Here is a 72,089-nt window from a genome sequence, read left to right as displayed (position 1 = left end):
CTGTACAAACTGACAAAGTAATATAAGATTGCTGGTCAATATCAGATAAATTGATCACTGCTCAATAATCAATATATATTTTTTTTCTTTTGAAAAGATTTTATGAGTTAAGTTGTAAAGTCATTCTATAGGTATGCCTTGAAGTTTTGATTTGCCCTGTGGTGTGCCTTGGGCACAAAAAGCTTGAAAACCACTAATCTAAGACACTGACCAGTGATCTCAGTGATTCTATGTTTCATAGCTTTAAGCCCTGAATATAATTGCTTTTTAAGCACGTGCCCACATAGGCAACTGGCCCGTTCGCATACTTGCGTGTATTAAACCTTTTACTGGATTTTCCACTCGAAGACACATCAGCAAACTTAGAATGTACACAAATTCTGGATTTTCAGGATGTAAATATGAATATTAGTATTAAATGCAGTTAGTACTTGGTTAATGTTAAATTCACAGCAGAAAAAAATGACAGACTACAGCCTTGTAAAACGCGGGCAGAAACCCTGTATTGAAAACAATTCCAACAAGTTAAATCAGTTGGAATCAAAAACGAAAAAGAAATAAAAGAAAATGGAGATGTTGTGAAAACTGCAGTTTATCAATGAAAACAAAACACAGTTCACGAAAGTCCGTATTTTAAACAAGATTAACTTTTGGTCTCCTACTCATAGGGGCCATTGGACACGTCATTAGAAATTTGAAAGGAAACAATTTTACGAGTTGCTGCTCCAAAGTTTCTAGCCAATACATTTCTACCCCCTGTGGGAGCATGAAAATTTTGTAGACCTAAGTCGAGATAGAGCCACGGGAAAAAATAGGCAAGCTCGCTTCCAATCAAATTCAAAAGACTTGCTTTTGGTGGTATGTGTTTGGTCGCAATGACAGACAATGAAGATTATGAGGTTATATCTGTATTTTATCTAAAATACTATAACCTTTCCATTGACTATTACAAAATTAAAAGTAAGGTCTCAGCCTCATCATAACGTAGAAAGTTGACTCCATAATTGGACTGCTAGTATTTACAGTGTTAACATGAGTTTTTTTTTTTTTCTTACTTACTACAAATACTCCATGCAGAAAAAACCAAATACATAAAAGATTAATAAAGGATGAACAGTCATATGTTTTACTAGTCACGGAAAAGCACTATATGCACCAACAAACATTCTGTGCTACACCTGCCATCCTGCATTCTGAAACATGTGAAACAGCAGATGACAGCAAACAAAGACCTTGCAGTTTAGCAAAACTGAGCAACTGAATCTGTGCGAAACCCACAAATTCACACAGATTCAGTGTGAATTTATGGGTTTCAATCAATTATTTAATGGTTAAGTCGATTATTACATTTCTTTGCCCATCTCTTCACAATATCAAATACATTCTGCTCTCATTTTTCCATAATAACTTAAGGAGCTGAAGACTTTTTTTTTCGCATTCATATGACTACAAGGTATGATTCATTTTTGATTCACCAAAATCCATTTAAGAGTTGCTTTTAGTGATTAAATTATGCAAGAGTGAAAAAAAAAAAAATGCTGACAATGTTGTAGGTTTCAATTGGCCTCGTGTAAAGTCACAAACTCTGTATTTTTTCCAACTGACTGCTCCTGACACACCTCTGGCAGACATTAAAACTGCAGAAAAGACATGACAGAGCCCAAACAATCCCAGAACTCAGTACAATCGGGACCTGTCTACATGAGGCATTAGACTTGTCGTTCGGGACTTTTTTTTTTTTAAATGATCAAAACTTGCATCTAGACATCAAAACTTTTTATTGCATCATGGATGAATTATTCATCACCAAACATGTTATGTATTCAAGTTGCTTCATTACTGAGTAACACATCTGCTCCTGAACAATAAATTCCAGTCAAAGACGCATAAATATTTTACCACCTACAAGTCATCACTGTATTTCTTATTCAAAAACAGACTGTAATTGCTGCTCTCAGGGGCAAACTTCTCACTGCTTAACTTATCTCACTCTAGGCTTCCACTTGCCTTTAGCAGAGACTGAGCTCTGCTTTAATACAATGTACTATTAGATAAAATGCTCATTTTGTCTTCAGGCTACCCAAGGAGGTGAGCCCCTTGGGTATATCTCTACAGCTGCGCCTCCCAATTATACCTTTTGTCTTCCCTTATTTTCCAAGTCTGGCGTTATGGATAGCTGTTTACATTTTGACATCAAGTTCAGATTGGCAAGTGTTATGGGATTTAAAAAGTTGCACAAAGGTGGTTAAGGGGTTTAGAGGAGGCACGGATTGTAGCACACAGTGCTGGTTTTATGAAGCTGTAAGTGACATGAATATTTAGAAATGCGTCTGTGAGCATCCATTTGAAAAAAGCACGGCTGGATGCGTCCACATCCTAAAGGAAGGGTTTTTCCTGTGAAACAGAGCAAGACTGTGGCTCAGGAGAATTTCTCTGAAAACAAAGGACCTGGTTTCTTGGATGAGCTGCTGGTTCAGCTTTGATACGAGAATGGAGAAACGTTTTAAACTTTACCACCTTCAAGACTGAAAAAAACATTAGGAAACGTTCAGATTTCCAGCTCAGTTAAATTCGATTCATAAAGCAGCAACTTTACACCAAAAAGTAATCTCGAGGCACTTAGAAACCCAAATATTTGCTTTTGAGCAAGCAAGACAAATCTCCCTGCTGTATGATTGGGTGAGGGGAGAGAAAAGAATAGCTGCAGCATACAATAAAGACTGGACAGGTTGGCCAAAAACCAGCTATCAGAAACTTGCAGCTCTGAAGCCAGAGATGCCTGCAGAAAAGTCGAGAATAGAAAAAACACAAATGAAGAAAGAGTGAAAGACACAAAGGGTAATAGTTTAATGGCTTTCAAATCCATTAAGGATGGGTGAGAAAGAGGTTAGCAGAAAAGAGCTGCTCTGTTCAGCCAGGCAGCTTGGGTGAAACAGCATAACTAAAGACTTTTAGTTAAACATCTGGCTTTTGAGTGCAATGGGAATGTGTTCAATCATCAGTCAGTTCCACATCAAAGAAACACATATGGACCAAATGTAATGACTCACATGGAGGCACTGAAACTGACAGCAACAACTTGCAAATTGATCAATGTTACTGTAAGACAACTCGCTCTCAGTCCTGCTGTGTGGAGCTGATTTCTGCAGTTTACTCAAAAATGATAAACTAGCCGAGTCGTCCATCCATTTTCTATAACTGTTTAATCCAATTTGGGGCTACAGTGGGGGCTGGAGCCGATTGTTGCTGCCACTGGATGTGAGGCGGCGTACACCTTGGACGGGTCGCTAGTCCATCACAGGGCCAACACAGACAAACGAGTATGCCAACACTTGTTCGAGGTCCAATCCACACTCACCAGTTGACCTAACATGCATGTTTTTGGATGATTGGTGGAAGCTTTAGTACTCAGACAGAGCATAGAGGAGTAAACTCCAACAGAAAGCCCAGCCAGGTTTCAAACCTGCAACCTTCTGGCAGTTATGTGACAGTGCTCACCACCACACCGCCATTCTCTCCTTCAAAGAGACAAGAAAGGATATAGTGTAATGCTAAGTGTAAACATGCTACTGCAGGCAATGGAAATAGATGTAATCGTGCTGGTTTCTGTGGGTGTACCTGCGTTATTAAATGTCTGTTTAAACATGTTAGATATGGTGTAAAGACCATTTAAGGAATGGTTTAGGGTCACCTATCCAGCACTATAAGCTTTTTTTTTTTAAAAGGAAATCTCTAACTCTAATCTTAACTGCAAAAAGGTGTGTCCTTCCAAAACCCATATTGGGGACTGCTTTGGAATGAAAGATTTTGAATAGATTCTGCCTCCCTTTCTGCTTTTAGAGACTTTAGTTAGCCTAAACTCTTAGAGCAGAGTTGTTTTTTAAGGGGTTTTTAATTATGAGGTAAAGGATTATCTTAAGTATTCTTTGGTTTTCACTGAGAGCCAATGAAAAAAGCTAAAACCAAAGGAATGTGATTCCTCATGTCAGTTTTTTTCTCCACCAGAACTCCTGCTGCTGCATGTTGTAACAGCTAGAAATATTTTAAAATAATCATTTGGACATCCAGCATCACTTGAAGAAAGGATGAAATAGGTGAAATAAAAGTGGTTGTAGTGTTCTAAAATCGTCTCATGCTTTCTTTGAAATTGCTCCAGTTAACTGGACACTGAAAAATTGTTTAAATTTCATGCTGGTTAAAGAGTTTCACAAGTTCTTGCCTGTCATAGTTGTAGTAGTGTTTCCTAGCAACCCACTCAAAAGTAAAGAAAATACAGACAAGAAGCAAGAAAGAATTGTCTGACCCAGTTTTAAAACATATATTGTGTATATATGTGGATATATACATATTGTACTAGAAATGTTGGTTATTCCAAAATATTATTTACTTTATCTTTATATTGTTGACACAAGACAGACAGGGTTGTTGAAAAAAAAACCTAAACAACACACTTACACAGGTTGAAACTACAGCCAACCAACTCTTTTGAGAAAGATGAAAGACAACCCAGTGCTGCTTATAATTTTGTGGGCCTCCACTCCTTTTGTTTCTGTTACAGAAAAATTCTGTTGCAAGTAAAATCAATAACTGCTCTCAAATGCTGTTCGTTCTTTCACTGGATTTTTTTTTACACAGTTCAGTGGGATGAAAGTCATCTCATCTCAGGATATCAAGCTGCTTCAATTTCTTAACCGTGTAGCACCACACAACATACTTTATCATTACAACAGATCTGACACACACTCAATGCTTGCAATATAAGGGTCTTGAAGAAATGATGCATTACAGAGCACACACTGCAAACTTGTTTTTTGTACAAGTGTTTGACAGAGAATGCTTGGGAGAGAGGACGGGGCTATTTTTGAAAAAAGCTGGTGTTTGATGTCCTGCACATACTTCATTGTTGGCGTAGTGCCTCTATAACAGCAGGGTACCAGAAGAGTTCTAAGTGTATGTGTGGAAACTACACGGAGTGCTTTTTAACGTGGTGTAGTCAGAGCATTTTGTGGGCTGACAACTTTCCTTTTACTTTCCCTTGTGCCAACTCTCTGCTTATCCGAAGAAACTACTGAGTTACATGGAGACAAGAGATGCCTGAGGTTGATAACGCTGAATCGCTGCTGCTGTCTGTGGACCTTCCTTCTACTGGGATATATATGGAGCATAAAAATTCTGCAGCAAATGGGAAACCAGGAACGGGTTCTCTCCTCTTTGTATTTCTGTCCAAAAGCAGCTTTCGTGTAGCATGATGTATTTTTTGTTTTTCACATGCACCTTATGCTTGATGTATCATCTGAGTATTAACATCGGAAAGTTGTTCGAAAGAGAAAGAGAGCTGGTTTAAATGTAAGAATTAAATTATTTTCAAACATGGAGAAAAACCATGCAGAAAAAAAATATGCGGTGTAAAAGCTCTCTAATCGTAAACATTTCTATCCTAAATGGACTATTGCCATGTCAATTGGACTGTAGTGCGACAAAGACAATCTAATAAAGACATTTTAAGTGTGTGCCTCACAACCTCTTTATGAACTCTTTCCTGATAAAGGTTCCAAATTATGCCCCTTTCTAACAAGTTTATACAAATCTCTCATGTCCCTTTAAGATGTCCTTCAAGTTTCGGGGCAAAATACATCACTTCTGTTCATACTTCCATGCACTTCGAAATAGGCAGACTCACTTATTGTTTCCACTTAAGTGTGTTTGGTCCATGATTCCCTCAGAAATACGGACTATGCTCTGTGACATTCAACGTAAAGAGATTGTTTTGGATTTTATTTCAGATGGCTTCACTTCATCAACGGAAAAGGTTCAAGTTAGCAGTCTTCCCATCCAGTTTTATGAAATATGTGCATGGAATTACATGGCAGAAAAACACTAATAATACAAGTGGAAAGGTCATTTTAAAAAGCTTGGTCCGCCAAGAAATACATTTCGAGGATATTGTTAAAATACACATGAACCACTATGCGTGGATTCCATACATCACACAGTTTCCCATTATTTCAGTGCTTGTGTTGGTTAAATACAAGTATGAAAGCTAAATACACCTGAACATGTCTAAAACATCCACTTCAGAAGTTTAAATGTTTCAAATCAGGAAAATTCCAGCTACTGCAGATGCTGTTTTAGGTGGAGGTCTGTTTTTTTTCTGCCACTGTCAACCTTTACCTTGTTCATAACAGGGAGTAGAACCAATACGGAATCACATTCAAATGAATACACAACAATGTAAGAAATTTGAACCTCCTGCATCTTCTAACACTCTCAATTGGCAATGAAGTCAACATCTAAAGACTTGAACTTATATGTATGGTTTTATATTTGGATTTCAGCCATCCAGAGCTGCAGCTTAAAAGTGACTGCTTGTTAACATTGCTGTCTGACTCTGCCACCTTTCAGTGTCTAATTCATACACATAGACACCTTAGAAACATTAGCTACACAATGTAATAACACTGCTGGTGCAATATCATCATCAAAAATAAACAACACAGACTTACAGCAAACCTTGGAAGAGTAAGGAAAGCTAAGCTCCATTGACTTGAGTCTATAGAAATGAGTGCTGTTTTTTTTTTAGTTTTTTTTTTAGTGCTATTGCACATGAAAATATATCGGGAGTCGGGACATAAGTGTTACATTTAATCAAATAGTCACAGGTCAACCGGTGCTTTAACTTTAACAATTAAAAAAGTTAACTCACTCTTTGCCGTTTTACCCACTACAGATTTCTTGGTTAAGGTTAGATATCAAAAAGTACTACACCAAGGTAAGGTTTTTAAAATGCGGCAGTAGGAGTTGGAGAATATCACACTGTAATAATGTGCCGTAACAAAATTACCTTTTCTTGGATTACTGGCTGCTGAATTTAGCCTCTTTTGCTAAAAACGCAAAATATGCTGAACACCATATATCCAGCATGAACCGTATCTTCTATTGAGATACGTTCCTTTGAAAGTCATGCAGGATGAGACAAACAGAAGGAGAAAAAAATTATGATTTTGTCTTCATCACCATGAGCAAAAAGTTGCCCTATCCATGACTATTTCACATTTTGTCGTGAGACCAGGCTGGAATGTAACAGCCAATCTAATCTTTAAAGTGTGTTTTCATTCATTTTTGGCCACTTCTTTTGCATACAAGAAGGGGAAACGTGCCCGGCCAGAGCTTTATAGACAAAGTTCACACAGTAAAAATCAATTGTTCGAGCAAATCCATTCATTTTGAATGCTGGTGTGCCCAGGCTTTTGACAGGTACTATACCTCAGTGTAAGCAGGAAGGTTTATTCTCAGAAAACCTGACCTGAACAGCAAGATATCCTTAGCAGTTTGGAACATTTTTCTTTTTTTTCTGCCCCCTCTCCATTAATCCATCAGATCTCAGATATAAGTGTCAAATACAGCGTTCTTAATCATTTATTTTCCTTTTTCAAAAAAAGGTAATGAAAAATGCAGAATATCATTTTATTCTGCATACTTCTTCTCATGCGAGAATCCTGCTATTGGTGCATATGCAAAGGTCAGGATCTGCTCACTGATTAATTCCCTGTACACAGTAGTGATTAAAACATTCACCCATTTGCTCTCTTATTACATGATCAGCTATCAAAATGCATCACAATCAAACTAAAACAAATATATGTTTGCATTATGAAGATAAGGAGTGTTCTTTAAAGGCGATTCAGTGTTTATTTTAGAGTTTTTTTTTTTTTTTTTAAAGTAATCCAGAAAATACAACATGGATACGATTCAGTGCAAAGTAAAATGCCAACATGTTGTTGCTGTCTCCATTTCATGTTGGCCAGAGTTGTTGCTGCCTCTGTTGTCTTGGGGTCCAGACAGAGCTTGGGGACTGTAAATGGGATCCTTCAAATGCCTTTATTTTGCTCTTTTCCTCTCTTTCCTCTTTTTTTTTTTTTTTTAATCTTCCTCCCTCATTCTTCTCAGTCATTCTAGCTCAGGCAGACTATGGAATCACCCTCATTACATGGACAGTCTGAATGGTGCCTTGTAGTGTACTGCACCACACAAGTGATTATTTCTTACAAGTGCCATGAAAGAAAAAGAGAAGTCCAATGAGTATGAAGATAATTGGACCTGGATGTTTTAATCTCTTTCATGTATGTAACACCTGTGCTTAATAGAACTGCTGAAACAGAGATGAAAAAGCACTGCATGCCACTTAAACACAGGAACTAATGAAGCAACAGTCATATATGGCACCAATGCATCCATTTTTTTAATCTAAAGATTTCCTGAAGGTCATCAAAACATTAAGTAACAAAAGTTGCACTGCTTGTAAAACTCCTAATTGCCTAAAAGCTTGTTAAATGCAATTCCTACCTCATGTAACCCCTGCAAAACATTTTTTATCTTGTTCCTTTACTCTGACAAAACTCATTATGTGAACGTTTTTATTCATGAATATAACAATACTTAACCTGCACCACATTGCTGCCACGAACAAGAAACAGAGTAGGTGACAGAGCCCATGCATGCGCTGATCCACAGATGTATGCAAAGCAATTAGGTAAATGCAATATACAGAAAAAGATGATGACTTTTGCAGGTTTGAATCTTTGTAAATACATAAATCGGTCATACCTGAGGCTGAGCAGCCCATGACATATTGGTGAAAAACAATGAATACACATGACTACTGTTTGTCTGCCATAGGGTGCCTTTAACATTTGCAACCATGCATGCTAATATGATTACGTAAAAGACAGCCAAATCACTTAGATCAATCAAAATCCATTAATTAGTATCAATTTATAGCTGGACCAAAAAGCAATTAAATGAAGACAGATGAGTCTATAGCCTCCTACTACATTGACCTTAGGGAGCTTCAAATTATACTTGCCGGCTTTAGAGCTTATACATATATATCATATTAAATATATGATATATATACATACTTTAGAGCTAGAAAACCATAATTTGCTCCACAGAAAGAAATTCAATGATGTGGACTAGATAATGCATTCATCTCATAGGGAGCAATTGCCCTTTTGTTGACCAACTCTGTATAGAGACCTTATTACATCTAATATTTGATCAGTCTGCTTGGATACACTGCAGCCATTCAATAGCTTAAGAAGCACTCACTCTCAGGATCCAAACTAGCTCTCAGACCTGTCACAGGGAGTTGAACCTAAGTGGTAAATTAAGCCTACAGCCAAATATTCTCTACAGCAGCAGCTTTGCAGACACCATATGCTGACTGCATTATACAAACAATATAATAGGGTGTGGGTGCAAGACAATAAATCATTTGTCATGACACGTTCAACAGCTAAGAACAGTACGTAGAGTTATTTGTGAAGAAGGCTGCTTCTTACTGTCTTTATGTGTCTAGAAAAGGAGTATAGTGTTGCTTTTATTGGGTCCAGTCACTTACTTTAGGTGGTTTTCCTCTGCTTCAGTCTACTAACAAGCAGTGATTATAAAGGAAGTTCTGAAGAAAAAAAAAACTTTAAATATTAAAAAATATTAAATATTGATATATATCTATCTATCTATATATATACGCACACACTATATTGCAAAAAGTATTCGCTCACCTGCCTTTAGACGCATATGAATTTAACATCCCATTCTTAATCCATAGGGATGACGTCGGCCCACCCTTTGCAGTTATAACAGCTTCAAGTCTTCTCGGCAAGCTTTCCACAAGGTTTAGGAGTGTGTTCATGGGAATTTGTGACCATTCTTCCAAAAGCATGATTATAAGTTCAGACACTGATGTTGGACCATCCCCAAACTGTTTCCACAAAGTTGGGAGCATGAAATTTTCCAAAATCTCTTGGTATGCTGAAGCATTCATAGTTCCTCTCACTGGAACTAAGGGACTAAGCCCAGCTCCTGAAAAACAATCCCACACCATGATCCCCCCTCCACCAAACTTTCCAATAGGCACAATGCAGTCAGACAAGTACCGTTCTCCTGGCAACCGCCAAACCCAGACTCGTCCATCAAATTGCCAGATGGAGACTAACAGTTGACTGTGGAATATTTAGTAGCAAGAAAATATCCCAACTGGACTTGTTGCACAGGTGGCATCCTATCACGGTACCACGCTGAAATTCCCTGAGCTCCTGAGAGCGACCAAATCTTTCATCAATGTTTGTAGAAGCAGTCTGCATGCATAGGTGCTTGAATTTATACACCTGTGGCCATGGAAGTGATTGGAACACCTGAATTTAATTATTTGGATGGGTGAATGAATACTTTTGACAATATAGTAAATATATAATATATATATATATATATATATATATATATATATATATATATATATATATATATATATATATATATATATATTATACATATATTGATGACAAGAAAGTGGTAAATTGTAGACAGAAATGGTATTCTTAATGGTATTCTAGAATTTGTTTAATAGAAAAGATGGACCACTGGCTCTTCCCCCATAAGACATTAAAGGGACACTATGTAATTTCTTCCCCCATCTAGAGGTGCAATTTTATTTTGCAAAGTCGAATGAATTTGCTCTCTAGCGCCTCGCGTTTTCAAATGTGCGTTGCAACTTCTTGAACTACGGCAGGCGGCATGTGTCAAGATTCAAGAAGCTATAGCTTCAGACTCAAGGTCCATACAAACAAAAAGACATCAAGACACACAGTAGCCTACAAAGGATTACATAACACACATACAATAACACTATAAATACAGATGACAGATAACATGTCAGATAACAGAAGTTGACATAGCCTTTGGTGTGCAAACAATGCAATTAGTCATATTCCGGGAGTTACCGGAAGTGACGTCGACGCAGCGTTAGCGTTAGCATATATATATTTATTACCATTCCCCCACACCCCCAACCCCGCTGGGTGTAGTAAGAGGTTAAAAAATAATATTACTACTTCATGGCATGCATAAGACCATCATTTACCACCGTCTAAACGTGAAGTCAAAATGACGTCATTTCCGCTTGCAGGCCTGGCGTTGGGGAAAACGCGATTCGAAGTGCTTTATGTCCCTCTCGGCACTTCGTCGTTTTTCATAGACCAGAAGGACATGGCAGCCTCCATAGAGCTTGCCCGCTCTATTTAGATACAGACAAGTTATTCTTCACTCAGGAGGATAATTGAGATTTTTGACAGAGATCATTTTAAACCAATGAGGACTAATTTATGAATGAATATGTTGATTTGAGCTAATAAATGACTTAATATATTACATAGTGTCCCTTTAAGTCAATATTTTCTGGGCATTTATTTCCAAGTCATATTCATATCATTGGCTAAATTCACTACCCTTGACCATTGTGTTAGAGGACCTTTTGAAAATAAATCGATAAGCCTAAAAGAGAGGTATGGTTGTCCAGCTGGTTCTCATTGATTGGGTGTGAGATATTTCTGTTTTGTCGAAGCGTGCACTATGAGGTGGCTGGTACAATAGCTGGTTCCACTTTTGCTGCAAAATCAGACTAAAATTTGTAGTGTTTACTATGGATGTTTAGAGATGAATAAGTGACATGGTCCTCATGAAGGAGGAAACCTGAAAACATGCAGCTGCGAGACATCAGGTCATGGAACCTGTTTTTCATGCCTGAGGTAAGCGGCACAGCTTGGTGAAGATAGTAGTTATTTTGCTACAGGTAGTATCAGGTTAATTTTGGCGGGATATATGAGAGATCGTTATGGCGATCTTTTTTCATCCTCAACCCAACTGATTATAAATAGTTTTCCTGGACTGACCATGTTTTGCAGGATGACGTTGGTGCTGTAAGACATGTCCTTGGCGGCTCCTGATATATTCTTTATTTCTTTTCCGTACCATATCATGTAAGCTAATAGAAAAATAGTTACGACTGGGGAAAGTGGATTTATCATTCTAAATCTGTCAGATGACATTGATCCCATCGAGAGGACATCACCATAACGTCCAGAAAAAAGAATTCACCTCAACAAATATGACTAATTTCAGTTGATAAACTATATATATTAAATGTAGAGAGACTGCATTTTAAACACTCTGGCACTTTCAAAAATTTCAGCCGCACAGCGCAGACTACCTGAACAAGTCAGTGATGTCAAGCTACTTACAATTTTAATTAAGACGTATACTTAATTAAATTGAGTTATACTCAGTGATGCCTGGTGCCTGAAATATGCCACCGCTCCACCCTGCAGTGCTCTCTCTGTCAAAAGCTGTCAGCCTGCCATTCCATTAGACTCCAACCAGGCTAAAATGAAGAATGAGCTCTTTGCTGTGCACTGACCACAGGCCAGTCCGTGCCACCAAAATGTCCTATTTATCATTCGCTGAGGGAAAAGGCTCAGAGCTTTCTAAGATTTCCTCTCAGAAATTCTCAGACACATCGGAAAAATTGAATTTCACATCTATCTACCTGCTGTCCCTGATTTAACTCTGCCCATTACGTGATCAGGTTAGTTCCAGTCTGGTGATCACCTTCTTACGTCACCTTTTCTCTCTTTACAATACATATATATTATTTTGTTTACGCTTCAATTATTGGCTCCTAAAGTAAGGCATACTTACTTTTTCCATGGGGTAATTAAAGTCTGTCTTTAATCTTTAATGTGTTCAAAGATTTTGACAAAAACTGACTAGATCAATAGACCAAAACTATGTTTTGTACTGCCAACACAAGTGATGGGCTTGCAGTGATGATGGGGTATGTTAAGCTGCTGATAGTATGACAGGAAAAGTCAGGGAATGAGGAAAGTCCTTTTGATCCATCCTCTTTGATGGATTCGATTGGTATTTTTACTAAATTCCATGGAAGACCAATAGTTATAATGATATTTGACTAAAACTGAAAATCATTAATCTCACCAGCTGACAGACCAATGTTGCTATGTCTTGAGTCATACCGATCGCATGGCTGAAAATAACTCCAATTCTCTTGACTAATTTGAAACACAGCAACATTTACCCTGCGTTCACCTCTAGATTAGGTGTTTTGTTCTCCGATGTGGTCACAGGTATTTTCTGTGATTAAGTACCTTGAACTTGCAGCCCATTGAGTGAAATGCCAAGTCTAAGCTTCATGAAAGCATCTATATATTCAGAGGCAGTGGTCAGGATAAAAGGCACTTTACTCTACACTAATTTAATTCTGCTGAGAGCTGCTGTCACACATTATTTCAGTTCTTCATGTAGAAAAGGCCACAGGAGAAGGTCAATTTACAAAAGGAAAACTTTCATTAATTTATAAAATTGTACTTTTAAATGGTTGGATGTTTTTACCAGTCCCTAAAGAAAGCTGCAAAGTGACCATTTATGACAAGCTATCTGTTGTGAATTAAGTTGAATGCTCCACATTTGTGTGAAATATGACATTATGCCTGATAATTCTCAGTTACCTTGAGGTTTTCAAAGACCAGAATTACCATTTGAACTTTACTATTACTTTAATATTGAGAAAAAACTGACTGTATGGACTAAAATTTATTAGCATTACTCAAGTGTCCTTGCCAAGTCCTTGCTCAAAAATCGTTGACTGCTTTCCATAAGGTAACTGAAATGATAATATTGTTCATTAAAATTACAATACAAGATGGTATTGCTGTACTTGAAGATTCTGGGCTGTAGATTTTTCTACCATTAAATTATTCTTTATTTAACAGGAGTAGGGCTGAGGACCCAATTGGAGGACAGAAGCTTCTTCACAATAACAAGATTTAGAAAACTAAAGACAAATTACAATCAGCTTTTAAGCTGATAGGAAGTTATAGATAAAAAAAGAGACAAGAATTTTATTTAGCAGCAATGCGATTGGTATATGAATGTATAAAATATGGGACCTGAATTTACAAGAGAATGATATATTATAAAAGGTTAACCATCTAAACAATCATAATACATGCAACGTTAAGGAACCATACATTGATTCGTCCTCCTACACATTTCTATGCTTGTCAGCCTCTCATTATGTCTAAGTTTGTCTTTGCGCACTTGCTCAGTCTTCTCTGTGCTTGTGTGCATCCTGTATCATTTGCAGACAAATCACAAAACACTTTGATGATAGATGGTGGAGGCTAATAAAAGCTCAAATCTGTCTGAGGTAATACTTAATCATAGCATTAATCACTCAGATAGCTTGAACAAAGTGGGTAAACAGCCTAGAGGTGCCAGAGTCAAAATATCTCATCTACATCAATCTCACAGAAAACCCTGATTAGCAGGCCCTCGTTTGAGAGGGCTATAAATATTTCTAAATTAATTTCATACTTTGTTTAACCCCACCTGGAAGAGTTGGCTCTGTGTGAAATAATGATAAGAGCCCAGAGGTCCCATTAAGCTTGTGACTTTCCACTGGTGCAATCCAACCTTACTTGTCTTTAAGTACTTGTGACAGCTGCAGCATTGGGACATTTGTCTTTGATAACTCATGTTGTGTCAAAGCTGTCACTCATGAAGGTGATCATCTGGATTGCACAAATTTTGATGTGAAGAGTGAATGAGACACGCCTGACCTCCTCTAGGTATATGGCACTGCACAAAGGAGATGATAAGGAGAGTTAAAGAGTCATTTCTAACAGCTTGGGATGGTATCTGACTGTTAAAGACAGAGAAGCGCTGGCTGTGCTTTCTGCAGTTTCTGTTGTATGCTCAGTCATAAGAATTAGTTCAATGCGCTGCTGGATGCATTTTGCCGTAACAATATGACCTTTTTATGCAGGGCTGTCAGTATTTTCTTCCCTGTCACCAGAGTGAATTTTGACATGCTGTGCCGAGCATAACAAGAAAAAACAAAGTAGCTAAATGTGGAGAGATTAGCATTTTTCACTCATGCTGCCACACAGTCGCTTGATACAAGAAGATACGGATCTCACGGTGGGGAATTGGAAGATTTATGTTATTCTCCACAGAGGCAAATCTATCTAACACCAGAGTTTAATCCTCTCAGAGAACTATCCAACAAGATCAAGAGCGAGCATTCAAAGTTTCAGCATGTTGTTGCCACATACTAAAGGCCAAACTCTGACAGATGTGTGTGGAAGCACCCCCACCCCTTTGGGTTGTTAAATATATACAGCATATTTCTCTAAATCCACAACTCAGATCACTTGATATTCATATCAATATGTCATATTCAAATAGATTCCTTTTCGGACAAATAAATTAGTTGTTAATTTAATTCTATTTCATATTTAAGTTAGAATGAATAATTTAATAATTTCAAATGTGGGGTAGCAGGTGTTTCATTTTAAATGCAATAAATGTAGTAGTCTGTGGAGGGTTTGCTTTCTGACCACATTTTTCTCTTTAGGAAGATGTTGTGTAGGGATAGCAGGATTTAAAGAAAAAGAGAAAAAAAGTGGGATTTTTTTTCTTCTGACTGCATCATTAGACAAGGTCCTTTATAGAGAATTGTGAAAGGTGTTTTTATTCCCAGCTCTCAGCATGGACCCATGGCAAAGCCTTGTTATTGTGTTGCAGAAAACGGGCCATTAGTTACATCCCGAAATATTGCTATAATATCTTCCTTTCATGGTACCAGAGGGTTTAACAGTGGAGAATAAGTTAATGGCTCCTCTATAGATTTGTTTAATTTACCAATTGCTGAGAACTGATACCAAAGGGTCCCAAGCTACATTGGTTTGATGCAGGACTTTTTTTTCCCCCGTTTATGTCCTTTTGTAGATTATTTGTAGAATTCATTTTGAAAGCATCTAAAAGCTTTCTGTAAGGTCTGCAGTCAGCACAATATGACCTACATACCAGCCCTTATGAACCACACATAAAATATACATATGTCACTTGTGGTAATTAGACAAGCTTGTGTCACCTCATGGTTTTAGATCTGACAAATGTGAGTGCAACTTTAATGAGTATACCAAAATATAACTAAAAGCAGGTGGAGAAAACTCTGCAGGCATTAAGTTCTTTAAATTCCTTGAAAAATGTATTTTAATATGTAACATGTTGTTTTTCTACAAGTGGATCAAGTACAATAGCCCCAAAGCATAATCATTCTTTAATGCACTTTGCCTTTCTTGCTCCGTGTCCAACTTGTTTTAGTCTCCACTTTCATGCCGACCTGTGGTCAAAGTTTAACGAAACACAGACCAAAGTTGTAAATAATACAGGAAGGGACGAAACCCGCTGCCAATGTGCTCCATCACTTTTGTGGTACACAAGCTCTGTTGTGTGTTTCATAAGATTTTCGAAGCTCTTCAGATTTTTAGGGATAAATAATTCAACATTATTTGGAGCTGTTTGTGTGCCTGCATAACAATCTATATTACAAGAGGCATATAGTTAAATATTGGTGGCTGGCCTTGTGCAGGGGACTGCTCTTCAATCCCTGGAGGTGATTATGCAAAAAAGAATGCTGCAACCTCTATATAACATAGTGATGAAACAACAAGCTTGTTGTTTCAGAGGTTTCTTCAGCTCTGCTTTAACAAAGAGTGATACAGCATACTGACAGCAATTTCCTGTGAAACTTTCAATGGACTATATCTCAGAACATTTTGGTTATCTCCCCGAAAAGCTTTTTTGTATAGAATCTAACCCAATATTTCTGCTCTTAAAAAACAAAAAAATAAAAAAATAAATAATAGGCCCTGCGACGGACTTGGCACTTGTCCAGGGTGTACCCCGCCTTTCACCCGATTAAGCAGGTTTATAAAATGGATGGATGGAAAAAAATAATAATAAATTTGATTTACCAATAGTCATTGCATAGTGTTATCATTGTCCTCTATGTTCTTTGCTTTTTTGTATTGATATATTGCTTATCCATTGAGTACACTGGAGACACTTGTACAGGAGTAATAACTGGCTCCCCTCCTGTATTATGAGCTTTATTTGAAGGAAATATCAGAATGAATTATGTTACAGCTACGATTGTGAAATGTCTTTCTGAACTCAGTGGTTTGGTTCCTTTGAAGTGAGTTGCGTAAGCTACTTATCCATCAGTGCTGGCCTCAGTGGATCACTGTCAGTGTGTCCCCAGTGTGGAGAAGCTGACAGGAGGATCCACACAGATGTGACAGTGTACTGCCACGCATATTTACCTTTCCATCAGACAGCTATTTCCGATGGGAGACTGAAGTACCGCTCTCCTCTAAGCCACAACACTTTTGTGACAGAAAAGTTGTTTTTACATCTAAAAACATGGGGACTGCTGGTTCACTGCAGTGTCAATTAATATGTTACACAAACAAAAAAAGCAATAGAGGCAGCACAGGGCCAGCAACTCCTGTGTTCTGCTAGGCAGCCTAAAGGCTTTGTAGAGAGCAAAGAAACGGCTTACTTTTCCTCGTCAGAAAGGCTGTCTAAGTTTGGGCAAAAAGCTGACTCCATTCACAACAGATTGCTTAGGTGGTGCCTTTGGAGTGGGAGTCTTTTGGAGCCAGAAATATTTTGGAGCCAACTCATAATGGCCATCAATGACGCTGAAAGCACTTCCACATCTGTGATTTTAGGTCTTAAAAAAGTTGGGACTTACTTAAAAAAGTAAATAAAAACAGAGTGCAATGCAACTAATATTTTCTGTACAATAGAAAATAACATTTGAAATTTAAATCAAATGTATAAAGCGATAGATCCTATTATTTGATTTAAAAAAAAATTAGCTCATCGTGAATTTGGTAACTGTAACATGTCTCAAAAAAGTTGGGACAGCAAAAGGTTAGAAAAGTAAGCTACTGAAAATAACCAGCATGCACTGATGACTGAGTACACTGCAGTTATACCTTGAGACTCGTGATTATGAGGGTTAGATAAGAAGTTCTGACTCCCAGAGGTAGAAGAAAAGTTTTTTTTGTTTGTTTGTTTTTTACTGTTTTATTTTTCTTTAGGTAGAAGCAAAAGATGAAATATGACAATTTAAAAAAAAAAGGGCTTACACATGAAATATTCCGAACCTTATTAAAGAAATATTACCAGTGAAATGTAATTCAGCATGTACTGAACAGGGCCTTTCAAGTTTTTCTTTTTAATTGTTACACTATTAATCCATTGCTATTGATACATTGCTAATTAGCATCTAAAAACAGAAGCTTATTGTGTAAGATTAGAGATTAGAGTTGACTTTACTTACATTTATTCAGCATACTGTCACCAATTTTTCAATGTACTATCTCTAACTGAGCATATATAATTATTAAACATATATAATCCAGACTCTGCCTTACTCCATCATACTACTGAAAAGAGACGTGATTACGTCAACGTTTCAGTCATTGGTTCAGAGAGCACAATGTACCCAGAACATTTATCCACAGCACATTCGTCAAACATTTAAAAAACCACTACAGTGGTAAAAATACTCAAATTTCAATTTAACATAAACATTCGGGACTGCAAACGACTAAGTGCACAATACGACATTTACGTAATTTTAAATATACCACATTATGATAAGGTTTGGTTTCGAAGTAAAGATGTAAGTGCTGACGGGAAACGCAGTTAAGTTTATTCTCTTTCCAACATGGCGACCCTCTGCATGTAGAATTTGTTTGGGGAAAACGTTGCGGATTGTTTAAACGCTGGGGCCACCTGTTAATCTTCTGGCTATATCAAAGCCATCACAGAATCATCATTTATCTTCTGTTCTATAAGCCAGTCCGTTTTTTTCCGAGTATCGGGGAGATGTATCGCCGCGGAGCGCCAAAGAAGGACCCCAACAACAAACCTGTGAAGAAGGATGTTAGTGACAGTGATAAATACGCCGACCTCTTGGTTTTTGGTTATGCCTGCAAACTCTTCCGAGACGACGAAAGGGCTCTTTACCACGAACATGGAAAACATCTAATCCCATGGATGGGGGACAAGAGCATCATGATTGATAGGTCGGTTGAACAAACGTAGACCGAAACATTATGCTAACCATCTCTCCTATCCGTTAGCTTGTTTCAAAATTGAAGGGACTTGACGGAGTTTGTATTGCAGAAGCTCTGGAAAACCTGAAACTGACGTCGAATGTTTTGTTTCTTGCCTGCTAACTTGTCTTTGGATGTTTGAACTGACAAAAAAAAAAAAAAAAGAAAAGCTATCTTGAGTCTGCACAGCTACATGCTAACATGCAAATACATTCTGGTGTGCTAACTTTAGCCACAACAGGCCTACCAACATGTACACACACAGCTGCCAGGGATTTATGCTCATCTGCTAAATCTAATACAGCAATGTTGTTTAAAACAGGACGGATTTAGTATATTTTTTTATATATATATATATATATATATATATATATATATATATATATATATATATATATATATATATATATAAACCAAGGTCAACCATATATCACGAATAAAGGTATGATTTTGCTTTTTTCCTTTTTTTGTGTGTGTTTAAGGACATTATTTTGGGCAAAATGTATCCCCCAAATTGATATTTGATACAAAACATAACAATAAATTTCTATTTCAGAACCTTTAGTCACTCTGGTTAGTTTTTAAATGGGTTTTGCATCTTAGCATGTTAGTAGAATTTCCTCTGGAGACTTTTCACACGAGTGTAATGGCATTATTTTTAAGATTGACACCTTCTTTCTGTCCTGTAGAAATAAGAATATTTTTGCCTAAAAAGCAGAAGTGATCAAGTTGCAGAATGACACAGAAGTTTTTCTTCATGCTTTGTTTATATGCACAACACCAGAGCAAATTCTAACCCAGACAACAGTCCCTGTAGTCAAGGTGATTCAAAATATCACAATCTTTTTAAGAAACAGTGTTGCGACTAACAAAACATGCTAAGCCGCTAACGTCCACAGACATTTCTGTGGACGTTGGAGTCATGTTTTGTTTTGCAATATATGTCCTTGATGATTATAAAAGATTCATTGGCCTTTGCTTAATTGGATCACCTTGGTCTGCATTGACCCAACTTATGTTTCATTTTTACACAATTTGTATGTGTGTCTTTATCGCATAACCCGTTTTTCCCCAGCAAGTTAGGCTTAGGGGTCCTTCCAAACCCTGAATGCCAACCACAGCACCCCATTTCTTTGTCTTCATGAAGAAACTGCAACAGAGAGGTGGCGTAGAGGGACGAACCCTGGAAAATGTCGTCCATTTGGGTTCTTACGGATAGGTATTTATGTGCTCGGGTTTGTGTGAATGTAACTTTCTTTGCAGATTTAGAAGTAATCATGAGTGTTACAGGGGGGAATTGAACCCTGTAAGGTAAGAGGCGAGTTGCTTTGTTCGTCTTTCTTTTTTTCTTTCTTTCTTTTTTGTTTTGTTTGTTTGTTTTTACTTTGAATTTAGGGTTGTTGGTTTGTAAGACATGCTCAGGAAGGAAATTTAAGCAGAAAGCAGAAACTTGCTAGGTATATTGAAATTAATCCCAAGGCTTTAGGTAGGTTGCTATTGCATATTTTGAGGTAATTTCAGATGTTCTAGTTTTTGCACTGATACTATCTGATGGAAAAAGTTAGATCAGTTTTGATCTTGTAGATTATGGGTTTTAGGTCCTGCTACCTTGGTAAGTAGGTCTATGTTATTGTTCAAAAGGTTTGGTCTACTCCCTTTTCTCTAATCCCGTGTATCATCCAACAGATACGATGGGCGTGGACACTTACATGACCTGTCAGAGTATGACAGCGGGTCATGGAATACATCCTATCAGCTGTCAGAGGAAGAGGCCAGGATTGAGGCGCTGTGTGATGAGGAACGGTACCTGGCTCTCCACACTGACCTGCTGGAAGAAGAGGCTCGACAAGGTGAGCGAGATGTGGTTTCTGATATCCAGTACAAATTCAAACTATCCTACTAGTACCAGTCGAAACGTGATACATGGTGGTGGTCATTCCTCCCAGCAGCAATAATCATACACATTGACAGTTTATGAGAGGGAAATAAAAATGAAAAAAAAAGCATTTTTCCATTTAATTCAGCTGTGTCACCGGGTTTCGCCTTACCCTTCAGTTCATAGTATAGCTTTGATTCATACAATATTTGTTTATTCTTTTTAAATGTATCTAAAAGCTTGGCAAATTTACAAGATCTGAAGTCCACATCAAATGAGCTTATTCTCTGTCACAAGGACCTGCTTCTTACCTGCATGAAACACTAAATTTGTAGTTAAAATTATTCTTCGGTTACTTTTTTACAGCGTAATGTACCAGATTATCATAATGCCTGCTTGGTGCCTTGTTTGGCACCTGTCAAACAAAGACCTACCTGCTGCCTCACAGTCCATCGTGTGTGGTCAAACATGGCAGAATTGGCTTTTGAGGTACATCGTACGAGCATCTGAGCAAGTAGAGCTGCTGGAGCAACACTGTAAGAAAAATGATAATGTAACCTTAAAAAATACAAACCTTTTAGTGTAAACAACCAAATTGATATTCTCAGGCATTTTCAGAGCTTTTTAAAAAGTATTTTTTTTCCATTGTTGTAACATGTTTTTTTTTGTTTGTTTTTTTTTAAACATCTTGTCTTATAATACCTCATGTGAGGTTCTAAGCGAGGTGTGCCAGTGGTGAAATGAAAAGACAGCAGGCGTGTGATTGGTGAAAAACAACCCTCATCTTTAGGCATAATGAGTCTCTCTGCAGCAGCTCTGTGCCTGTACATTCTGAAACACCTCCTTGTCCTTTAAAGGCACTTACACACCAAACATTGGGTATACCTGGAGCGTCGGTTAACATCTGTCTGTCTTGTTTCACAGTATGCAGTGCACCATGTATTGTACCCCATCGACGTATCTCTTTACTTTCTTTAAAGCAACTTTTAAGGAATCGATGAGCTCAGCTCTAAACTGAAAGTAAGGATTTATGCATAGCTCTTTTAAATGAGTTTTTTTTTTCTCCACCGAGCACAGGCAAACTGCGGTGCACAGTTGTTGTGCACATTGCTCAGCAGGCTGTACATCCATACTGTGCAGTGACTCTTTACACACGCGCACACAAAGGAAAGCTGTGTGTCTGTCTCTGTATCACCACAGCTTCACCACTGATCCTGTCCTCCTTAAGAGGACACAGTCTGCAGTGGAAACTGAATGAGGGAAATGTTGAGATGGTTTGTAACGTGTATTGGAAAATGTCAATAGTTGTTAGCTGTCCTGGGGCTATGCAAGCCTTGCCTATTCAGTGAGTCATGTCTACCGTGTTCTCCGTTGGAACATCCAAACCCTTCCTTTATTTAAGATGGTACTGCTTAAATTTCACTGCTCTCTATTGATTTGTCAACAAACTCTTAAGAACTAAGGTTAGCAGTGACTGACTCGCATGCTGTTGCTTCAGCAATGTCAACACGTAATGGAAATGTGTTCAAACTCTTGTGAATCAGTTCTCTTGTGAATAAAAGCAGCAATTACTGTGTGATCTTTTGCTATTTTCTCTTTCCCTCCTTTATGAATGCAACATTATTGAGCATCCCTCATTTCTAAACGGAGCTACAGTGTTTGATGGGTTTAATTGTAAGGCCTTGTTAAAGCATCACTGTAGATGTCGCCACGAAAACATCTTATTGTATTTACCACATTTTTGTCTTTGTAATATAATTTTTTTAAGAATCTACAGGTCAAGATAGTCTTCTTCTCCTCTTTTCCACTCTATGTACACTTCACAAGATGATCGTGTGGACAGTCTTTGACTGTAATTAATGTACTTTATTGAATACATATCGGACCACGGCGATCGGTTGGATTAACAACTGTTTTTTACAGCGCACCACTTAGAAGGCATATCCATTTTTCCGACTCTAAAATCGACCGGCTTTGACTCTGAGCTTGAATGCTAACATTTCGCTGCAGGATATTTAAGACACTTGCAGCTCAGTCATTTTAGATTGTAGTCAAACTTTGATGACAACGCAACCTTGAGAAAGACAGACTGCAACAGAATTAATATGCCAGTATTTTAAGTGAAATATGGTTTCATATGCCCAAACTGACATGACAGAATGTGTTGGCTCATGTTTTGCGTTCCACACACACACACACACACACACTCACACACACTCATACACTTACCAAAGAGGGTTCATCCCACAGGCTGTATTGTCCTTGAATTTGGAGGCCAGACCCCACTCACTCAGTCTATTACCCATCTGTCCATTGAAGGGGAGGTGAAACGGCATGAGAAATATTGATAGATTAATATAAATTTAGAAAGAAAGGGGGCTTCCTGACTGGGATCAGATGTGCAGTGTGGATTCATGTAAATGCCATGAAGTACATCCCCTACTCTTTCAGTGTCAGCGTACACTTTCATGCCATCATTTGAAAAATCTTCATCACCCCATAAGATCCACAGCGTATTTGAATGTTGTTTTCATATGTACATTTTCCATATACATACATTTCCATATTTCCAAATACATCGATAATAATATTCTGGATTATCCCTAATGGGATAATCCAGAATGTTAATCTATTCTCCAGGATATATTTGTTAGAAATGTTGGTCTAAATCTGATACAAAAACCAGTATATTAAAAAAAAAAAAAAAAGTTGGAATGAATGCAAAGACATTTTCAAGAGACTTCTTTCTCAAAGATTCAAGAATATCAAGGAGATCTTTCTGCAGTTTTCTCCATTTAAAACAATATTTTTTGCCATTGTGAAATACAATATGGAGTATTGTACTGAAACTTAAGACGATGGTCTCAAATCAGTGATGAACAAATCCAGGAGAGATTTTTTTGCACTGTGAAACCAATCTGACCCGGCAGCACGTTGTACTCTCTAAGTCTGAGCTAAATGGCTCTTGCTCCAGGGCACAATTTTTTATTTTATTTTTATCCTGGGATGTGAGTCAAATCAGTATTTGCTTGCAGCTAGATCAACTGACTCGGGGTCTGACCTGGGTTTCCAACGTACTATTTTGCAAAATTGATATTCATGCTGGCAGGATGTCTGGCTTATGTTTACTTTCCTATTCTCGCCTGAGATTTATCTTCCCAATGAAGATTCTTCAGTGGGTTTTAGCAATAAATTAGGATTCCCTGTAGTTTCCTGCTTGATAAGAAACTGAACCAAAGCAAAACATAACAAGCTTCACAACTTCATATATTTGAGCCAAAGCGAAACAACTTCAGGTTCGCAATTTCCCGAAGAATATCAAAAGGTATTTGTGATGCTACTTAAATTATTCTAATGAATGCACCTACATGTTTTGATTCAGGTTATCCAAAGTCACGATAAGTTTGCCCAGCCTGACTTATTATCAACGTTGTAGTCATTTTCTGTCTCTGTGTGTGTCGTCTTTCTTTTCAGAGGAAGAATACAAACGTCTGAGTGAGGCTCTGGCTGATGAAGGCACTTACACTGCAGTGGCCTTCAAATACAGCGCTGACTACTATGACCCCTCACAGCCCACAGAAGAGGAAGATGCCAACAAGGAGCATGGTGAGAGGCTGTTATCGTCACACATTTATGCTCCTGATTGGAAGAATGAAGCAAAACCAGGGATGCAATACACACAGCTTCTATGAGTGAAGTTAACACTACGAAGTACAGGAGTTGGCAGAACAGTGGTTTGTAAAGTTGGCAAAGTCTATCTTGTTCTCCCATTCCTTCACTGTGACCCTGATAAGCTGCCCGAAGGTTGTCTTACTTCACTTTGAACTTCTTGCTATTCGTAATTATCCACAATTACGATGTGAATATTTAACTTCTGCATGAAAATTGGAAATTTTTGCTTGCTTACATGCTTGCGATTCCTGTGTCGAATCCAAGTTACTATCTACCAACGCACACCTGTGAGGATGTTGATTAAGTCGAGTTCCTGCCCGTGAGGCACAAATGAATGTCAGCAAGCATTGAGGTTGCAATATCACCTCAGCTAGTCACCGCACACTGCCTTAGTAAACTTCAGTTCTCTGACTTTTCAAACTTGCATATGTCTCGAAGACCATCAGGAAGCACTTTCACATGACACGGAAACAAATTATGGTGTTGGCCAGACCAAAACCGGACTTTTAAAATGCATGTTAACATCTTAGTCCGACTGAAACCATAAAATCAATCAAAAGTCACGAAATAACACACCAAATCACTCCTGCATGGATATGCAAAAGTCGCTCTGCACACACTTCAAAGGTCCACCTTTTTTTTTCTTCATCTTTTTGTCAGAATAGTAATAACTGTAAGTATGCATTAATACAACTGAATTTCCAACGATGCTGCTCCGGGTTGCATAGTCTGACATGCGTCGGTTAGAAACTCTTATTTCCCTTCCTCACTTGTATAACGGCACAAGGATGGTGGTCCAATTCAATTTCCAAGCCGTCTTCTAGCCGTAGCTCGAGTCAGCTGTGCGTGAAAGCATACCGATGCATTCCCCAGCGCAAGATTCTAACTTTAAGATCGTAACTCGGTGCTCAGCCTCGACTCTAATCTGAATCATGTCCTCATTATGACCCCAAAGCTAAGATCAAGTCTTTGACCTTATGTAGACGTATGTAGACCGTAAGTAGACTAGATGCCTCTCTTATTCTCCCTTGAGAATTTTTTTGAGCTGAGTTAAAATATGAGATCTGGAATTCTGTGGAATTTAATAAGTCACTGCGGATCACATCTCAGGGGCCATTTTAAAATGTGTCTTTGACATAATCACAAATGCAGATTTAATGAAACAAGTTACAAGCCTCTCGAGAACAATGCCGATTAATACGCTTGACACATTAATACGATGACATTAACAGACGCACATAATAACAGTATAAATGAGATCATAACCACTGTTATTTGCCCCTGAATGAAAGCCAGATAAGCCAGGAGCTAATTGCAGTGTTATTTATATGCTCTCTGTCAAAATAAGACAAATCTTTCTTACTGTAGGCTTCTCTGTTACCCAGTTGATTTAATTTCCCTTTATAAAAAAACAAAAAAAAAAGACCTTTATTATTGGGCAGTTTCTGTTTGCTCCATTTATTTAAATCCAACCACTTTGTCTTCTCTGACTTATTTGACTGTGAGCAGACTGCCCACTTATGTGTGTACTGAGCTGTTAATGTGTGTTCTGTAGCTTCGAGGAGAGCATTTATTTTGGTGTAGTGTGTAATTACCTGTGCGTCACTTAATATACCGCTGTTTTGATTTTGATTTAGATTTTTCTAAGTGCAAGTCAGTCAACCATGATAGTAATCCCATAATGGCTGAGTGACGCTGTGATGTTGAGAATGAATTGGAAATTATTTCCAGATTGTGGTTCGGAGGGCCATTATATTGTACGTTTACATGTTTTGAGCTGAAGTGTGACATTATACGGAGTGAACACACTCCGTGGCTTTAAGCTTCACCAAAAGCATATTTTTTAAAATTTCATGCACAGTGCACTATACACGTCAAGTCAAATGTATCCTCAGACTGGGCAGAAACTTTGAGTATTTCCACTCTCCATTGCTCCCTTTTATTAGATTAAAGGGCTCCTTTATCACCCTGTAAACTCCCTGCAGTGCCACATTAAAAATGTAATCACCTCTCTACCTGACCTCTGTGTGGTTATCAACATGAAAGTACAGGCTTTAGTGGTATTTCGCTGTGATGTATTAGAGAAGTGGAGAGAATGGTGGAGGAGTTGAATTCTATAAATTTTTAAAAGGTTTTAGAAATTCAGTATTAATCTTAATTTCTCTGGTCTACAGTGCAATTATCCAGTAGGGTGTAATAGTTTTTGTTTCAAATGATTGTTCATCTCAATGATTTATGTATTTATTTGTTTTTCTGGTGTCTCTTCACATTCATAGAGGACGCAGAGCCTGAGGACAGTGAAGAGCCATTTGTTGCTCCTGCAGGACTCGAGATCCCCCCAGATGTGGAACTGGTGAGTTCTGGACTCACAGCTGCCTTCTAGATGATGGCATCCTGGTCATTGATACGTGCCTTGGTGTAATGCAAATTTATATTTCCTTTTTTTTTTTTTTTTTTGGCTTTTTTCTTTTTAATAGATTTACAAAAATGTGTCTTAATTGTAATGGTTATTAACCGTCAGTCGAACACACAGTCTGAGCGCAGACACTCGGGCTTCTGAATGCTGTAAGGCTGGTGCGAACATTTTGTTTCTGCGCAGCTTTGTTTTCTAAATTTCCTCTCAATTTGTGACTGATAGAAAACAAGCGATGGACTGTCATAGCATCCCAGGTGGACCCCAAGTCCAGATTTTTTTCTTTTAGTGTAAGCGTTCCAGTTTTAGATGAGCTTCCGAAAGGGGCTCTGGATTACAGAGTATCCAAAAAAAACAGAATCTTAAAGTACGCAGCGCCCGAAAGAATGCAAGTGCTGTTCCCCACCTTGGTGTCAACATTTCTGACGGATCATTTTGTTTCTCAGCTCGGGTCCAAACTTGGGGAATGTTGCTGAGAGGGTGCGCTATCATGGCATCGAACACCATTTTTAAACACAGAGTGCTGTAGACATAGACATATTTCTACTGTTGATTAATGGGCTGATTGTACCCCATCCCCAAAAATGAAGGACAACTTAAAATGGGGAAAAAAGTTTTTTTTTTTTTTTTTTTTACAAAATACCAAAAACGTAATATTTATATATTAATGTAATTAGATTACATATTTGCTGCTCTTGCTTAAAATGTTTTTGCTAATCGATCAAAGTGATCTGGATCATGTACAGTGGTGAACTGCTCAGGTTTTACAGCAAAGACAATAAACTGATTTTTAAGGGGTCTATTGAGATGACTGTTATAGGAAAACTACACATCTGTTCCCTTCTTCTTAGTTAAGACTTCCTAAAGTGTCCCGCCTAAACTGCATTGAAACACAAGCACCTTGGATGTGAATTTTTATTGCAGATCATATATAATGGATTGCACTTCACATAAACCGACCATCCCAAGAAGATAACAGTGATATAACTAAAGTGAAATATTAAAATCACTTTTGCTTTGTTCCGTCTCGTGTCTGCAAAGAGAACCCTCTCGACTCCCCGCTGCAGCCGCTTCCTTATGCACGAGAAGTTAGAAGGTTGCTATCGTGGACTGTGTGCATATCGAACAGCCAAACCGCCCCCATATGTGTGAAGGTGCAGACAACAACCTAGCTGCAGTAGATGGCTCACATATGATTAGTCTCGAATTGCCTCTATTTTTTTTTAGGGAAAGGCTGTCTTTCTCAATACAGTTGGCTACTGTACATTTCTAATTAGATTTGTCACAATCTCTTTTTTTTTTAATGTAAGCTCTTAATGCTCTTGACAAGAAAGTTCTAAATGAATTAATAAATGAGTCATTTAAATGAATGTTTTTCCTTTGTGACTTAAAGAGGATGGATTCAGATTCAGAAGTATCACAGCCTGAGGTCAAAAACTGCTCTTATATCTGATGGTATGGCAGTACATACTTTCTGCATCGCTTGCCAAACAGCTGCAGGTTTAACAGATTATTGCGGAGTGGACTTTGTCTTTTATGGTCCTTTTGACTCATCTTTATGTTGGGTAACTTTTTTCAGGCTCGTTTCTTAAAGATGCGTGTATTTTCTTGATATAATCCAGTAATATCATCATTTTTAAATTTTTATTTTTATTTTTTTTGTAGCCGGCAACCATCAAAACCCACAACATCATCGAGAGGACGGCAAACTTCGTGTGCCAGCAGGGGGCTCAGTTTGAGATAGTGCTGAAAGCGAAGCAGTCTCGCAACTCCCAATTTGACTTTCTTCGCTTTGACCATTACCTGAACCCTTATTACAAGCACATCTTGCGGGCGATGAAGGAAGGTCGATACAAACTTATCTCTTCCAGCAAACAGGAGCAGTCACAAGGTGAGTTCAGGAGACGATCCGCTGAGCCCACAGCTGTTCAGATGCTCCCATGGCATAACATTTCCAGAAGTGTCATGTTCTGTACCTTTTATTATTTATCCTGCATGAGTGCATACAAAAAGCACAGTATCGTACATCAATATCAATATTAAAGATTTTTCTGATGTATTACTTTCTGTTGTCTTGTGGTAGAGTCAAATTCGGATGATTCTGATGATGACTGCGATGGCAACTACCTCCACCCCAGCCTTTTTGCCCCTAAAAAGAGCTCTCGCCTGGAGGAGCTGACAAAGGTACTGTAGATGGAAAATAGGCCACCCAGTTCAAGGCTTTACCCGTCTGTTACAGTCAGCGCCTCGCGTCTCGCCACAGTTCTGTGAAAACCATCTCCTGAACATTATGAGCTAAAATAAACTTCTTTTTTTTTTTTTTTTCTAACTGCATCATTAAGTAGGTCATGAAGTTTCCGTAACATTAACATTGACATATTGACTAATACAGAGAATCCCTCTCGTTTATCTCTCAGGGACCCGTTGGTGTGTTGTGGTCTGTTTTGCTGTAAAGGCACTGGCCTCGGGCTGTGTTTGTACTTATTTTGCTGTATTTTGTGGCACGTACTTTGTGTAGCCGATGCTTTGCGTCGAGTAGGGGAGCTCTAATCCTTTATGTTCAATTTGCAGAACAATAACCGCAAACTGTAGCTTAGTATGCATGTAAGAAGTAGAATTCTCTCAACGCTTCTCAATATTTCTGATTATCTGAAAATTATTATTATGAGAAACAGGATTTTAATTGGATTGGGACTATTGGCTACTCTTTAATAATGATAAGGATGTAAATGATCAGTTTCAGATGGATCATATATCTGTTTAACGCTTCCACATTTCCTTTTGAGTAACATACTAAGCTTGTTTTCATAAGAAGCTGTTGAACACTTGCTTTCTACAAGGTTTTACAAGTCTTCTGAATGACGTTATCGCTCTTTTGGGAGGTTGTACACTTGTGCTGATATGTTGCATTTGGTTTTCACTGAACATGGCACCGTGCTTTCTCTCATGCAATTTTGCAATCATAATCTGTGCTGCCATGTTTCTTTTTTAGAGAACAACCCTCTAACCCTGTTAACCCTTTCAAACCACCCATTGTGGTTCAGGCTTTTTCTCTTTATACCTTAATACACTTGAATATTTTACACGCTATCTGAGTCAAAAATGTATTTTTGGTTTATTTTTCTTGCTCAGTTTCTCGGGGCGTTGCACGGTCTGACCTTGGGGGTTAACTTACAGGGACATTCATTCCTATGATGGTTGACAACTGTGATGTATGTGTAACCAACCTGCTCATCAGCATTGTATGGCGTTCAGCTATTAACGGTCTAGAGATGATTATTCACTTTACCAGAGGCCTGGGGTAAACAGTAGAAATGTTTACTGATGACTGCTGTGCGTTCTAAGATTGTGCTCTCGAGCCCCCACTCTGAATTACACCTCAGAGATTCATTTAACACACACTGCTCATATTTTAGCTGATAAATCACACATAAATAAAACAGAGTGAAACATTACATAAGTTATATTAAACTGATAATCATTTATTTGAGCCTATAGTTGAAAATGATAAGCCCAAACACAATGGCAAGAAATGCAGGACACTGACAAAACAATACACAAACAAGAAAAAGAAAAATACCCGGCCGGGGTTAAGCAAAGTTATTGTGGGTACCCTGATGGCATGCGATGGCGCGCGATGGAGCTCGATGGAGCTCGATGGAGCGCGATGGAGCTCGATGGAGCTCGATGGAGCTCGATGGAGCTCATACCGTCTATGGACCTGAAGCGCTTACTCACAGAGAGCCGACATGTAATCCACACTCGTATCCACAAACGCAACGTCCACCGATGTCACCCGAGTACCGACTCCATGACCATCCAAGGTAACGGTTTTCTGACACGAAGAAGCCTCCTCTGTTGGTCTTAACCCCGCGATCCGGTCTTAACAGGCTAGCAGAGTCTCCGTTGTTGCCCGTTCGTTCGATAGCATTATCCAACTGTCAGTGTCCAACGGTAGAAAGTATCCAACTGTCAAACGCTGGAAAGTGAACTAAACTTCTCAAACGAAACATAACTCAAGGACTGAAACCAAACGGACACAGAAAGACAGTGTGTCGAACTGCTCTTTCTCCTAAACGTCTGTAGTTGACATGTTGACTTAAAAATAACTCATTAAACTCTTTTCCAACTCCGTATCGTCCGATGTCTCTCCCGTTCGCAATCTCCTCGCCCGCTTCTCTTCCCGTTCCCATGACAACCTCGTTACCCTGTCAACCGAACAGCAGGCCGTATAGGAAGCTATAATACTCCGTCAACAGAATAAAAGTTCATATGACAAGTTGTCTACAATGTTAGAAATACAATACATTACATTAGATGCTTATTAAAACTCTTGTTTAAAACATATATTAGTGGACCAAAACATATTAACACATACTTGGCTTTAGCCAATATTTCAGGTGTGTTACATATGTTTTTCACTTGTGAATAATCTCCCTCAGTTTAAAATGATGGATTCCAAATTGTTTGGAAAATGGCCTTCTAACCATTTTCAGATTGGTTGGCAGCAATAACTTCTTCTCTCAGATCCTAGTGAATGTTTCTCCTCCTTTGCCTTCAGTTTATACACACATACACACACACACACACACACACACACACACACACACACACACACCTGAATGCTCCAGAAAAGCAAATTACCAAAACTCCTACTTTTATAGCCTGTTAATTCCTATGAAAAGAATCAGGATGTGCTTAGTTTCCCACACACTGCTCATGCATTTTAGCTTTGTTTTTGCTTAATGAATTAGGACATGGTGTAATATTTCATATGATGTCGTGTTTACCAAATTTTCTTACATGGCAAAGTACCAGATGATGTTTTTAATCATGTCCTGATGTGTAAGAAAATAGAACTGAGAGAGGATACACTTCTTTTTTTAAACCTAAAAATGTCATTACAGCAAAATTGTTCCATCTCATCGAGTTCCCATTTGGTTGGATCTCAGCTGCTTTTGCACTCCTTTACATAAATGGCCTTCGCACCTTTTTTATTTTTTAAACAAACCGGTCTTGTTCTTTCGAAGCCTCTGAAGGTTATGGACCCAGATCATCCCCTAGCAGCACTTGTACGAAAGGCCCGACTAGAAAGAAATGGAACGGCACCAGTGGTACCCAAGCCAGAGGAGACTGCACCCATCGCACCCAGTGTACCCAGTGCACCCAGTGCCCCCAGCGCACCCAGCGCACCAACCCAGTACACTGCTGACCGTGAGTATATTCGTTTCTGCTTGCTCATCTTGCTGAACAGATGTGTTGATGATAATGGACACAGAAAAATGGCACTGGACTTTCTACTTTTCTTCCTATAGTCTTCTCTCATCATAGTTTATAATCGATGTAAGGGAATTCTTGGTGCCTTCACAGCAAAGTCACATTGAGTTTAGAGATATTTCGGGGCAGAGCGCAGACCTCTTGAGAACTACAGTACCTGACCCGAATCAGCTCGCATGAATCCCACACATAAGCTGGGCTTTGGGTCAGGTCAGACTTAATTTAGATACGTGGCCTCGTTTCTATAAGTTCAGTGAGACCTGACAGAACCCATAAAAGAGGTTTGATAGAATGAGGCGCAGTGCTGGTCAAGGGATTAAAAACAGAACAATTCATCCTGCCTGTGTATTTGTTCATAATCCTTCTTGGTTTTGCGTATCTAAAATTGTATGTGGCACTACCGTTATGAATCAGTATTACACATGGTGGCTTTAATTAACGGACTCTCTCCAAGCATTAACAAGGGAGCTTTTAAACATGAAAGCATAACGGATGCAATCCTTTTCACATGTCTGGGCAAGTGCACACGTTAAACGGATAAGATTTACCAGAATATGAATGAGACTCAATTCACAGCTCCAAAATCAAAACAGTTGAAATGTAACGAAATGTTTGTGAGTACGATTTAGATATCTTCTTTTAATACGATGTTTTAAAATGACAGCATTAGGGCTGCTTTCGTCACTTTACTGCTAAAATACGTCATGTCTTGTTTAGAATTTTAAGATGAACTCTCAAAATTACATTTTTAAAATGAATGAATCATAATTACACTTTTTTTTTTTTTTTTTGTAGATCTAAGCTTATAATGCCGTTTTCTTTTTGTGAGAACATCCTTTGTGCAGTGCCATATGTGCAATTCAATTCGGAATTATGCATTTCACTTGCTAAAGTAATTGTTCCGTATATATATGCTCATCCATGTCTGACACTTGCTCACTTACACCTTTAGATACGGCAGATATTGGCCCATGCTGACACTTAAGCCTGTTCTCATCCTATTGGAATTTATTCATCCCTGACAAAGCTGTCGATGTGCCTAATGCTGTAATGACCTTGCTGTTTAATGCTGTTTAAGAGCATTATTTGCCATAAATTGTTCGTGGCTTGGCTCATAACTCGCTCTATTACTTTATTTGAATGGGTAGCTTGCCCTAGTTTACTATATGCTTTAATTTCCTCTGTGAGCTGAAGTGAAAGAAAAGAGAGAAATATTCTAATGTTACAGCTATTGTTTGTTTGGCCAACTGTTGAATTAAATCTCTTTTTATTTTAGGTCTTTCGCTTGCTCATTTTAAGTCTTTGTCATGTATCATATGACGAGTTTCTAAATTAGAGCCTCTGCGTTGGCTCTCCATTTTTTTGGCTAGAGAAAATTATGTCATTGAAGTCAGCCACCTTAATGAGTAATATGCCGTTCTCAAAAAGTCTCCACTCTGGCGCTGTCCTTAGTCCTTGTCCCTAGTTTTAAAACTATTTTTATGTGTAGTCGGGAAAGACACAAGCATGATTTTTTTTTTTTTTTTTTTTTTTTTTTTTTTTTTTTTTTTTTTTTTCATAGAAGTAGAAAAACACGGGTTTGAGTTGAACTTGCTGCTCCAAAGTGTCTTTGTCCAGCTTCCCCGTTCCCCTTCCTTGAAAATGTCATTTCAGTTCAATACAGTGACGGCGCAGAAACGTGCCGTTTGTGTTACGTATAGGCTCCTCGCTAAACAAGGCTTATTTGACAGTTTCCATTTCCAGCGGCGGATGACTTTTCCCTGACCTGTTGATGTTCTTTACAAAGATTAAAATGCAAAGACTTGTCTAATGCAAGAGTCTGAAATGACATAGTAGATCATGGCATTACCTCTGAGTAGACGTGGAATCTAAATGAATAGATCACAGTGCAAATTAGTTGAAGAAAAAAACCCAACACCACACGCTGACCCCAACAGAATGGAGCTAGTCAAACACCATGTCAGTCGAACAAAAAAAATGAAGCTTTCATTTGGGTGCTTGGGTTTGAAAGAATTACTATTATTCAATAATTAAATGTATTGTTCACTTTATGTTCAAATTTAGAGACCGAGTCAATCATCTGTTCATTCATGTCCAAATCAGGGCTCTTTCGTATTCATTCATACTTTTCTTCATAATAGAACTATTTGTTATCTATCTATCAGAGTCAATTTCACAAGCTACTGTACTTAATGTAGTTTTCTCATCTGTTTACAGCTGTGTACTACGGGTACTACATGCTCCCTGATGGATCCTTCTGCCTTGCCCCACCTCCCCCAGGTATAGATGCAACCTCATATTATAATAATGTGCCCTCAGCTGTCATGGCACCCTCTGCTAACCCACCCTCTGAGGCTTTGCCCCACACTGGGACTACTCATACTCCCACCCCAGCGGAAACCGTTGCAGTGACATCATCAGTTACAGCTGCAGCTACAGCTACAGCCCCCACTCAGGCCTCCAACGCTGCTGCTCCTGTGAATGTATCAGAAACCAGGTTAGGGAAATGGGAATATGAAAATTCCTACAGCATGGATTTTCTTTGTGATTAGTGTTGTGTAATTTATCTAAAATGTATTTAAACATGAATTAAACCCGTGTTTCGTTTGCAATGCCAAGCTTAATGATATGAAGACTTCGATGGCCCAGTCATAGTATTTGACCAAAGGTTTTATTACCTGTTGTCTGTTTTCTTTGTTGCATTATTTTAATCGCATATTAAAATGCTCTCTGAAATAGCTCAAAAGCTGAAGCCCCAGTTTCCACACCAGCAGCAGCCATCATCCCCCCACCTCCTGACATCCAGCCAGTCATAGACAAGCTGGCCGAGTACGTTGCGAGGAACGGTCTGAAGTTTGAGGCCAGCGTCCGTGCCAAGAGTGATCCCCGGTAGGAGTTTTACTGCTTCTAAATCTATTATTCTAATAAGGTCTTGGCTTTAGGGACTCTTATCAGTAACTGTGCTTTCAGATACTGAAGACAGAGCATCTTCATCATAGTCTGCCTCATCTTTTATGAGTACTAACCTGTCATCTTAAACAGTGTTTGCTCTTCTCTCTGTCCATTGTAGGTTTGAATTTCTGCAGTCTTGGAATCAGTACAACACCTATTACGAGTTTAAGAAGAATTACTTCTTGCAAAAGGAAGGAAAAAACTTCCCAGAGGTACAACATAGTGTTTGTGTTTAAGAGTCGCTGTTCATATGAATTTGATGCCCCTCGGGTTTCTTTATCCCATCACATTACATTTACATTATATTGCATTTATGTCCGAATCTTGGCAGCTTAAATCAAAACTCGTACTTGACACGCGCACGCGTTTGATACAGCTGACGGTACATCCCCCCACATAGCCATGAAATATAAATGTAATAACCACGGTTCCTGCATAATGAATTGTATTCGTTTATAATGACGGTACTGTCACAGTTTCATTTGCATCACAGCTGTTACAAATTCATAGATGATTGAAATGACCATTTACAGCCCTGAATCACTTGATACAGCTGTGATTCATGTGGATCCTGAGGGGGGACTGCTGTTGTGGACAAAGGGGAAGAGTTGTTTTGCCAAGCCAGCAGAACATTTCAGTTGAGTTTTGCACTTACAGCCCAATTTGGCCATTTAGCTGGACAACTGTCCTTGTCCCAGTATACATGCACAGAAGTGCAATCGAGATATTGACCTCAATGTGTCCAATGCTGCTATTTTCTGGCCTCTTATGGTAACACGTTTAAGATATTCCGCTGCTTCGAACTTCCTCTGTGGGAGATCATTATGCGTGTTAGTATAGCTAAATTCACTGCACAGATGTTGTCTTTAAGTTACTCCGATGATGATTTTGTCAGATGAAGCTGCGGTTATAAAATCAGGATTTTCTTGGAGCGGAACGGCATGCTCTAAAAGCTTTAACAACAGTAAGTTAACACAGCGGCTGCTTTTCAGCCACAATTTCTGATGCTTTTAGCCATCTGATGAACGAAACAAAAATATATTGCATGCATATCATGCTTCAAACTAACCTGCTGATTTCCAGTGTTGAAGTCGGGGCACTTGGACTTCTCTAAAGTTCATAGTGGATTTTAATGAATTCTTTGGATCATTGTTAAGATTGGGAAAAGGTCGTCAAGTCATTTACTGCTCTTAGTCAACCCTGAAATTGGTTGCTTTTTCTTCCTGATACACTTGGCTGTAACACACTGAAATGAGAGATTTCCTGATCCAGAATATTGAAATAAAGGAAGAAAATAATCCTCGGAACAAGTTGATTATTTGTAAAGAGTGTTGTTAAAAAGGTCGATAGAATTCAAGGTGACTCAGAGCAGAACTGGTTGTACAGTCTGATTTTCTTCCTTCAGGAAAGAGATGATTACATCCGAGATAAATCCACCTGTTTCAACTAACATCTCCTTTGTTTCAGGAGTTTGGTTCAGCTGAGTCTTACAATGATAAATGACTACCTCTGGGCCTGAAAAATGAAGCAAGCACAGGAGTGTCTAAAAGTGCCGATCTGGAGTGGCCATTTGAGCTTACTCTTAAATTGAATCCACATTGTAAAACACCTGCTTTTTCAATAGAAATCCATGATAAAAAACCAGGCATAAAAAGTCCTTTTGGGTACTATAGCAAATCTTCCAGTTTGTGACATCAGTGTTCAGATGAAGTAGTGTCCTCTCCTAGTCAGTCAGAACATCTTTGCACATCAATGCTAGTTCCAAAAATCCAAAACATTTATAGCAAAATTTCTAAATTGATGACTTCAACACACCTGCCGGCTCAGCTTTTAGGGGTTTTTCATACCTGAGGTTTATTGTTTGCTCATCTGTTGTAGGTCCAAGTCTCCATCATTCCATTACCCTTAATGTGAATAGTCATACGGCAACCTGTATGGATGTATAAATGCTTTAGACATATCAAAATCTATGCATGCACATATTAAAGGTTTTTTTGAGTTGGTTGTGTGACTGAGCGAGAGAGAAGAAATCAAGAAGTGAGAGAGTTTTGTATGGAGCAATTTGTCTTATGAGGAATCAAATCCATTAGTTTGTCAGAGCGCAGAGAAGTGTGTCCCATTACGAAGGAGCTGAGGCTGCTCCAACAAGCAGCTGCTCTGCTTTTCTATCAAGAAACCTGCCCTGAGTTTGTGATTTGTGTTTTGCTGCAGAAATTGCTGCTGTCAATGAGTGCGATGACTTTTTAGTTTTATAGTTACCAAAAAAAAAAGAACATTTATTCAACCTGCGAAGAAATCGGTAACTGTTGCTTCTTAAATGATGCTCCAACTCTTTGTTTCTATCAAGGATGTGCATAGAAAACTGAAGAAAAAAAAAAAAGACTTATTCAATCAAACAAATTTGAAATCTAACCAATGTAATGTGAAATTTCCAGGCCAAGAGTTCAGGCACAACATTACAAGCGTATGTGACATACACTGCATGGCGATTTGATCATTCTGACTGTGAGATTATCCGTGACTATTTGCATTCCACAGTTTTCATTTTTAGATTTCTGTGAATTCGCTTAAGTCCGCAAAAGCTGATGATCTTCTCCCAGCAAAGGAAATCTTATAACCCTCTGATCTCAATGTAAATGAATGTTTAAGTGCTGTCAAGGCTAAGCTAAAGGTGTATACACAGGAACATTCAATTTCCTGCCTCCCCGGAATGTTTTCCAATGTGTTTCCTTCCACTGCTTTGATTTTTAGAGATCTATCAGGAGGTTATATTCTCTGGGGCTTACTGGTCTAGCGCTTTGACCATTGAAAACACTGTTCACTCAAAGCTTTATACTCTGTAGTTGCCTTTAAAGGATTTTTCAAACTTTATGAAAGGCATCTCAGGAGCTTTTTTTCTTTTTTTACCTTTACCGTCGGTATTGGCTTCGTTATCACTTTTCTATGTCATCCCATCAGTAGTTCATGTTTGCGATCACAGCTAAAAGCACATGATTCACTGACTTTAAAAGTGTCGGCTTTTGCTTGTCCGACCTTTGCTCGCAGGCCTGCTGTTATGGGTTTGTTAAGACACTTTTTGCGAAGAGCAACCGACCATACAGTGGAAAATAGAAAGCTTTTAAAACAACTAATTACCCCAAGCAAATGAGTGAATGGGAGTGAAAAGTAAAATGGTGGGGATACGTAAATGGAAACCTCAAAAACCGAAATCAATATATGCTCTCTATACATACCAATATATACATCTATATGTACCCTAACCCTATGTATAGATATGTGTGTATACATATATATATATGTAAAAAGTGTAACATGCAAATGTTAACTCATTAACAGAGTTCTTTTGTCTTTTTGTTCGTTTTCAATAAATCCTCCAAAAAAGGATTTCTAAAGGAATGGCTCACCTCCTAAAAAGTCTTAAGCGTTTGTTAATGTGGCTCAGCTGCCACTTTAGCGGTACAAAAGCACAGAAGAGAACATCTGTTTGTAAAAACAAAGACATGTCTCTTTCTGTGAAATCTCAGCGTCGGCACCATCTGTCTCAAGTCAAAAATTGTACTCGCTTACCAGTAATGTGGATTAATCGCGGAGAGATGGAGTAAGTTTAGAATGGATGCGGCGTGCAATGATTTGCTTCATTATTTTAGATGCGAACAAAGCAGCTGATCCCGTTTCCCTTCTCTGACTTTAGTCTGTTTTATGTCATCTAGAGTGGGGCAGCAGATGATTCCGATGAGCTTCAGTCTGACAAGTCGGCCATGGAGTCCAAGCTGGCAAAAGGTGGCACCTCAGCCCAAGACACAGCACACTCATACACTATACAAAGTGCTGTTTTTAGCTGCCATGTCTTTAGTTCTGTCCCTTGATTAAATTAGATGCAAAGACTTTGGAGATGTGTGTAAATGATCACGCATAAGTATACATCTCCTTTAATGTGTGTGTATGAGTTGCCCTTTGATGTTTATGCATAGACGCCTATGAGTCTGTTTGTATTTATGTTGGAAATTTCATTTGATGATATCAGGCCACACGTGTTTTGCAAAGATGAGGCTTCTTACCACTACACTGGCAGGATCTATAAACATATGCACATGCACTGTATGCAAATGAAGGCATGCAAGCACACAGATTATTGGGATGTGACTGATTGGGGAGCAGACCATGCAAAACTAATAACGAGCCCGAGCAGTACGAAAGTGAACTATCCAGCTCTCCACAGCGTGGTTCTAGGTCCTATATTAATTTTATTGCTCTGGGGATTAGGGCACACCATCTCTTTTACATCAGCCATAGAAAAGGTTTTTGATAATTAAACAGAAGTGTTTAACTTGTGTCCTGCTTATCCTGCTGGCTCTTTTTCTGACTCTGTATGCAGGATTTATTGTTATTGTCTCAACGTGTTCATTTTACCAGATGATCCAAAGGAGGAAAGAATGCACCTCTGCCTCTCTAGTGTGCTACTCTGAGTGATCTTTTGTCTCTTAACCACGGCTTAACTTTCTTTATTTGCACCTTCACAGCCTCTTTTGCCCCCATCTGTTTTGCAATCAAGCCAAAGGAAAATGACATGCTGCCTCTGGAAAAGAACAGAGTTCGACTGGACGACGACTCGGACGAGGACAAGGTTTTTATCGCACATGCTGTACATCTAGGACACTATTTCTGAAAAGGAAACAAGTTCTCGAAAATCTTTTTTTTTAGTAGCTTTAACAAAAAAGTAACAATGCATGTTTGTTTTGAAGTTGTTGGATGGGGAAGGGCTGGAAGCCGTGATTGGTGGAGCTGAAGTGGTTGACAAGGAGCCTCCTCCAGCCAGCGCACCTGAAGAGAAGAGACCCACCCTCAGCTTGGAGGAGTTGGAGGCAAAACAAGGTGAATTAAAAAAAATTCTGTCTCCTGCACTGCTTTAGGTGCTAATTACCTTCAGGGTGAGGACATCGCTTTGGTTCACTTCAGCTACTTGTTGCTTCTTGCTACTGACGGGACGTAGAAAAGCACCTGATTCTAACTTTTATCGACTCCACTGCAATTTAATGTGGGTCTGCTGAAACCGTTTATTTCGGCAATAATGAACAGGTGCCGTTACACCTGTTTTTCATGCTTTGGTTTACTGAGTTTCAGAATTGATGGGGGTAACTTAAGGAGACTGTAACGCCTAAATCTGGATTCTACATTTCCTTAAACAGCGTCTGCACCCTGCACACAGACCCAAATAATGTAGAACTGTAAACAACCTCATTAACTTCTCAAAAATGCGTAATGAGAATCTCTATTTTTGCTGCTTTTTTTTTGGCTTATTGCGGGTATTAAAATTTTACATGCAGGCTCTCTTCACTACTTCTGAATAAGGGAAAAACCTCAGTGACGGTGCAATAAAGAAAAAAAAGCATTTAAAACCAGAGAGCAAACAAAAATGAAACAATTTTTTTTTTTTTTTTTTTTTTTTTTTTTTTGCCCTGAAAAGTTTAGACTATAAGTTCTTTGATCAGGACTTTTAGGACTGGCATTAAAACAACAATTACTCAAGTTCTATTTATTTCTTTTATTTCTTTCTGTTTTCTTCCCCCAGAAACTCGCTACATAAAGCAATGAGAGTAAAATCCATTTCTTGCCAAAGGCAAGTTTCCCAACTTGTTTTTGAAGTTGGTCAGCTCTCCAAAATGTTGACATTTTTTAACGTGTCTCTGGATATTAATTAAAAAAAAAAAGAAACAAATGGCTTTTATAGACACTTTTGATTGATTTATATTTATTTTCATTATTTGTGTGTGTTTTTCTTGTCGTGCTTTAACAGCGGCACATAATTTAACAGCTTCCACAATCTTAGTATATTCCCTCGAAGCTGGAATAAATTGGAAACCTTCAGATCCGCTTTTGCTGCAGAAATGGGAAATGATTTTCTTAATAAAACAGTTTCAAATCTGCAGATCAATTTTCCACTGAATTTGACTTGTTAAGGAGGTGCAGACGTTTACCGAGGCTGTAGAAATCAAGCTCGTACTCTCGCCTCTCGAAATAACCATCAGGAGCCTGAATGTGCTGGCCAGTACAGCTAATGATGAGGTGAGAAGGTGCAGAGGGCTCCTCGAAGCCTCCTTCATTAAACCGATGATGCTTCAATCTTAAGTTATGAAAAAGAAAGTGACCACGGACAACATTATTGCAGCGGGTTTTCCTAAGCTCTGCTGTTATTTCAGTGTTTTTGCTGTGGTTATTTTGCTTCATTTTTTCCAGTAGCTCCTCTAAGTGAAACATCTACTCCTACTTGTTTATTGCCTTGCTTGTCAGATGCAGATGATTGCAGACTTCTCGTTAGTTGTTCAGCCAAATGCTCTTGTGACGGTGTGGATCTTTAAAGACTTGAGTTCCAGCGTCTCACGAGCGTAGAAGATTAGATGGGTAAAGTGTAATAATCTTCCTTAGACCGCAAAGACAGCTGCGAAATGGAACCTTAAAAGATGGACATACGGGCAGTCAAAGACAGAAGTGCCAATTTTTTTAGTATCAACGGAGTTGACGGGTCCTTTCTTGGTTCACTGGAACAGTTTTAGCGTGTAATGGCCTCTTTTGAAGCTGACAGGCGGCCGAAGAAAAGAGGCTGGAGGAGCCTAATAAAAAGCTGACTGAATTGCCTCTGCTGTGCAGCAAAGTGGCTGTCAGTCAGCAGGCCTAACTTGATCAGATAGCTCTAGAATCAGTGGCAGGCTGCAAACACTAATCTGTCGTGATGGGCTGAAAAAAGCCACACACACACAGTGTTGTTTCCTTTAATAAATGCTGTACATGAATTAGGCTTCAAGTCTTTCCCAGCAGATACGCCTATAGGATAGTGCTACTAAGATTACTTAAAAATGTACTGTAGTGTCTAAAATAAAATCTCCGATATTGGTAGGAATTCTGTCGCTCAGTACTAACTTTGAACAAAAAGGAAAATGTTAGTAAAACATTCCGACGTGAACCAGGACAATGACGTCAGTAGGTATATAGGGAAAAAAATAAAGACTTAATATAGACTTAAATGCTCAACTAAAACAAATAAGATGGTCAATTCTTAATTCCTTAATTCTAATGAAATAAATTCCTTTCTTCTTTATTTCAGTTTCATGATAGTTAAGTCTTTAGCTGTTAAAGTAAATATTGTGAAAATGAAGAGAAGCAGCAAACTCGAGAAAGGGAATCTTGCCAATGTTTGGCATGTTGCTTGACCAATAACTGAAATTATATGTTAGATATAAAGATTGATTCCTTTTTGTTTAACTGACGTTGCAGCTAAAAAGCTAAACGGTCATCAGAGCCACAGATTTCAAGATTCTTATTTAACCAACGTGTTTTGCATCTTTTGCTTTCCACAAAACAGGGTTCCATGCATGCAACCGAGCCTTTGTTACCAAAGGTAACCAGTAACTTTCCTTTCGCAAAACTTCCCATCCATTCTTCACAGAACTTGCATTTTCATATGGAGATATGGAATCTCAGTCCATATGTAGATACAGTAGTCGGACCGAGACGAGCCAGGACCGTGTTGTGACATTGTCTGGGGTACTGACAGATCCTGCTCGGTTATGTTTGGCCTCGGCTGCTGGTTCTATTTTTAACACTGGACAGACAGCAGTAGCCCCAGTGGTTGCATATCTTAAAAGAATTGTTTTTTTTTCACAAGCATTTGCTTCGCGTTTTATTGTGTCTTGTCTTTGTCTGGCTGATACTGTTACTTTCTCTGCCTCGTTTCACTCTTCACGCCACCTCCTCACCTGTCTATCCCCTGCCAATCTCCATCGCTGCACTTCCTTTCCACCCCCACTCGAGTTGTGCTCTTTTCCCCGCTTGCCAGTTGTCTTTCTTCTCCTCTCCACCCACATGTTCCCCCTACTGGTGGGAAATTATTTATAATCGGACTCCGTTTTTATGTTTAGGAACAGCATTTTTGTTGATTGACAGCAGTTTGAGACTCAGAAAATTGTAAAAAAAATCTCCTTAGTTGCATGCGACGGTAAGAACAGAAAATTGCTCATCTTTTTCTTCTTGCCTGTTTCTCCATTCTTCACTGTCCACACATCCCTTATTCGTCTCCTCGTGTCTCCATCCATTTTGTTTTTTTGCTTGCTCACCCTGCCTCCTCTCTCTCTCGCATTTAATTTTTTTCTTTTTTTTTATTTCCAAAGACAAGTTGTGACTATGAGCAAACTTTCTTGTTAATTATCTATCTGTGTTTATAAAAAAAGAAGAAAAAAAAAGAAAGAAAGAATGGGACTACAATCAAGCCATTTTCCCCGTTTCCCCTTACCCTCTCATCTCTCTGCTTTTAGCCAAGCTGAAACTGGAGGATCGCCTCGCAGCTGCAGCCAGGGAGAAGCTGGCGCAGGCATCCAAGGAGTCCAAAGAGAAACAGCTACAGGCAGAGAGGAAGAGGAAGGCAGCGCTCTTCCTACAGACCCTCCGCAGCCCAGCCGCTGGAGAGCCTGAGGCCAAGAGAGCCGAGCTCGATTCATGTACACAACTCCAGGTAGGAGAACGGTTGATACAGGTGGCTCAGTGTTTGTAATCGCTAAGAACGTTTTAAAACGCCGACATCTGTTTGGTGTGACGTAATAGGTGTGTGTAAGCTACAGACCCACGCTTACAGGAGGCACACCGTCAGGTTTTTATGCGATGTTGACGCATTATCAAACTGCTCTGCTCACACCGTGTGGGGGATCATATCTGTGGAAATCATCCTAAGGTGTTTAATGCCATTCACATGTTGCTCAGAAAGTCAAATTCCTGCTTATGTGAAAATTTTTTTATTTTTTTTTTTCTAAGGATGAGATTTAACACTGATATTTTGTCTGAATGAGCTACATTTTCCACTTGTTAAGACGCTAAGCTACAAAAATCAATATGAAAATGAGTCCCTTCATGATCTGTGTTGTAGAACAGAAAAATGCTGTAACATCCTCTGGCATTTTCTTCCAACGATTGCGTGTGAAGCATTAACCAAATTAGTTGTTTGATAGTTATCAATTAAAGGTCTGGCATTTATGATTTAGTTTGTTTTATACCCAAGATCAGATAATGAAAATTTCCCCCGTACATCCAGATAGATACAAGGTTCCTTTTAAATTTTTTAGAAGGATGGTCTAATCAAATATTGATTTGACATTCAGACTTCAGAGAGCCCACCTTAACCCTCTGTATATTTACTTAGCCAACTAATCCTAAACCAGGGAGATTAGTTTCCTCTTTTTTTTTTTTGTTGTTGAAGCTTCTTTCCCAACATTTTGTTCCTTGAAGATAAACAGTATAACTGATCCAGGTGAAATTGAGTTTTTTTTTTCGTAATATGTGGTTCTCGCGTGGAAAAACTGCACTCATCTCTTTTTGGAGGTGTAGTCGTCTCAGATGTTATCAGAGCAAATGAAACATCGACCCTGGCGCATCTTCTCATCTAATGTTGACACCAACTGCAGACGGTCTGTTTACCCAACCCCCCCTCTTTATTTTCAATGTAATGTCAGTTTTCAACATGAAATAGAGGTTTGACAGATTACATTTACATTTTACTTGCCCATCACACAGAAGACAGTGTTGGCAGACACTGCTAATATAGGTGTTCCACTCATATTAATGAGATGGAAAGCCCGGCTTAGACGCTTTTCGTATGGGCAGCTCTCTTCCTTGGGTTTTATTCAGTCATTATACAAAGAAGAGGTTGCATTTGTATGCAGCATCTGACACTTATAATGAATTCCTGCATCTTTTCCTTGAATCAATGCTCTGTTTCAAACAACAACAAAAAAGAGCTACCCACAAAGAGAGGGTTGAATCCTTTTTTTTTTTTTTTTTCTGAGATCTATCAATCTCTGTGTTTGTGTCTCTCAAGATATAGACACGTCTAGATATCCAGAGACATCCATCTAGATGCCTGGAGATGATAGAAATAGAACTCTCTTGTACATGCTGGCACAAAGCAAAGAGGTGTGTGTATGTTTTTTTTCTTTTTTTTTTTTTTTCTTTAGTGGCAATGTGGTACGTCGGTCTTAACCACAGCAGTCGTTCGTACGTACCTGATCAGTGCAAAGAGAGTTTTATGTCATGTTATCATGACATAAAATGTAGGCGAACCACCAAATTATTCAGTGCGACTCCCAATGAACACAGCCAACACCAAAAGTTTTAACAAATGCTTTTCTTTCTGTCCTCCAAAGTTGTTGTTCTCCGTCTCAATGACAGGCAGTGCTCACTATCTGTGTAAAAATCCTCCTTTGTGAAGTTCCATTAGGGTGCGTCAATAATTGCATATTTTAAAAGGCTTCCGTTTGTCAGCCTAAACAGGATTAAAAAGACAGAAACACTTTATAGTGTAAATAAGACAACAGTAGTCATTTGATGTGTAGATTGCCGGTCCGTATGATGGATGCCGCATGCCGGCTGCTCGTGTTAGCGCCAGCCGATGCGTGGAGACCTGGCCCTTTGCCTGTGAAGCCAGGTGGCAGTGGGCAGGTTTCCTGTCACTGCAGTGGCAGCTCTGTCATTCTCCAGATGTTCTGTGACTTCTGCAGTGGCCAGAGGAGCATACCCTCATAGCATATGAGCATATCCTCCTCAGGGAACAATGACCACTCTGGCCACGAGCCCACTGATGGGTAGAGAGATGTTTCAGTTCCATTCGATGAATGTTAGATAGCCTATGCTCTTTAAGATATCGAATGTCTCAATGTGGACAAAAAGTAAAAATATGTCATCAGCACAAGGAAGACATCGGACGCTGTTAAGAGGAGGCACACTACTAGCACAGCGTAATTATTGTTTGTGTGGGTAGATTTTTGTATTAAAGTTTTTAAAGAGTTTGTCAGTGAGAAGTATAAATTAAAGCGTTCAGGGGGGTAGTAGATTAAATGCTAGTGCCGTGTGCTAGCTGGCTGAATGAGCTGATTCTGATCTCTCAGGTTCTGCATGTTTGGCGTGTTGTTCATCATGTTGATGATACAACAAGACTGCTGTAGCTTGTGTCGGCACAAGACATTCTGTCTAAAGATCTGGTGAACGGGGGGCTGTCTCTGTACACAGGTGCCTTCACAGTCTTAGAAACCTCTGCGAGCATTCTTGCATTTTTGTATTTGAAGCCTTAATTAACGACCACTGTGCGCATAAAAAAATGCCCCACTGTTTGACAGTGACTCCCCTTAACGAACGCTCTCATTAATTAGATAAAGATGTCTGCTGCCTGTTGGTGTATGTGATGTTGTTTTTAGTAGAACAAAAATAATAAAGTCAGAGAGTGTTATTTCTCTCCTCTCCTCTCCCCAGACTCTGTTCCTTTTTGTTTTTATATCTTACCGGAGCAGGTGTGGAAGGGTGGACTGCTGTCGGGATAAGCCTCCCATATGTCAGTCCAAACTCTTAACCACATCTAGCTTCCTGTAATTTCTTCTTACTTTAAATATTTTTTTTTTCCTTCCCTTAACCCACACTCACTGATAATGCACCGTTTTACCTTTACCCACCTTATTTAACAGCAAATGAAGTTTGATCCTTTTTCTACTTCCCAGATGTTTTTTATATATTTTTTTTAGATATCCATTGATTTGTCTTAAGTCATCACCGCATTCAGTTGTTTTTCTCAAACCTCTGCTCCTTCCTCACATTTGCCTCCTTCTTTCATCTTCTTTCATCACCCCCCCTCCCTCTCTTTTTATGCTCCACCCATTTCTTACCAATTTAAGCAGACGGATAAGAGGTTGGAGAGATACCTCCGCTCTGTTTTATTCAGCTGAACTCAGAAAGCACATTTCTTTGGGCTGGCATATTACTCGCAGTCTGAGGTGAGGTCATATCAGTTTTAGTTGATATTATATTTATTGGCTTATAAAACCTAACCCTGAGGGATGAAATCCGACCGTGGAAGATTAAGTCACGTGTTAATCCTCTGACTGACTGAAGCCAGGTATTTTTTTTTTTTTTCCTGATATGAATCCAGCAGCAGCTGTATCTAAAATGAGCATGCAGACCCACAATGGGACAATTAAAAGCACGTTGTCGATGACAATTGTAAATCGGTGTGTAGCCAGAGGGCTGCGCTCTGTTGTGTAACCTGCGCCATCTTTTCATCAGCTGAGTAAGGACTTTTGAGGAAAGAATCTGAGTAATGATTTCCCAAGAGAGTAAAATAACTTTGTCTTTCACTGAAGAAGCCTGAAGAAGTTAGGATCCTGTTTCCCTTTTAGTGCACATGTGAGTACAGTCCTCCTCCTCTGAAAAAAGAAATCTCACTGCAGACACTGTGTCACTTGATACATATTAAGCACAGATAATGATTGCATTTTATTTTGTTTATTGATATTAGTCCATTTGAAATATTTCCCACCACTTTGTAATTGTTTGAGATTTCTTACTTTCAAGCACAGGGATTGGAACAAGCTTTTGAATGGATAAAAATCACAAAAGGAAAGACTTTTTTAATCCATCCCTCACTGCGTGAGTTGCATTAATATGTAAAATAAAAAAATGACATTAGTGCACATGGAGGTATTGAATAAATAAGTCTTTAATATCAATACACTTTGAGCTTTGTGCGGGGCCTTCATCTCTTACTGTAGGCGGACTTCTATATTGATTTTCCACAGATATACACGGCTATAAAGCATTTGTGAAGTCAGTCTGTGTCACTGATGCTAAATGGGGAAAAAAACGAAAGAGGAAGATGGAATGTTTTATTCGATCAGTGCCATTGGTTTGTCTCTGCCTAGCAGTTAATTGGACAAGGTCCAGAATATGAACAAAAGCATGGTGGGGGAAAAAAAATGCCAGTAAAACAAATATTATTTGCTCTTTCCTTGTCAATCTACCTTTCTCTCTAGCTGCAGGAAGCCTACTCTGTTCTGTCCGAGCCCGCACCTCCTCCAGTGTACCATACACCACCTGCGTATGCTCAAGATCAAAGGCTCTCAGTGAAGAACCATGGGGCCAACCGCGGCAGGGAAGACCCTTCCCGCTCATCATCCTCTCACACTACATCCAAAGCCTCAGACAGAGACCGAGAAAGGGATCGGGACCGAGACAGAGATCGAGATAGAGATCGTGACAGAGATCGAGACAGAGAAAGAGATAGAGACAGACACAGAGACAGAGACAGAGATCGCAACAAAGGGAGGGACAAAGACAAAAAGAAGAAAAAACACAAGAGGAGATCAAGATCAAAGAGCAGACACGCCCTTCCCAGTGCCTACAGAAGATCCCGCAGGTCCCGGTAAGACATTGTGGACCTAGCCGTGCACTCATTCACTACTCCTTATGTAGAAAGTATCTCAAAGTACCCTACTATTTGATTCAAATTCAAAGTGCTATGATCAGAGTTGTTGTTGGGGGGCTGGGAAGGCCAGCTTGGCATACTCCGATACCAAAAACACTGAGACCATTTCACCTCAAACAGGCTGAAAAATGAAAGTATCATCATCAATACTAATGGTGCAGCAGTCCAGTTGAGCATCAAATGGCATTAATGAATGGCAAAACACAGTGTTGGTCATTTTCAATAATGCCCTTAAATCTTGTCAATATATTGTGGAGTCTGATTTAATTTTTTTGTCATTATTTTGTATGAAATTGCTTCAGTGAAAGGCTGCATATGTGCAAGACATGGCAGAGCATTGCATGTAATGTGCATGTATGTGGTTTTATAAAGCTGTCTTTTTCTGTCATTTTGGCCTTTTTGAATCTCTGCACTCTTTCACTTTTCACTGAATGACTACGTTCACAATGATTTGCATCCATCACAAAAAAGCAATGCGCTTTTATAATCCAAATGGGTTCAGTGAAAGAAAAAGAGCAGTTCTCTTCTGCAGGTCATTACCAGCACAGCAATCTAAAAAAAAGTGTTTTGAATTTCCCCCACTGGGGGATGAATAAAGTATTTTTCTATTCTATTGTATTCTAAAAGGAGTAGTTTTAAAACTTCCCCTTTCTTTAATTTGTCCTGTGTTTTTAGGGTGTTCTCCTTCATGCAGTCAGTGTAGTGGAGGTTCCTTTCTGACGTTTTTGTTAAAAAATTTGTACCATTGGTTTTTCCTGTTCGGAAATGGCACACATGCTCTGCATGCTAGCCAGCAGATCAAATGCATTCCGCTCCACCCTTCGTGAAAAGAGCGAGACTGTAATTAATCCCTTACACTGTCCATAAATATTTGATTATCTTTTCTTTAAGAAATAATCTTATATTTTGAGAATCCCTGCGATGTCATTTTCATCCAGCGAATGAGCTCAATTCTTAATTGTGCGTTATTGAAACGATGTTTACAGCCTTTATGTGAACTGTTCCACATTTTGGTCTGAAAATCTTGTTTGAACACGACCATGGTTTATGGTTTTCAGTGATGCGAAAGAATTTCTTTTTCAGAAATTTCTCCGTTACTTCTCGATTTTTAACATCCTTTCACTCTCCCCCTCTATTCTTTTCCCTCATTGCAAATGCATCTGCTTCTCTCTCACACTCTGTTCTCGGCGATATAATGGCTCTTACCCATCTTACATCTTCTTTGTCCTCTTGTCTCGCCAGATCTCGATCACACTCCCCAGGGAGGAGGGACAAGAGGGGCTCCTCGTCAGACAGGAGACGTGAGGAGAGAGATCGCCATCATGCCAGCAGTAGCTCCAGCTTGCCCAGAAGGCATTCGAGATCCAGGTAAATCTAATGGCAGGTGTTAACAGTTTGGGGCTGGAGGAAGAGTAATGGATCTTGATATTCAGCTGTGTTTATTTAAACACTAAAAACATGGATTATTACAGCTGTTAAAGCAGACAAGAGCACTAATGCTCCTACACATGGTGCTGAGTCTAAAATGTGTGATGCTTGTCTCTTTTAATCATCGTTACAAACTAATGGGGGACAGTAGCATGGACATGTTATTGTGTGGCGTTGCTGCTTAACGCTGCAATTTTAAGCTCCTGCTGTTGCTTTTTCGCTCCCAGGTCTCCTCCTGAACAAAAGAAGAGCTCGTTGTCATCTTCAGGACAGATGTACACTGCTGGTTTTGCAGTCTCCCCGTATTCCTCACCCAGAGTTTTGTCCCCATCGGCAAGCCCTGCGTCCAGTCTCGGCAACTCAAGGTAACCCCTCACCGGATGTAACGGTAAACCGGCTGAGCTTTTAAGTTTATTTCCAAGAGGTGACCTTGTGTTTTCTACCCTAAAGGAAGATATGGTTGTCTGCAGTTTTTGCCTAAAATGGCTAATGATTCAGCATTTAGTCATAACCGCTTACAATTGAACAAACTCTTAGTGCTGACTCTGCTTTGTCATTTAAAAGTCAACAATAAACACAATAACAAAAGCACAGCTCAATCAGCTTTCAAAACCTAGTCACAAAGCAATATTTGCCCCAGTGAATGCACAGCCAACATCTTTCACTTGAAGGGCAAAAAAAGAGTTCTTTACAGACGGCTTCTCGAGGTATATTTTCAGATAACCGTTAAAGATGACTTTCATATGTAGGAGGACAAAATATATTGTCCTAGTATACAAAATAATAAAGTTAGTTATTGTAAACTGTAGACCAAAACCTGGATTTGAAATATTTCCAGGGTCTGTACTCTTTTGATTATATCTAGGTCCTATAAAGCGCTTTACAAGGTGTTTCCCATTGACAAAACGATCACATTGCACTTCATAGTCTGAGAAAATTAACTCTATATTTGCCGCTCTTTTCCTCAATCGTAATCAAGTCAAATTGCTTTATGAAACGCGTTTAAAACAACTGGAATCGACCAAAGCGATGTCAATAGTAAACCTGATTGAGCCGAGAGAACAACCACAATGACGAGCAAAAGAACGTAAAGCAACAACTGAAAGCTGAAAACAAACGCGGGTAAAAGGATATATGTATAAAGAAAATATATTTCAAGGTCTACCTTGAAAAAGAGGTTCTTAATCTCAATGGGATCTTCCTGGTTAAATAAAGGTTATAATAATAAAATATGTTTATGCAAAAAAGAAAAAATGTTTTTAAAATGAATAAGAGATAAATAGCAAAGTTCATCATCTATTCAAATGTGCACAAGTGAGACCATAGTGAGGCAATAAAGGGCAAACTTTTGTGAAGTAGATTTTATGTATGTTATGTATCCTTGATATTTTATTTCGTCTCGTTAACGTCCACAAAACTGTTTAAACTTCGATAAACAAAAAGTCTCAACAATCAAGGTTAGTTTCCGAGTCTGCGACGGTCTGCTCTGCAGTGTCTTGTCACCTGTTGTGTTCAATCAACTTAATGCACATGGATTCTTCTATTTTTAAAAAATCCCCTGATGAATTATGAAATGTTGGATGTCGAGAAAATAAAAGCTTTGGCCACAAAGTTGAATTTGAAGCCTGCGGTTGTGGCCCAGTTTGTCTGCATGATTATACACTTGGATGTTCTTTGGCGGAGGTCCCGGCTCTGGGTGGATGTTTTCGCTCAGACAGGTCACGTGCCTTTGTCTTCTGCGGCTCTGTTCTTTTGTTCTTCCCTTCTCCTCGTGCTGCTCTGGTTGCCCGTCCAACTTCAGCATTTCAGAAAATACCATGAATATTGTATATCCTCTCCTGTTAACATGATTGATTTGTTTTGTTTTTTCTCCCTCCCTCCCTCCTTCTCTTTCTCCTTTCTTTTCTCTTCAGGGGGGGTTCTCTGGAGAAAGACAAGGCAGTGTCTTCGTCCATAGTGTCCTCTGTGCAGTCCAAAATAACTCAGGTATTGTTCTTTGCTTTTATCCCGGATAAGTCCTCTGCTGAACTCTAAAGCCTGCCCAATAAATGCACTGAGTGGTGTTCGTTTTTTTTTTTTTTCCATCATGCAAAGAGGAAGAACTCAAAGTGCTTTGCACTTTAATAGCCAGTTTTTATAGCTTTTGTCTGGAGGAGTGTTACTCTAGTTCATTTCATATTTTATCCTCCGGACCTACAGTACAGCTGTAGGACACATCGGTGCGTGAGGTCTTTGTATTCGTCTCACAGAGTGCTTAGCTGTCTCTTTGGAACAGAGTATGTGCTTGCCATGTGAAATAGTTTACATCCCAATCGATAAAGTTATTTGTGTTACAGAGAACAATCCGTGCTTAAAAGTCGTCGTACTCTCTATGCGGCTTGCAGCCACATTTAAATGATTATTTTAAGCAGATGAAGAATTTCAAACCTCATGATTAACTTCAGCTTTTTGTCATCTGTTTTGACTCGCATGTTGTCTTAATCTGACGGGGACTGTGACCAGATGTTTAGATGAGGATATGTGCTGATTGCATAGCCAAAAGTTCTCCTGCAGCTTTGGGGCCTGAAATTGCCCTCATTCTGAGAGCTTCGCTGATTCAGAGAGGTGCTAAACGGTGGTCGGTGCCAGTTGAGCAGCAGGCGAAAGCGGAAACCTTGGCGATTTTTGCCCCATGCTGTGAAAGTCTGGAGATGTGAGATTTCTCCTCTCTATTGAGAAACTATGCTGTGTTCCCTTATGTGCTTATAAATCCAGACGTGACAAAGAACTAAGTTAAAAGGGAAAGGGACAAAAGGACGTCCTTATTTCACGTTGGTGTGAAACACAAAAAAAACACCCAAAATGTTGCTTTCTGAGACATCAAGTTTTGTGTTTTATCGTGGTACTTTTTGTTCTTTTTTTCCTGAAATTGATTTTCTTTTTTCTCGGTTTAGAATTTTTATACGCTGTCAAATAGAGATGTGTTTTCTACAGTGAGACTTGTGTGGTATTCTGCACCATAAACTCCAAAAACCTCCCCTCTTTGTGTAACTTACTCAGCACCGAAAAGCTCATCCGTGAAGTAAGCAACTGTGTACTAATTTGTTTGCCTTTCCAACTGAAAAAGGTGCTTCAGTTAGATTTGTTTCTGCTTGTTCCAAGTCGCCCAAAAATCAGCTCTGGGGATGTATTGCAAAACTAAATGGCGACACATTTTTGACAAGATGGCTGCCTGTGTTATCGTGCCCCATGGAAGCCGTGGTACTTCTGTTGAGTGTCATTAATTATGAAGACACTTTTTTTTCGACGAAATAACCGTGATCCCACATGAGGCGCCGCGTGCTGCCACTTTCTGTTGGTTCCTCTTACTAGCTGTTTAAAGTCCTGCTCTTCACCTCATCAGTTCCCTGCCATAGCTTCTTCCCCGATACAGTTGCATATAACAGTAATTCCACATTTGCATGGGTCCATTCATGGCGCACAGCCTGACTGATTCAGACTTGGAATGGGGCAGCTCGCCTGTAATTTGTCTGATGGCACTTCACAGAACCTGAAACATAATTAGCCCACCTGTTTTATTCTGTCTGACGGGTGAGTGGAAAAAGCGTAGTCAAAATTTGTGTTGCAGGCAAACATTACACCCGTACATATTTCAGATATTTTTTTTTTTTTTTTTTCAGAGAAGGTTCCATTCATGCCCGTCAAGCATTTAAAACTTTAAAATGTTTTTGCAATTTGCCAGACTTTCACTTTCGTTCGCTCCGTCGAGTTGAACATGGAAACTAACTGGAATTTATCAGCAGGCCTTATTCTGTCTACTGAGGCAAAATCATGTTGGAAAAAAAAAAAAAATTCAAAATTTGTAGCATTGATACAGCCGCCTTTGGTTTGAAATATCATTTTGGACTTTTGCATCGGGATTTGTTTTTAAGGGGCCAAAACGAGGCAAATTTGTCTCAGTCTTGATCACTGACTGCATCTTCAAACACGTGCTGGTATCTTCACTTCTGTGCCTGCATTATTTTTATTCATCGATTGTTTTCCAGCTGAATGCGTTAACTTGAGACTCATTTTATGGGTGTACACGAAACAAAACCAAAAAAAAGATTGAATTAGTGCGGAGAATACCAAATGTGATTCACGTACAGTTGTACCTTCGAAAACTCTGATTGCAGTGAAGGCCAGGGTTCAGAGGCTTTGAAGTGTGTGTGTGTGTGCGTGCGTGAGAGAATGACAGTCTCTCAGAGTGAGCCTCTGGTGATTTCTGACCAGATGCACAGCAGACACCACATCACACGTCTCTCATCTCTCGATACTTCTGTCATTAAAAAAAGAAGCAGCACCTCATTTCATTTTTGTCCTAATTATCTCGCACAAGTCTTCTGCCTTTGTCTCAACAGAGTAACATTAACTTGTTCATGAAAACATGTTGTTGCAACATGGCCCGATTCTAAACCAGTAGCTGCTTGTACCCAATCTGTGATGTTTTACAAACACATCTTGAATAATTCAGCAAATCCTCATCTGCGTAATGGGCTCTCCTTCCCAGAGGGTGCCCGGTTGCTATTTGCCTCAGCCGTCTCCTATTTTTCCCTTATTTGTTTTTGTTTCCCCTTCCTCTGTCCCCTCTTTTTTTTCTCTGTAAGTTTGATACATACTGGATGCAGCCATCATACGTGCTTTTAGATCCTATTCTATTAATAGGACTTTTAAACACGGGGTACATATTTGCAGGGTTTTTTCCCCTCTGGGGTAACAAAAAGGCTAGATTCCAATTTCACTCTCAAAAGACTTAAAGTAAAGACGGCACTTAAAAGAAATGTATCCAAGGCAGGAGTGTCTAATGTGTGTGTGTGTTGGGGTGTGGGGTGGTATACCATCGTTTTATCTAAAATCTGGGCCGCTGTTCCATCTATTATTTCTGACCTTTTTTGTCGTCTTTTAGCAGAAATGGTAAAAATGTAAATAAGGACTGCTTCGTTAGAATTGCTTGTACAAGAGTTAAAAAAAAAAAAAATGGAGAGGAGCTCACAGGCTGTCAGTAGGTTGAACGAAAATGTTTAGCTTTGTGTATATAGCACTATTATTACATTACATTACGGTCATTTTGCAGACGCTTTTATCCAACGCGACTTACAATAAGTGTGTTCCACATCGGTAGGCAAAAGAACTTCAGGTCACAAGAAATCATAAGTGCATTTCCTTCCAAAACCAAACAGCTAAGAGCATAACTAATGCTAGAGTAAGTGCGATAAGTTAGGTACCTAGACAGATGGGAAGACAATTTAGAAAACAACAAAACTGTTTCATTATTAATATTATGATCAGGTAAATGTGCATAGAAAATCCCCAGATTTACCATGCATCATCATTCAGGAAGACAACACCACGGTATAACGTTTTGGCCATATTCACCCAGCCCTATTTCACATGTAGCTTTAAACAATGACGAGTTTAACCTTTTTGTTCATAATAGGGTCTAGAAACGATCGCCTACCGATGGTCGGTGAAGGTAGCATTTGAATACAATCCCTGGCAGAAATGATTGGGGGGCACTGGCCCAGTGATCACTTTTTCTCAGTATAGCCTAACAGTTTTGTAAATGTGCAATTTTTACCGATTTAACGGCACTCCTCAGCTACGAGCAGCTCTGCCTGTTCACAGCGCCGTTGTTTCTTTTTATTTATTTCATTTTTTCCCCCATCCGCACACTCTTATCAGAAGCTAACCAGGTGTCATTTAAAGGGATTCTCATTGTCTTTGAATGTTCGTGTTGAGGCATTTTAAATGTTCGTGGTCTGTCATCAGATTAAGAAGGTGATTTATGAATAACGTTTTGTCTGTCCAATTGAGTAATGAAGTTAGGTTTTTTTATTTTATGGACAATGAAGAGTGATTCCCTAAAAAAAAAAAAAGAGGGAGAGGGAAAGAGGTGGAGAGTGGAAGTCTGTCGGTGATAATGAAACACGGCTCGCGTTACTGTGTACGCTTCCACAGAGCACTGACAGCAGTTTGCTTCCTCGCTGAGTAGCTGGAAATGAGGAGCCTGCTGCGTTTGGATCCAACAGTTCACTGTGGTTGTTCCCGCTGGTTCTGTCTGAAAGTTTGGTGGGAAAAAAAGAACTAAACGAGTGCTAATTAGAGATTAAGTAACTGCTACCCAAAGAAAGCCAAAATGATTGATTGTTTTTTCATCCCCGCTTAATTGTAAGCTGTTGCGGGGGAGCCCACCGCAGCTGTCAGAGAGAGAGAGAGAGAGAGAGGCAGGTACACCCGGGACAGGTCGCCAGTCCATCAGAGACGGACAACCGTACTCGCATGCACTCCTGTGGTCAACTTAGAAACAGATTAACCTGACATGCATGTTTTTGGAATGTGGGAAGAACACAGGAACTCCACAGAGAATAACCCTCCTCCTGGAAGACAACAGTGTTAACCACTACACCACTATGCAGGCAAGCTGATATCAATTGTATGGAATTAGAAACACTAATGCTGCATTGAATGCACAGTAGGGATGAGGTTTACAATGTTTACAATTAATCATATCATCAGTTTTTAAGATAACCGTGGTCATGTCTGCCTCATCACTCGCATGTATAAAACAGCTTTGTGGAACTCGGCGATGTCATATTTCCACATTGGAGTACGATAGGTACAGACTTGATACAATTAATGTTGTTCATATTGTTATAATAACCTTTTTTTTTTAAACTTGGGTACGCATCTATTTGCGTTATTTCCTTTTTCTTGCAATTTGAGCCCATTTATTTTCCTCCAGGGTATTTATTTCTGTCTTCTTTTTACAGACATGTTTGAGCACTAGTGTGCAGAGATCTCATTTCACAAAGTCGCATCAAAAACAGAGACAATAACAGCACTTCCTGTTGTGCAGGTGCAGCGCAGATATCTTGTTTATTCAACAGAGTGTGACAGTTTGTGTTCCCCCAGTCATTAACAGATCTGCTTCAAGTGTAGTTGTCCTTTATAGTGTTGGAATGAAAGGCTACGCTACACCGTTGACGGAAGCTTACCATTCCCCACTTCTGATCTTTGTCTACAAAAAGCAAAAAAAAAGAGACTGCCCCCCTTCATCTTTGCTTAATGAAGCAGAAACGCATACAGGGATGTAAAGACGGAGACAAAGAGATGTGAAAGGGAAACAAAAATAGAAATATGCTCCGGGAAGCAAAAACGAAGGAAACGCAAAGAGGAACTAATGCAGATGTAAACACTCCTATAAGTTGAAATTCATGTACAATGATTTGAAAAGAAAATATATTGTATAATTAGGGGAAAATATACAGACGTCAATATGTTTTGGGGGAAAAATTGAGGGAAATAATAAAAAAATGATTGAGAATTAAATACAGAGATAAAATAATGAATTTCTGAATAGATGAATGCTGAGCAGGGCTTGAAAACTAAATTATTTTTCAATCGTTCCGTTCCGAACGGTTCAGGCATGTTTAACGTTTTCGTTCTTGCGTTCCGCCACCAACATATCGTTCCTGAACCGGTTCGGAACGTAAAAAATCGTTCGTTCTTATCGTTCCGGCAGTGTTTGGCGGGCCTATCAAGTCTACGTGTGTGGACTTTACCTTAGAATAGACGTACTCATTAGTATTTGCCCTTGATTTACACCGTAGCTCTATGCCCAAAAATAATAAATCACCGGCAGCATCCAAAAACATTCAGATGGGCTAAAGCTGCGTCGACGTCACTTCCTTGATCTGGGAGCTTCAATGTAAGATGAGGGTTGATCTACTACTTTAGACAACAAAGTATATGCTATATTCTACATGAATTTTTATGTTGCAGAGTTGTGAATTTATTTTATCAATGGAGAAATTGAGCAGCCTTGCTTTGTTGTCTACAGTAGTAGATCAACCCTCATCTTACATTGAAGCTCCCAGATCAAGGAAGTGACGTCGACGCAGCTTTAGCTGCAGAGAAGCTATCAGGCTTGTGTTGATAATAATAAACTCCTGGACTATTTTCAAACTTCCAAATGCATTGTTTTGTGAGTACAGACCATATTTGCACTACTGTAGAAGTTTGGTGTCATGGCATGTGATTTTAGTGTGGTAATTTTGGAGATACGGACCAGGATCCATTAACCCTTGTACTAAGCTATTCGGGATAACTCAGTAACTCAGCTGATGTTCAGCCAATATCGAAAAAACTTCGGGTGGGCTACTTGGCTGGATGTCACGGTTCAAATGACCCTAGGGTGAATCTACTCCGAACCATCATTTTAACTAGTGGATAACTAGACTAAGTAGTGGATAAAGGAAGTGATTCGTGACAGTTGCCTGCATTGAGCCTAGCGGGCAGCTAAGTGAATGCACAACCGGAAGTAGTCTTTTTTTTTTTTTTTTTTTTTTTTTTCCCTGACAAAGGCTACGCTTTTGTGAAATTTTATAAAATGGAGAACGAAAAAAAACGTTATTAACCGGTTTTGTGGACTTCAGAATAACGTTTCTGTTCCGGAACAGTTGAAGACCATTCCGTTTCCGTTCCTCGTAAAATTCCGTTCGTTTTCGGTTTTCGTTTTTGTTCCTAGAACCGGTTCGGAGCCCTGATGCTGAGCGAGTAAATCAATCAAAGAAAATAGACTTTAAATGACAGAATAAACAGTTGATATGAATTTTTTGGCTTCTCAGTTACAGTTCAGTATTTTTTGTATTCATTCTTGATTTGTGCAGTTGGATTTTTTTCCATAGAAAATGACGCAAAGTAAATGTGTCGTTGAATATCAAATGTCAATTCAGGCAGTTTTCAAGCAACAGGAGCGAGGCACAAATACATGCTTTTGTTTCTTTTGTTTAGTCGTGGTGGAAAATAGTTTAAACCTTGGAGTAGTGGGCTCTGTAACTAATGCTGAAAACCATTACACAGGAGGTATGCCCAGCTGAAGAAGCCAGAGCTTAGTTCTACTTCATGAAAACTTTAATAAGGACTTTTAAAGAATGTCACGCAAGTGCTGCAAAGAACTTCTTATGTGTAATGATACTTGTGAAAACCGGCAAACCATTGTTAAGACTTAAAACTCAAAGGTTTGCAAGGTACTTAAAGCTCCAGAGGAAAACCGCGGGACTAGTTGTGGCCTCTCGCCACGGGCTTTTCACATCCAGCGCTGATTCATTAAAATTTCACCTCCAAGTTTGTTCTTCCATTTGTGGTTGCGATGCTGGGTAAATAGCGGGGGAGGCATTGCTCCCTCGTTTTTTTTCTTTTGTTTTCACATGACAGAAAGTGGGATACTATGAGGAATACTTGGTTAACATTTCATACATGTACTCCCAGCCTTTCCTTATTTTTTTTTACCAAAGTATCTCTCGGCGGTGCGTCTCTTGTGACAATTTTACTGTATCGTGTTTTTTTTTTGCTGGTCTTTTCTTTGCTCAGACACTTGCCGCTGACAGAGTTGAGTTATAGTTGGAGCCTCATTTGCCGCATTCCACAAAGACTGCGAGTGTGTGAGTGGCCGCGTGTTTCGGTGTGTGCTCAGACACACTTGGGGCTTTGAGGAAAAACGACCTTTTGAGTGATTTGATGTGACAGCTCCATCCTTCTGTGATTACAGCTGTTAATTTGTCACATCTGTCAAGAGGGCTCGGGGGCGGATTATTGTCCGTGCGTGTGCGAACCACTCGTGGGATGCCGTGCAAATTAGCACTTTCTTTTCTGCGATGCAAGCATTTGGAGACTGGTCAGCAAAATTTAAGTCTACCTGAAAAGTGAGGGGGGGGCAAAGACCGAAAACTGCACTTCGGCAGCTTCCTCAACTCATTCTCTATTCTTTGCTTATCTCTGCACTCACTTTTGACAACTGCAGCCTTCTGCAAATTATATACATATAGGTCTGTATTTTCAACCATGCACCTGTTGCCTTAGCAGTTGAAGTTGAAGATTAGGTACCTGTAAGTATGCATGGGCGGCGATGAAAGCTGAACTTTAACTACATGCTATGTTTAGAGATGGATTCCACTGCGCTGGACCACCTTTTGCCGAGCCTACAGTGCCTTGCCACTACCTTCTCGGTTACGCCGCACCGTTGGACTCTCTTTAATTTAAGGGCCGTGTTCATTCATGCAAGCCACCGGCAAGAACAGAGCTAAAACAAATCAGTGAGCTTAAGGCAGCTGCAAGCTGCTCAGTTGATTCCCAGAGGGAGCAGCACAACTCGCAGCACTTTCATGCCTCAGGGAGTAGTTTGATTAATTATACCGGGAATTATTATTCATTCAGGAGTTGCAGTGCACTGCAGAGAGGGGAGAAATATGTCCCCACCTCAGCCTAATCCCTTTTGTTAGTTATTCTAAGTGATAATGATTTTTAATTTGTTGACTTAAATATGCAGCGCGTTGGTCCCTGGCTCAAGTTGCTGATTTGAGATCAGTTGGCCCTCCGAGAAATCAGACCAGAGAAGATTGACTTGAGACGCGCCAAAATACCACGAAAGAAGACCTGTATTAAAGTATTGTATTATGCAGAATCTGTCATAATCATTGCTATGATTTTGTTACTCTGCACACGAGTAACTGCACACTCTTACTAGTTGTTTGGCACTGGTGAAAGGTGCACATTCCCAAGTTTGTTTGGGTCAAGCTTGAGGTTCATTTTTAGCAATCCAATCTGTGCTTATTTTAACCCTCCCCTCCTTTTTTCTCTGTTTTCAGGATCTGATGGCCAAAGTGCGAGCCATGCTCGCCACCTCCAAGACCTTCCAGGCTCCCAATTCGTAAGGAGGGCAGGACTTTCTTGTTGCCACAACAGCCTGTGTCTGTCAAAAGGCGCCATTCTCCAGTTTCCCAGAGATTTAACTGGCATGCATCTGTTTCAACTCTGTTTATCCATAATTTATTATTTCCATCTTTTATTTGAGATCTGCGTCAGCAGACTCCGTTTGGCTACAATATGTCTTCTGCAGATTTGGAGCAGAGGTGTAGTGCTCAGTTTCACACCCGACCTGAGAAAGCAGCTCTTTAGCTGGGAGATTAAGTCGACGTTCATATGTTTTGGTGCTTAGAAAATGAAATGTGCTAATGATCCATAGCATCCCATTTTAAGATGAACTTCCAAACGATGTCAGTCATTTATGCAGCGTTACCTAAAGCTGCGGTAAGTCTATATTATCTCCTTCTATGAAGGTTTATGTTTTAATCCTTTTCATTTTAACCTCCCATTCTCTGCTGCCGTTTTTTTTTTTTTCTTCTGCATATTTCCTCACACAGTTCTCAGCACTTTTTCATCTTTCTACAGGAGACGTGGTTTTAATTTTTCACTCTGTCCCTCAGCTGTAGTGTGTGGTCTTCTATTTCTGTTCCTGGTTTGTACTGTAATGAATTCAAGGCAGAACGAGTTTGTAATCTGAGCAGTCAATAAAATTTCAGTTATGATGAACTCGTAATGAACACGTTTTTATTTTATTCACATACAGTCGCATATTCGAAACCTTGGTGTTAGAGTGGTTACCAGAACTAAAGAGGTGGGGGTGGGGGGGCAACATCTGGAGACATGTAGTAGGATACATACTTGTGAAAAATAAAGTTTACCCTCTACACATCTGGACATGGTAAAACTAACATAATCTTGGTATATAAGGTGTTAAAATTTAATTAATTCAACCTCGGATGATTCATACATATAACATTGTGTCATTGTTTATTGAAAACCAACAAAGCCAAACTCACAGTTCCCCTTGTGTGCTCGGTCTTAAACAAGGTCTTGCTCAGAAGACCTGAGGGGCTTGGCACATGTTTAAAGGGTTACTACCATCTAAAGATATACTTATGAATATTATAATTGTATTTCTTCCAGTAGATTGTCCTGAATGTCATACTTTAATCAAGCTTGATGTAATGAAAATGAGCAGGACAATCAGCTGGTAATCCTAAACAATCCCTTCAATTTTTTATTTGTTATGAGTTCAGGCATTCCAGGACCTTTTTTGGAGCAAGTACAATTTCAGTTTTTCTCCGAATTGAAGAAAAATTGACGCATCCAGTGGCCCATCTCTAACAGATTTTAAGTTTAAATTCTGAGCAGATTTAGCAGGATGAAATTCTGCTCTCCTTTCAGCTTTACAGTGGTGAAGAAAAGGGTGAGACAAGAACTTTCTTAAACCCTGATCTGGCACTGCTTTGTAGCCCCTTGGCCTGGCCAGTTTGTTTCTATGGTGATCTCCATGCATCCTGCAGACATGACAGGACACAAATCAACCTAAAAGCCGCTGCCTGACACGCTGGGTCGGGGTTACAGAAGCTAAAAGGAAGTTGACAACAATCCAATGATTCACTCTAAATCATAATGCCACCAGGAGTGGGCGTCGTAGTGGTTTGTTTTTCAGCTGAAGCACATCGTTTTAGGGAAAATTCCATTTTCCACTAATTAATGCAGAAAACCTGACGGGTCAAAAAGCTGCAAATGCCACTGCTTGTTTACAGTGACACAGTAAATGATTCAATCCTTTTCCTCCTTCATTCGTGATATACCGAGGAGATCGAGGAAATTATGTTTACTGCCCCCAAGCCTTCGCCCCCATTGATTGTGTGAAGTAACTGTCACAGCAGCATTGTTAATCAACTTTGAAACGGTTGATTGGCTGATATCCTCTGGGTGCCTGTCGGTGCTGAGATGGCACCTGTGACCCAGTGGGTAGTTTAAACCAAGCCACAAAAATTGTTAGTTAACTCCAGCTTGATTTACTTCAGGCAGAGTGCCAGCTCCTATGGGATTAGATGTTCAGACTGATTACCCTGTTTAAAGCTTTGGTAAGTCGTAAAAGTAATCAATAAAATGGTCTATTCCAACACAGACAGATAGCTAATGAAAACACATTATTGATTTATTTTGCTCTTCTCTATCACTAGTACTGTCGTGCTTTTAAATGGTGGCAGACTGTAGCACGGTGGCAAGAACACATAAACCCATCTGTAGGGTACAGGTGGGTATCATCAGCATAGCAATGTTTTCAGAATTGGATTACCACAGGGGGACATTTTGGAGCAAAAATAATTAGTTTGCACACACAGGACTTGATGACATAATAGTTCCTGCACAACAAATCTCTTCAGTGTCTGAAGCAAAGGTTCTCCACGCCGTTTAAGCCTCATCAGAAATGTCTCGACTGTTCTTCGGAGGGTAGTTCAGGCCTCCTCAAACCAAAGCGATAGTCAGTTCAGCTGGTCATCATCAGGGGAACTCTTCAGAAACACAACTAGAAGTAAAGTGTGGAGCTGACAATGCAGAATATTTCCTATGTCCAAACATCAAACATCACCGCTGATGTTTTGTGTTTTTTTGCATTATTTCCTTCTCGCAATGTATTGACCGTTCGTCAACTGGCAAGTTATAGTTTCAATAGGCAACACTTTCGTTTGTTGCCTGGTTTAATGGCTTCATTAAATGTAAGACAAAATGTAAGTCTTATAATAAAAAAGCAGAATGCCACCGCTAAATGGCTACAGAACTGTTGCTGTGAACACAGTGCAGTTCAGTCCTATGGACTATGTTAGATTTCAACTTGTCTTTATTGATGCATTTTAAATGTGTCATGACGGACCTACCCTGTACAACTTTACATTGGTAATGGTTAAGCAAACTTTTTTTTTTTACTTTGATTTAGTTTTGTTTACCACAGTAAACGCTGGGATACATATACTTACCATTAAGCACGTAGATAATTCATATGACATCTTTTCAAGTGTAGAGTAGCAAAGGTGTCATTAAAATAAGAAGCCTTAAAAGTGAAACATAAACATATAAGAGTGTGACTGGTCTGCCAGCAGAGATGAAAAACAACCTGTGCAGTATGGCAGCCTGCCCAGGGTGCACCCTAACTTTTGCCTCGTGGCACCTGGGATAGGCTCCAGTACCCCCACCGACAAGAATAGGAATAAATGCTAAGAAAAGGGGCTTCAGTGCTTCCTTTATAATCTCTTTTAGCACATGAGACACTGGAAAGGAAACATGCACAGTAGTGATGAGGTTACAAATGAAAGGAAAATAAATTATCATGCCCCACAATTCCTTGCAGTCACACTCACAAATAACTTGTTGAATGAGCATAAAAGAATATGGAAAAGATTTTCACCCAATTATATAGTTTTCTTTCAGCAATTAACAATTCTGTCGTGCCCATTTATTTTACACGGGTTGGGTCAACTTAATCTTCACTGAAACAAGTTTTAAAAATTCAAATCTTGTCACATTCAAAAAAAGCATTGTGTCTCTGTCACTTATGTCAGTCTTGTTGAATGAATCCAATCAGATCTAACTGACACAACAAGGCTGATTTGAGTATGACTTTGTATGAGTAAACCTCTACTGGCTCATTCAACGGCAAATTGAAAATTTGTTCAACCCATCCAATTAAACTGACATCCATCCATAGATTATGTTGAGCCAACCCAAACAAATTGAAATGTTTGTGTCTTTTAAGTTTTCAAGAATGATTCACCAAACAAACTTAAACTTCATATGTGATTGTTATGAAATAATATTTCATATATCAATCAACAATGTGCCTTTCTTGTTTTGCTTTTTCTCTGTTTCTGTACTCAGGTGTGATTGACAGTCTCTCTGCTGACTCAAAACCTGTACTGTAGCCTGCCAGTGCAATTAATGGTCAAAGGAGGCCAAAGCTTTTTATCACATTAGTGTTGCAAGAGGTCCACAGAAGCAGTTGTCTCCGTATTAACCACATTACTACTGAGGAATTTTAGGGCAGTCATATGGAAATAAGTTCAAAAGCTCCTCCACTGCAAATGAGACTTTACAAAAAGCAAATAGCGAGTCAATAATCAGACAAATTTAATTAAAGTCCCACATGCTTGTTGAACACAAACCCATCCAAGAAAGCTTTTCATTGGCAGAAATAAATGGGAAGGAAATTTGTACTGTACCATGAATCCAATTAAGTAGCAGATTCTTTTTTCTTTTCTTTTTTGTCAAACAATTACATGAAATCTAGATTTAGTACCGCTTTCTCCGACAGAGGAAAAGTTTTTAGCAGCTCAGGCAGAAAATGTTGTCGAAAACAAGAGCTCACAATGATTCATATCCATTCACTGATGACACTGATAAAGTAACATTTTAGGAAAGTGCACCGTACACATCACAGCTCTCTGAATACTCGCTCGGTCTACCATGCTGCGATGACTGGAGGGGGTGAAGAGAATGAGGGATTTTTGTTCTTCCTTTCAAACAAAAACTAAGGACTGGGTGCCATGTAGTGCAGACAGATATAACACATAATAGTGATTTATTTCAATATTACATTATGATCTTATTTTTATCTATTCATTTATGTGTTATGATGATCACACTGTAACTGATGAATGTACTTTCTACAGTAAAAAATGTACATTAAATTCTTGTTCAGGCATTTTACTGAGTGTAACTGTATTTTGCAATGCATCATGGGCCCAGAATAGATGAAGCACTATGAAGTGGTTCCAATTGACACAATGCAAAGTTTCCCTCAATCACCAGTTTGTTTAGATACCATACTGTATTTTGTCTGCACAGACCTTGAATTCTGACTTCAGGACAGTGGCAAAGTCCATCTTCTCTCTCGTTTCCTGTCTCCATCTCTTCCCTTTTCCACTAACCAAAAACAAATCAAAAATTGAACCAGGGAACAATAGCAATAGGCAAACGTGGTGATCTGGTGATAGGTGCTAGATAAACTCTGTAATTTGAATAGCATACAAGTTAAAAGTGTAAAAGAGTAAAAGAACAATAAATTCATATACAAGAAACACCTGTAAAAGATATCCAGCAAAATGTAATTTACAGTAATCTCACGACACTATTGGCTTCTTTTTTGCCAGGTATTTCCTGTCACTTCCACGTCTCTTAACAGTATATGTTTGACCCTTTCAAATCCACCGACTCTGTGGTAGTTCCAGAGATGTGTTGTTACTTTTCTTTTATGTGATTCTCCACTCTGAACAAAATGGTACAGATGGTTCAGAGCTCTTGAAGGCTAACTGGGACATTTTTGTACTTGACACTGGGCTGTTCAGTAACTGCAACACTCTCCATGTAAGCGACCTCATACACCAAGCCAACAGTCGGCCGTTGGGGAACATCTGGAGTATTTGGAAACGTCTGCCTCTTTTTATTGTTGCTGTGTGCAGACTGGCATGATTGCTGGACTCTGTCTGTCTGGAATCTTTTTCCAGCATGTAGAATCTGCGTTTTGTATGATGGTTTTGCTGTTTCACAGTTAAATCAAATCAAAACAGTAGCAACTCTTAGTTTGCTTAGACCACAGTGATTTCTTTTCATGTGACTGCTGTATCCTTTTAACCACAGTGCAAAAGAAATTTGATGCTATATGGCTTTTTTTTTCCATACAACATCCTCAGAAACAATCTGAACAAACAGTTCTGCCTAAATTTGTTTTTAGCATTCACAAAGACTCGCTACTGGGCTTTTTTAGACTGCTTTTTATCCCCTGTTTAGTGGTGGCCAAGGCACGACACGAAAATTACCCATTTTCCTCGAGTCTCAAGCAGCCACGGATACATTGTTAAGATTAAACAGTATGCACATTTATTTATTAGGTTATTAATCAGTTAATTCTAATTCAATTCAATTAAAAAATACTCTATTTATCCATCCATCCATCCATCCATTATCTATACCGCTGAATCTGTCGATCGGGTCGCGGGTACTCTATTTATCCCAGAGGGAAATTAAATGTTGATGTAACTCAATTAAATCAATGAGTTATTATAGATGCTGATGGCTGTGGGCAGGAAAGATTTCCTGTAGCGGTCCGTTTTGCATCCAAACTGAAGAAGCCTTTGACTGAAGAGACTCTGTTTTCCGATAACAGTCTCATGGAGAGGATGTTCAGGGTTGTCCATAATTCTCTTGATTTTATGCAAAATCCTTCTTTGCATTATTGTCTCCAGAGGTTCCACAGTCGTCCCCTGAACAGAACCAGCCTTCCTTATCAGGTTGTTGAGTCTTTTTAGGTCCCTGGTTCTGATGCTGCTGCCCCAACAGATGACGCAAGAGGAAATGACGCTCTCAACAACAGACTTGTAGAAGATCTGCAACATCTTGCTGCAAACCTTGAAGGACCTTAGCTTCCTCAAGAAGTACAGTCTGCTCTGTCCTTTCTTGTAGATTGCTTCACTGTTGTGTCTCCAGTCCAGTCTGTTGTCCAGATGAACACCAAGGTATTTATATTCCTCAACCACCTCCACTTCTTCTCCCATGATGGAAACAGGGTTTGATCTGACCCTGTTTCTCCTGAAATCTACAATCATCTCCTTTGTTTTGTTAACATTCAAGATGAGATGATTGTTCCCACATCATGCCACAAAGCGGTCCACCAGCTCTCTGTTCTCAGCTTCTTGTCCATCTCTGATACACCCGAAAACTGCAGAGTCATCTGAATATTTCTGTAGATGACAGGAGTCTGACTTGTACTGGAAGTCTGAAGTGTACAGAGTGAAAAGGAATGGTGAGGGTACAGTCCCCTGTGGTGCTCCTGTGCTGCTGATCACCTGGTTAGACACACAATTCTTCAGTCTGACAAACTGTGGTCTGTTTGTCAGGTAGTCATTAATCCAGGTGATTGTTGAGGCCTCCACCTGAGGTTTCTGGAGTTTCAGATGAAGCAGATCAGGCTGAATTGTGTTAAATGCACTGGAAAAATCAAAGAACATGATCCTCACATTGCTGCCTGCTTTGTCCAGGTGACAGTGGGTTTGTTGAAGCAGGTGTATGATAGCGTCTTCAACTCCAACTCCATGGCGATAAGCAAACTGCAGGGGGTCCTGATATGTGCTGGTTTGCTTACACAGGTGGGTCAACAGGAGTCTCTCCAGGACCTTCATGATGTGGGATGTCAGGGCAACAGGTCTGTAGTCATTGATGACTGAAGGGTGAGTTTTCTTTGGTACCGGAACCAGACAGGATGTCTTCCACAACAGGGGTACCTTCTCTTGGGTCAAGCTAAGGTTGAAAAGGTGTTGCAGAATCCCACAGAGCTGCTCTGCACAGGCCTTCAGGACTCGGGGGCTGTCACCATCTGGACCTGAAAAACAGTTCTATTTAGCTGTGCATATGACACCTGAAAGTATTTTATCTGCACTCTTCACTTTTTAATTAATTAATGATTATTTTAATGGGTTTTAAATTTCTTTCTTTTTTAATTTCTTTCTTTTATTTTTTTTTATTCCTTTTTAATGGTTTTATTGCCTTTTTGTGATTTTATGTAGCTGTAAAGCACTTTGAATTGCCCTGTGTATGAATTGTGCTCCATAAATAAAATTGCCTTGCCTTGCCTTGCCTTGGACCTGCAGCCTTGTTCCAGTTCAATCTCTCCAACTGCCTTCACCTGACTTCTAGAAACAGAAAAGTGGGAGGGGGAGGCAAAGGGGACAGCAGCATCTCCTGATTTGGTTGAAGACAAACTAGTGGAAGCAGAAGAATCCATGACTGAGGTGGAGGTGGAGATGTTACAGGAAAGCTGTGGGTCAGAGGAGGGTGGGATGTCTCTTTGGCTGGGAACAGGAGGGGAGGATGGTGAGCTTGTTCCTGAACTGAACCTGTTGAAGAATGTGTTGAGCTCATTTGCTCTGTCCAGACTTCCATCCATCCGATCCTCCCTCTGCTTGAGGCCTGTGATCTTCTTCATTCCTGACCACACATCTCTGATATTGTTCCTCTACAGTTTACTCTCAAGCTTCTTTCTATACACCTCCTTGCTCTCTCTGATCTTGACTTTGAGCTGCTTCTGTATACTCCTCAGTAACTCCCTGTCTCTCTCCCTAAAGGCTCTTTTTTTTTTCTTGTTCAATAGTTCCTTTAGCTCACTGGTGATCCAGGGTTTGTTATTAGGGAAGCATCTCACTGTTCTGGTGGGGATGGTGTTGTCCACACAGAAGTTTATATAGTCAGTCACTCACTCAGTCATGGCGTTAATGTCCTCTCCATGTGGCTTACAAAGAGAAATCCAATCAGTTGCATCAAAACAACCCTGTAAGTAATGATGGCAAAACGAGGCTTCATGAACCAATGATGCTTTCCAGTCCAAAGGTTCGCCAAAAGGTTCATTACCCGAAGCCTCATTGAAACGGTCTCTCTAGTGACACCTGCTGTGCAAAAGGAATATATGACAGACTAAATTAACCCTGAGTTAGAGCATCCTGCAATATAAAATAAACAATTGTTGTCACTGTGTCTCAATGAAAATAAATGTGTGAAAACTGCATATATGGAAGTATTATTGAGTGCTATGGTGTTGATCACTCAAATGAAATATATCAATGATGTACCTTGACTACAGTGCTTATGGAACTAAAGTGCTTATGGGACCGGGAGTCAGGAATAAACTGCAACCGAGCAGTATGGGCAACAAGACAAATATAAGTTATTGGTTTTTATTTAAAGAAATGTGTGTCAATAACGTTGCGGTTTAATATGCCCAGAAGAAAAAAGAGCGACAACAACTACCGATAACTATGTTCTTCTCTCGAAAAAACACACCTGCACTGCGGGCTTTAGAAGAAAAAAAACCGCTACAGAGCGGAGTCAGGATGCAGCGGCTCAGTCAGAAGAGCAGTGAAATACACGTGAGTCACTATTTGTCCTACTGTACTTTGTATTTTTTTTTCATAATCATTTTTCATTTTCTCCCGTTCTAATCCAATGACTCGGGTCGCGGTGCTGATCTCCGCAATTTGAAGCGTTCGTATTGATGATTAAAATGATTATTTTACAGTACAGTAGTTATTTGTAAAAAAAAATAAAGGTTACTACTTCACGGATTTCGCCTATCACGGGTTCTTTTTGGAACGTAACTCCCGCGAAAAACGAGGGTTCATATCCTATATAACTATTCTAACACTATTCTAATAATAGTAGATGATATGACTGATATAATAACTGAACTTAACCACTAACTCTGATACAACCAACGCACACTCTACCTCTCACCAATACCAAACGCCAACTCAAAACCCTCGAAGTGCCGCAAGGTTCAAACCTTTTTATGCGATAGTGAAGCTCAAAATGAATCAGTGACGTGTACACTGAATCCGAGGCCTCGTTTGTCATCAGTCACGTGATTTTTATGGAAACGATACAAGCCTCGAACCAACGCTTCATCTGGCTCGCCCCTTTTTGCTCGACACATGCTCCGAGGCCTCGCTTCAAACGCCACATCACTACCTGTAAGGCTTCTTCAGCTTCCTGTGACCACTTTCTAACAGTCCTTTTTGTGACAGGTAGTCTCTGGAGAAGGGGTTTATATGCTGAACAGAGAAAAACAAAGTTGTGATCTGATTTACCCAGGGGAGGTCTTGATTTGGAAATGTATGAATCCTTGACATTTGTGTAAAACAAATCCAATGTCTTGTTTTCTCTGGTAGAGCAGCTGACAAACTGTTGAAAAGTTGGCAGTGTAGCAGAGAGTGAGGCATGATTAAAATTACCAGATATTGCCACAAAAGAATTGGGGTGTTGTGTTTGTATCTTAGCAACAACGGAAGTGATGACATCACATGCAGTGTCGGCAACAGCTGAGGGTGGAATGTAAACAGCCACCAAAACAACACTGGTGAACTCTCTTGGCAAATAATATGGACGAAAACTTACTGCCAATAGTTCAATGTCAGGACTGTAGAGATGACTCTTCACAGTAACATGTCCTGGGTGACACCATCTGTTGTTGACAAGCACTGCCAATCCACCCCCTTTCCTTTTCCTGCTACTCTTTAAATCTCGATCTGCTCGTACAGTCAGGAAGGAAGCCCGGCAGAGACACGCTGGAGTCGGGATATGATCCTGCAGCCATGTCTCAGTAAAACACATAATGCTACATTCCCGATATTCTTGCTGAGTCCTTGTCAAGGCTAGAAGTTCATCCAACTTGTTAGCTAACGATCTTACATTGCCCATGATGATGGATGGCAGAGATGGTTTGAACTTCTTCTTTCTCTCTCTCCTCTTTGCTCCTGATCTGCATCCATGACGCCTCCTTTTCAATTCCAGTGGGATTTCTGGCTTCAGTTGTCGAATTATTTCTGCTTTTCCAATGTTAATCAGCTGCTCCCTGTTGTAAACTATCCTGTTGCTATGGTTATGCATCATAACAAAAGAGCAAAATATACAAAAGTATTGGGAAAAATCAATCCAGCTGCACAGCATCCAAGGCAGGAAGGAACAGTCGTCCAAAAAATGCAATTTCTTCCAAGAAAAAATTTAGAAAAAAGAAAAATTCTCAAAGTCAGGTACAAAGCTACTCCAACGTGCTGCCACCCTCAGCGGCGCATTCTGGAACATGAAAGTGATCACAAAGTCTAACTGAGTTATACTAACTTCAGGATGGGCCAAGGCCAAAACTACAAACACGACAAAACTATCTAAGCCAGAAAGGAGATGGCCTAAACGGAAAAAAAGAAAATACAATCACTTCCCTCACTAGTCGAACAAAACAGGAGAAAACAAAGGAATGAGAAGAAAATGACAGCCCGCCCAGGTTATTAATGCATTACTTGCGTAATTTAATGTCAAATCTGAACCAAGTAACAAGGTAGCAGTAGAGCGAAAGGAGTGAGAGTTGAAACTGAATGAACGAAAAGAAGGAAGTCAATGACTGCATTGGTTTCAACATGAATCCCATGCTTTGGAGGCGAAGGAGAACCTCTGAATCTCGAGAGGTCCTTGCTAGCTACTGTTGAACGAGCACTGAAGCGATGTTTCCCGTCAGCGTTTCCAAATCAGTTGTCAGCTGTTCAACTTAGAGAGTAGACAAATAAAACAAAGTTTACAACATCGATTTTACACAATAGTAACTATTTTACAGTTTATGGTTGAGTGATTGAGGAATGTTTTGCTTGGGATAAACCAAATTGTAAAACTGTAACAGCCCTTTTGTATATGACTGCCCCAAAGCTTGAGATTTTAGGAACCTCTGCAACCGGATTTTAGCATTCCTTATTCCCATCAGTAAGTGTCTTGTCTTAATACTGTATGACACGTAGGTCAGAAATTCTGCAAGCAGTTCATCTGGCCAATCCAGTATGTGTGAAAGGACACTATCATGTGGGCCTTTTATCTGCCTGCACAGCTGCACTGGCTTTGATAAGAAAGGCGAGTGTTGCTATATGCTGCATTTTTCAAATCATAATTGTGCTCTACCTCTGAGGAATAGATAAGTACAAGTCAAAAGGAGTCCAGAGAGGCAGATTGATGTGAGGGATGAGCCTGCATCCTTTTTATTACCGCTGCAGATAGTCTTATAATCCTTCTAAGCACACGTGGCGTTTGTGTATCATTCATCCAAGCCGGGAAAAAAGTCTCTGATGCTGTGGACCCGTTTTACTCATTTCATGT

The 72,089-nt window shown here is 39.4% G+C and overlaps 1 protein-coding gene across 2 annotated transcripts; it reads left to right on the top strand.

Annotated features, from left to right (window-relative positions):
- The first annotated feature begins 18,434 nt into the window (after positions 1-18,434).
- On the top strand, positions 18,435-61,134 carry sfswap (splicing factor SWAP). Of its 2 annotated transcripts, XM_075455089.1 has the most exons (20): positions 18,732-18,803; positions 19,909-20,052; positions 20,520-20,683; positions 24,184-24,315; positions 26,658-26,734; positions 28,460-28,685; positions 28,878-28,978; positions 31,825-32,008; positions 34,289-34,568; positions 34,811-34,960; positions 35,142-35,235; positions 38,734-38,803; positions 39,544-39,647; positions 39,766-39,895; positions 43,330-43,526; positions 47,860-48,248; positions 49,554-49,679; positions 49,967-50,104; positions 51,653-51,725; positions 60,404-61,134. In XM_075455089.1, exons 2-20 carry the CDS (start codon positions 20,024-20,026, stop codon positions 60,467-60,469), a joined length of 2,730 nt encoding a protein of 909 aa, XP_075311204.1. In that variant the 5' UTR covers positions 18,732-18,803; positions 19,909-20,023; the 3' UTR covers positions 60,470-61,134. The 2 variants fall into 2 exon arrangements, with proteins under 2 accessions (XP_075311203.1, XP_075311204.1); XM_075455088.1 differs by lacking the exon at positions 19,909-20,052 and having other exon boundaries at positions 18,435-18,803.
- Positions 61,135-72,089: the final 10,955 nt, after the last annotated feature.

Source organism: Odontesthes bonariensis, chromosome 22 (assembly GCF_027942865.1).
Source record: "Odontesthes bonariensis isolate fOdoBon6 chromosome 22, fOdoBon6.hap1, whole genome shotgun sequence".
Classification (NCBI taxonomy): domain Eukaryota; kingdom Metazoa; phylum Chordata; class Actinopteri; order Atheriniformes; family Atherinopsidae; genus Odontesthes; species Odontesthes bonariensis.
The sequence above is the reverse complement of the archived record's forward strand: the minus strand, read 5'-3'. Positions and strand labels throughout refer to the sequence as shown.

What these genes read in the sequence shown, in the direction of transcription:
- sfswap (XM_075455088.1), top strand. Translation starts at nt 18,604, where the DNA reads ATGTATCGCCGCGGAGCGCCAAAGAAGGACCCCAACAACAAACCTGTG. An exon ending in GGAAGAAGAGGCTCGACAAG is followed by an intron (nt 20,684 to 24,183) that starts GTGAGCGAGATG and finishes CTTTCTTTTCAG; the next exon opens with AGGAAGAATACAAACGTCTG. An exon ending in AACCCAGTACACTGCTGACC is followed by an intron (nt 32,009 to 34,288) that starts GTGAGTATATTC and finishes ATCTGTTTACAG; the next exon opens with CTGTGTACTACGGGTACTAC.